The sequence below is a fragment of the Vipera ursinii genome, assembly GCF_947247035.1.
Source record: "Vipera ursinii genome assembly, chromosome: 1".
NCBI lineage: Eukaryota > Metazoa > Chordata > Lepidosauria > Squamata > Viperidae > Vipera > Vipera ursinii.
This window is the reverse complement of record NC_139512.1, coordinates 120146423-120217691: the sequence shown is the minus strand read 5'-3', so window position 1 is coordinate 120217691 and position 71269 is coordinate 120146423. Positions and strand designations below refer to the sequence as shown.

General features: G+C 45.1%; 4 protein-coding genes across 5 annotated transcripts in view; 2 read left to right on the top strand and 2 right to left on the bottom strand.

The window, feature by feature from the left end:
• Nucleotides 1–6171, bottom strand: part of GLB1L (galactosidase beta 1 like) — a 13732-nt gene extending 7561 nt beyond the window's left edge. The window contains exons 1-4 of one of the 2 annotated variants that reach the window (XM_083375762.1): nt 6093–6171; nt 3539–3713; nt 1244–1419; nt 318–468 (exon numbers count right to left, since the gene is read on the bottom strand). In XM_083375762.1, coding sequence (XP_083231888.1) covers nt 318–468; nt 1244–1419; nt 3539–3592 — 381 coding nt within the window. In that variant the 5' untranslated portion in view covers nt 3593–3713; nt 6093–6171. The remainder of the gene's footprint in view (nt 1–317; nt 469–1243; nt 1420–3538; nt 3714–6092) is intronic. The other variant, XM_083375763.1, reaches the window with a different exon arrangement.
• STK16 (serine/threonine kinase 16) lies at nt 5928–14472 on the top strand. The gene is made up of 8 exons (XM_083375895.1): nt 5928–6202; nt 8239–8351; nt 9917–10136; nt 10978–11111; nt 11423–11543; nt 13124–13219; nt 13729–13850; nt 13926–14472. The coding sequence occupies exons 2-8, from the start codon at nt 8266–8268 to the stop codon at nt 14062–14064; spliced, it is 918 nt and encodes a 305-aa protein (XP_083232021.1). The 5' UTR covers nt 5928–6202; nt 8239–8265; the 3' UTR covers nt 14065–14472.
• Nucleotides 14473–25838: 11366 nt separating this feature from the next.
• On the bottom strand, nt 25839–38142 carry LOC310648103 (tubulin alpha-4A chain). The gene is made up of 4 exons (XM_083375806.1): nt 38033–38142; nt 32465–32687; nt 31475–31623; nt 25839–27098 (listed from the first exon to the last, which is right to left on the bottom strand). Exons 1-4 carry the CDS (start codon nt 38033–38035, stop codon nt 26127–26129), a joined length of 1347 nt encoding a protein of 448 aa, XP_083231932.1. The 5' UTR covers nt 38036–38142; the 3' UTR covers nt 25839–26126.
• Nucleotides 38143–59341: 21199 nt separating this feature from the next.
• Nucleotides 59342–63522, top strand: LOC310650922 (tubulin alpha-1D chain). The gene is made up of 4 exons (XM_083379780.1): nt 59342–59386; nt 61477–61699; nt 62108–62256; nt 62452–63522. The coding sequence occupies exons 1-4, from the start codon at nt 59384–59386 to the stop codon at nt 63433–63435; spliced, it is 1359 nt and encodes a 452-aa protein (XP_083235906.1). The 5' UTR covers nt 59342–59383; the 3' UTR covers nt 63436–63522.
• The last annotated feature ends 7747 nt before the right edge of the window (nt 63523–71269 follow it).

Sequence of the window (71269 nt, the reverse complement as noted above, 5' to 3'; positions counted from 1 at the left end):
ACTACTAAGGTCAAAGACGTTATTTATGCTTCCTTCCAGCAAGTAACAACTGGGGAACTGCCAAAAAGATGAGAATTCAAAACTGCAAAAAAGGAGGTTTGATCTTAATTATTGTAAAGTAGTTGCTTGAATGATGAGATGAAATGCTAGCATCCATGTATAAAGCAAGAAAAACACAAGATTTAAAAATGAAGAGAAGCTATACAAGGAAAACGAGGGAAAGATAGCTCGTCAAATTATAAACTGCTTAAAATGAGTTGTGGAGCATTCAGATGCTTAAAATAATAATGACTTATCTGAATCTGGATAGCCCTTACCATATCCCATTCGGCACAGATGTAGGGTCCAGGGCGCAATATCACCAATAGCCCTAATTGGGCCACTAAGTCCAAGAATCCTTCCAGGTTTCTGTCCCCAGAAAAGTTGTAAATTCCAGGCAACGGTTCGTGGTAATTCCATGGGACATAACTGAGGAATTAAAATACACTTTTCAATCCAGAACAGATTTCTGAGAGACAAGAGAGTTACTGTAGTCATGGGTAAATAGAACAAAAAACTATACTTTTTACCTTCTGGCACTAAATGCTAAACAATTTTTTTTAGTTCAAGTACATCTTTCAATTCCTATTTCTCAGCTTAGCTTGACAGCAAGTTCAGACAAAAGTGATAGCAAGTAGGGAACATGAACCAAAAATTTCTCCCCTAGTTTTAAATTGGAGTGATGGGCACAGATAATTATCCCAATTGTAGCAGAAAGGTGGTCAGTAATTAAACATGCTGCTTTAAACACACACACACACACACACACACATATATATAGTTAGTGCTGTGCAGACATATGTGCACATGTTGTTCATTTTGGCCAAAAGCACAATGTTATATATATCTTGATGAGACCTTATAATACAGGGGGTCTTCAAACTTGGCCCTTTTTTGACTTGTGGACTTCAACTCCCAGAATTCCTCAGTCAGGCATGTTGGCTGAGGAATTCTGGGAGTTGAAGTCCACAAGTCATAAAAGGGCCAGGTTTGAAGACCCCTGTTATAATAGAACAAAAGATTTTCATTACTCGGTTCCAATCTATTTTCAATAAGCATGAGTTTCTCTACTCTCAGTATTTGCTATGGTCAAAAGTATGAACCTTCCAGTGAGAAAACTAGAGCATTTATAATCAGTTTAAGTCACTAGTCTCTGTTACAGCAAAGAATATGTCCCAGCTGGGAGTCGCTTCTGATCACTTACATTTGTACAGCATTGAGGCCACTCATATACATCTTGAGTAGCCGATCTTTCCAATAAGCTGGTGGGATACGGAAGTAATGGATGCTGCCTGAGATATAACGAAACTTATTTCCATCCTTCAGGAAGCAGTTATTTTTATAATCAATGCTGAAGGAACGAACTGCTGCAGTGCCCTGCTATCCAGAAAAAGAGAGGAAAGCTTAATATTGTCATTTTCCATGCAACCACAGTGCTGCTTTAACTATTTTTTTTAGGATTAGGGGTAGATTGGTCCATTAGTGGAAGAAAGTGGCATAAAGGTGACAAACAACAGGGAGAAAGCAGAACTATTTAACTCATTTTTTGCATCCCTTTATATAAAGGGAAAAAACAGTCCAACCTATCTAAAACAGTTCTGTAAAAAACAATTAGAAACACAACTTAAGATAGGCAAGAAAAAGGTAAGTGGGCACCTGTCCACTGTAGATGAATTCAAATCACCAGGACCAGATGGATTACACTGCAAGGTTTTGAAGGAATTAGCAGATGTGACCTCAGAACCACTAAACTATATTTTCAAAAATCCTGGAGCACTGGGGAACTACCAGATGACTGGAAAAGAGCTGATGTAGTTTCCATCTTCAAAAAAAAAGGGGGGGGGAGGGAAATGAATCCAGGAAACTACAGACCTATCAGCCTGACTTCATTACCTGGGAAAATTCTGGAAAAGATAAGCAATGAATCAACAAACACCTACAAAGTCATTACCAAAAGCCAACATTGGTTTGTCAAAAACAGATCATGCCAGACAAATCTTACTACATTCTTTGATGAGGTGACAAAAATAGTGGACCAGAAGAATGCTATGGATATAATTTACTTGGACTTCAGTAAGGCATTTGATAAAGTAGATCATAACCTACTTTGATAAGATAGAAAATTGTGGGTTAGACAGCATCACCACCATAATTCGTAGCTGACTGACTGGCCATACTCAGTGTGTAGTCCTCAATGGAACTGCATCTATATGGAGGGAGGTGTGTAGTGGGGTGCCCCAGGGCTCTGTTATGGGCCCAGTACTTTTCAACATCTTCATCAATGATTTGGATGAGGGGATAGATTGTAACTCATCAAATTTACAGATGACACCAAGCTGGCAGGAATAGCCAACACTCCAGAAGATAGGCTTAAGATACAGAAGGATCTTGACTGACTTGAACATTGGGCTTGAACATTATTAATACCACTTTACAATGCCTTGGTAAAGCCACACTTGGAATACTGCATCCAGTTTTGGTCACCACGATGTAAAAAAGATGTTGAGACTCTAGAAAGAGTACAGAGAAGAGCAACAAAGATGATTAGGGGACTGGAGGCTAAAACATATAAAGAAGGACTAGGGGTGTCATGATAACAGTGTTCCAGTATCTCAGGGATTGCCACAAAGAAGAGGGAGTCAAGCTGTTCTCCAAAGCACCTGAAGGCAAGACAAGAAGCAATGGATGGAAACTAATTAAAGAGAGAAGCAACTTAGAACTAAGCAGAAATTTCCTGACAGTCAGAGCAATTAATCAGTGGAACAACCTGCCTCCAGAAGTTGTGAATGCTCCAACACTGGAAGTTTTTAAGAAGGGATTGGACAGCCATTTGTCTGAAATGATATAGGGTTTCCTGCCTGAGCAGGGGGTTGGACCAGATGACCTCCAAGGTTCCTCCCAACTTTATTATTAACATGCTCACTGCTGCTCCAAATCTTGCAAGTTCAAATCTAATGTCCCAATCACAATTTATACTTGACATTTAGATCGACCACTCACTTATTCACTTCTAGACTCTTTCTAGGTTACTGGCTAATGTAAGATCTTCTGAGTCATATTGTGGAGTCACTCATCTCTTTATCTTGAGTGCTATGGTTACTCTCTAACAGCCAGCCAGTCACACAAGGTTTTGAAACAATAAATTATTAGTTTGCTGTGAGTGTATGATTTAGATAATAGTCTAAAATTATTTTAACTCTATAGTGTTATTTGTTATGGCCTGAATCACATGATTGTTGAGAATTTCAAATGAGCAGAACAGATTATGCTCCATGTATAAGAATTCCAAGATAATTATATTACACAGGAGCTTAATTCAGTAGTACAGCAATCAACTCACTAATTATAAACAGAATATTAGGAGAGAATGGCGGAGAAGTGCCAAAAAGATCTAAAGAAAAACCTGGACTATGAGAATACACGGAAGATTACAAAGAGTTGAAAGAAATCATTTCAGCATTTTTCCCAATAAAATCCTTTTCTAATGGTTTTTGCTTACCTGAAATTGTAAGCCCCCCAAGGCTATCATGAGAATATATAGCCACAGCCCCATCTGTTTAACATTAACCTCAGTCTGGAACAAGAAACTGCAAAAAGGTATCACATGAAGATATCACATGACAGTCTGGTGGGCAGGCACTGATGCTTCCTCCGAAGTGAGGGGGTGATACGTCCTATGAGTTGGGAGGGGAGAAGGACAGACAGAAATTTTTAAACAGAACTCAATCCAAAGCCAGTCATATCAGAGTATACCATGATGTAGCAAGTTTTCTTCTGAATGCCAAAATGAACACAGAGGAACTGGAACCGAGAGCTTATTCTACATTATCAAATATATAATGCAAAACATACATTTCCTCATAGTAGCAGGATAATGACAAATAATAGTTATCTGTGAGATAAGTGTGTAAAGAAATATACCTAAACTGGTACTGCATTTTGTTATTGATTCAGAAGCATCAATTATTTTTAAATAAATTGTACACACTGGATTTAGAGGTAACTCATACTGCTCTTGTAGATCTAATAAATGTTGAAATATGGTGATTATGGAACAAGCTAATACATACCTACTCTGAGAGAGCAAACCGCTCCATAAGAATATCAAGTATTTTAATTATTAAATATTGTGTGCTGCTATCACATATACAATCTTCTTGCCTGTCAGTGTGTTTTTATTTATGTCCCATTTATTGCAACTTGTCATTGGATGTCCCTTTTACACACCAGACCTGTATAATCATTGTATTCATTCAGCAACAGGGAACCCATACAGACACCCAAGGTAACTAGTGCATAATGTCCCAGCTGGGACACACTATCCTTCGCATCACCACATTCTGTGCCACCTCATAATGAGATGCTGTTATAAACGAAGGAATTAGGAATCACTGAATGGTAAAATTTGGGTAAAACCAATCAGGCTACAAAGGAGTTATTTATTTATTTAATTAGTTTTCTATACTGCCCTATTCCTGAAGGACTCAGGGCGGTTTACAGGGCAATATTTAAAAGACAATATAAATTAAGATAAAAATAGAATTAAAAAGAATTAAATTAATAATAGCCCAACAATAAAACAATGTTAAAACTTAAAACTAAAAAACCCCTCAGTCCAGGCCAGATAGATCGAAAAGCCAGGTTTTCAGGTCCTGGCGAAATGAGCGCAGGTGGGGGGGGGGCAGTCCGGAGTTACTTGATCAGAATGTCAAATGTCTCTGTAAATATGATCACATTTGCCCCCCTTTTTAAAATCCTGTAGTCTATTTAGGATAGAGTTGGGGTAACTGGATGAAGCTGAGAAAGAGAAGCTGCCTTTTCTGATGCTTATGCAGTGTTCACAGCAGATATTTTTTCCTTGCGCCCTAGGAGAGAAACATCTGCTGCTACTTAAGATTGAATTCTCAACCTTCCTAGAGGGAGGTGAGTGTCTTCACCATTAGGCCACCACGCCACTCATTAAAATGATCACAATAATAATTCATATATTAAAATGATCACGTAACTTTTATTAAAACTCCCCATGGAAATATCTGGCACGTTGAACTGGCTGAAACTACATCTGCCCTGAAATCCCTACACATCTATAAATTTCTCCAGAAGACCTTGGGCTAATCACATTCAAATTAGTTAACAGAATTTTTATAATAACCTATGTGGTAGTGGATCATACATGTTGCCCTATGTTTTCTAGAGAAATGCTTGATATTAAAAATCAATTATGTCCTAGAGCAGGAGTAGGCAACCTCAGCTCTTTTATCACTCATGGACTTCAACTCCCAGAATTCCTGAGTCAGTATGCTGACTCAGGAATTCTGGGAGTTGAAGTCCATGAGTGATAAAAGAGCCGAGGTTGCCTACCCCTGTCCTAGAGGAATACATTCAGAGCTTTTCATGAGTTAGCTTGGCATTATACATTGTTTTCACGGCAGAACTCAAGAACATAAGATACTTTGGACACTAAATTAATAATAGTAAGAATGGAATGGGAATGGGAATGGAACGGAACAGAACAGAACAGAATAGAATCAGAGTTGAAAGGGACCTTGGAAGTCTTCTAGTCCAGGGGTAGGCAACCTCGGCTCTTTTATGACTCATGGACTTCAACTCCCAGAATTCCTGAGCCAGCTATGCTGACTCAGGAATTCTGGGAGTTGAAGTCCATGAGTCATAAAAGAGCCGAGGTTGCCTATTTAAACATTAAGTCTTTGCTGAATTCAAAGTGACACATTTTAGGAAATATTCCGTAATCCCAGTCAAGTAAACCCTCCTTACTGACGCTCAACACTTTTTGTCTAGGTGCCAAACTCGCCGCGTCACGTGACGTGTCACGACGTATCGCGACTTTTTTTCCGCATTACCGGAGCTAGGGTGGGGCGCGGCCTCCGCGTGATACAGCCGGCCCGCGGGCCGGCAGTTTGACACTTGAACACCCATCTCATGACTTCTGTTTTTCTCCTTTAACTTATCAATTCCTTCCGGATTTCCGCCCCCCCCCCTTTCCCCTCTTTCAGAGACGTTTTCTGCTTTCCCTTGAGTGGTCGCTTAGTTACCTCCAGGCCGCAGAGCGGACGGCGCAGAATTATAGCGTCACCAGCCAGCGCGGCGACTCCTGTCGCGCTGAAGCTCTCCAGGACGCCTTTGAACTCTAGCCTGAGACTGGGTGAGTGTCGCCCCCTCCCCTCTCCTTTCCTCCTCCTCCCCCCCCCCTGTGCCTCCGCTGATGGGCGGGGCGGGAGGATGAGGTCGGTCGACTTTGCGGCTGTTCTGTATTCGAGAGTGGCGGGTCCAGAAAGGGCGCCGGGATTTCCAGGGCAGGATTTCCCTGCCGTTTTGAGAGTTTGAGCCATAACTCTGCCTCGGAATTTAATTCACTTATCCACTCTAGAACAAGTGACACAACGAGAACAGCGACTGTGCATCTGGTCATGTGCAGAATGCATCATTCACATGGCAGAACTCTGCATTTACTATTTTCCCCCGATGGCTTGTTTGATGCCGTCAGTCATTTCTGAACCACTGAACGTGATTGCTGCTCAACGCTTTGCTCTCCAGCTCTGAAGAACTAACCTTTACCCTTTTTTTTACTTATTCTTTTCCTTATGTGCCTTGCCTTTTTTTGAATGTAATCCAAAGGGAAGGCCTATCCTTTCATTTTGGATTATGAGTAACACTTTGGGAGACGGTACTTACTTGATAAGTAAGGGGAAATATATAAAATAATGAATTTTATTATGTAGCTTTAAGAAGGCACACTTTTGATAGGCAGTTAAAGAGAGATACTTTTCCTCCTTGTTTCCATGCCGGCTGTACAGTTAGTATCATAATTAAGTGCCTTTGCATTGGGAAAGATATCAATTACATTTCATCATATGATTCAAACGGGAGCAGGTGGAAGAAAACTGATTCTGGATTGTTCCATTCTTTGTTGAGATGAATGGTGGCACTTTGTTTTTATTTTTCCCAAAATAGACTGCTATTAAATTTTGGGTGACTGGTGGTGTCAGACCCCGTCCCCCAGTTTTCCATATAATCTTCGTAGTTTCTCCCCCACCCCCTTTTTTTTTTAGAATATTCATTGAGTATATGTTTCTTGGCTGCCAGACTATTGGCATACAGCTGTGTGCCATTTTGGAATTAACAAGGAACCTTCTCTTTCATTGTTCCACAGACCATATTTTATTAATACAGGGCAGAAAGTGGAGTATTTATCTTCAGCTGGGCTGGGAAGCCTGCAAGTCTGTATGTGCTTTGCCTGCTTTCGTTGCCTTTTTTTTTTTTTGCAATTCTCAAAGCCTACTTAAGATTGCACAATCAAAACTTAGTGGCAAATCATTGTAGTACAATTTTTCTTCTTTCCAATATGCCCCAAAATAAATGTGCTAAAGCTCCTTTTACTTTGATAAACTTCACTTCTCTCTCCCCACCAAAAAAGTAAAAAAGAAGGGTTGAAAATTCTGGCCCTTGTCATTCTGTAACATTACCAGCAACTCTCCGAAGCTGGAGAAAATGTTCCTGGTTTTGTTTTGTTTTTAGTCTGGCTTCTACCCACAGAAAGATAGCTTGCTCTTAGATTACAGCCTGCAATTTGAGCTGTCTCATTTCCTCTCCAGTACCAATGTTGTGACCATGTTTTCTATGATATTGGGAGAAAAGAAACTGATGGATTGAGAATTCTATTAGTGGGAAACACTTGGATTATTCCTTTTCAGTGCTATACCTTACATCAGGAGTGTTAAACTTGCAACGTCATGTGACGTGTCGCGACATATCACAACTTTTTTTCCATTGCCGGCAATGGGGTAGGCGCGGTTTCGGCATGAATGCATCCAGCCCACGGGCCGGCAGTTTGACACCCCTGCCTTACATGAAAGGATATCAGTTAAAATACTACAGGTAGTCCATGTTTAGCAACTGCTTTGCACAGTGACTGTTCACAATTCCGACAGGTGATGAAAAAGTGACTTTGCATATATTTGAAAGATCTATAAAGCAAAGCTGAAGTAAGATGGTTTCACTTAGCAACTACTTTGCTAAGTGACCAAGTTGCCAGTCCCATTTGTGAATGCTAAACGAGGACTACTTGCATATGTATCCATTTATTCATATCTTGACATGAGGCTGCCCCTCTTTTTTCAGCCTTAGGCCTTCACAATGACTATACCAAGATCTAGAACTTTGCTTTCTTATCCTCTATAGAGTCTGAAGGATGTTGGAGCAACCACCATGGGCCATGCCCTGTGTATCTGTTCCAGGGGGACCATCAGCATCAATAACAAACGCTATCTTTTAATCCACAGGATTGGGGAGGGGTGAGTATTGGACTCCTTCCAGAGGGATCGTGTAAGAAGCTTTGTAGTGATTCATTTTGAAATTTCACAGATGATTCTTTAGTCACTAGCCTCTCTTTTACCATAGTTTGTTTTCTTTTAACTGTGACAATCAACTTAGTAAGAAAGTCCCAAAAGCAAAGCGCAAAAGTTTAGCATTATCTAATGTGCTTCTAATCATTCCCTCCCCACCACTGCCTTCTCTGAGCCTCACTATTAATTCTCCCATGTAGTTCTCCACGTGTAGGAAGATGTTTTGACTGCATAGATTCATGCTTTTAAAGAAGTAGGAAATATATATCTGGATACACACACTACTGCCTTTATTTGCCAGGGGTAGAATTATTACAATCTTCTAAGGTTCATCTATTTCAGATATGAGAAAGTTGTTGTTCCAGATTATTTTGATCTGTGTCGTCCAACATCCTCACATAGCTGAATTTGGTTGCTGTGAGTTGTAGTCCAGCAACATGGAGAGGCTTTGGTTTTCTATCCACTATCCATCTTCTCCAAAATATTCGTCCAAAATTGTTGTTCAATTCATTTAAAGATAGATGTTTTTTTTCTTCACTTGGTGCAATTCCTTCCAGATTATTATACATATAACTGGGCTTCTGGTTGCTCTAAAAGGTAAGTGATACCACAGTTCCTCTGGGAATCTGACTTCATTGCTTACCAGTTAGAATGTTACTTCTGATACATAATCATGTAATTGCTGCACCTTATGTCTCTTCCCTCAGTAACAGTAAGAGACGTTCACCCTCCTCTTCATGATACTCTTTATGTATATAAGAGAGAGAACACAGCAATTGAGCAGACCCTCAGATTGACAATATTTACTGCTTAGTTTCTAATGTTAAAAATATCATTATAAACTAAGTAGAAAATAGTTTTTAATGATAGAAAATATCAGATTCCTACAGATCTGGGTGGTCTTCCCCACTTATTTCCAATTAATTAGATATATTTTGGGGTATACATGAACTCTTTTGTGATTACTAAGCATATTCAGTTGCTGTACCGTTTTGGACAGTTTATCAGTACTGTGATAAAGAGCTAGGGAGAACCAAAATGCTGCTTAATGCCATATGACATTTATTTAAACATTTTCCCCTTTATCAAACCAATGATTGTACAGTGCCATACAAAGTATTTTTGAAAAAAGCAACAACAGCTTCATGAAACTATAAACAAACAAGGGTATACAGCACGAACAAGTGTCCTCTCTTGTTCATCTTCCAGTTGTGGCATGTAGATTTTCTCTATAGCTTTTCTCTATAGCCTCATTAACATGTGTCGGCACAGAAGTTATAAATATAGCAACTACTAAGGTGGCATCAATGAACCAGCAACACTGTGTGGAAAACATGGCCCTTGTGGCGCTGCAAAGCAGACAGGTTCATAATTTAAGAATAAGGATGAACTTTTAAAGTAAGGAAAAACATGATAGAAAAGAGGAGAGAAGGAAAGTTGCTTGGGTTCTGTTTACATCAGAATACATATGTCTTTGTCCTGCCTTGTGGCTCATTCTGTTTTACTCCCTGCAGTGGCTTCAGCTATGTGGACCTTGTCGAAGGGCTGCATGACGGGCGCTTCTATGCCTTGAAACGCATCATTTGCCATGACAAGGATGATCTTAAGGAAGCTCTGCACGAGGTGGAGATGCACCTGCTTTTTGAGCACCCCAACATCTTGCCCATCTGTGCACATGCCATGGTAGAGAAAGGATCCAAACATGAGGCCTGGCTCCTCTTGCCTTTCCTCAAGGTCAGTAGCCTCCAGACCAATTTCCTAAGTAAGAGGTAAGGTGCAGATGAGTTTAGTAGGTACATGCCAAGAAATGTGTTCTCTTGATAAATTAGGCGTGGCAGGGAGGAGATGGACTCTTCCAGCATTGTGCTAACCCTACTTTCAATTCACATGAAGGCCATTTCTAAGGTATAGTTAGCTAGTTGTCAGCTAGTATAATTAAGATCCATGTTCTTACAACAAGAAGACTGTTGTATAATTGCTATAATTGCTCCAATGGCTCTGCATATATTTTCTTATGCCAACACATTTATTTTCCATTTTTGTCTCGTGTTTGTGGGGCTTACAATCACAAGGGTTAAAGTACTGTCTTTTTAAATGGAACTATTTAAAACAACAAATCTCCTGAAGTATAACTTGCAGAACAGGGAGTGTGTTTTAGATTAGAATCCTGGGTTGACAATCTGCAAGTCCGTGTTCGAGACTGAGCGTTGGTGTGTGACGGGGTGGGCTCCTTTCATTTGCTCCAGATCCTGCCACCCTAACAGTTTGGTCAAGCAGCAAATACATTAATCAACTCTTAGAACAGCATGGTATTCACTGTAGTTACAAAACCAGGTGTAGCCTGTCCTGCTTTAGATAAACTTTGCTTGTTTCGGATTGGACCAGAGGCAACCAAACCAATATTGATTAAGCCTCTCCACTTGTGAGATGCAAATGTCAAAGAATGGTAAATCTTCCTTAGGCCAAGACGGGCCACAGTCTCTAATATCTAGAGAGAAATCTTTTTCTTCACTCAGTAAGTTTGGAGAACATGCATACCATTTCAGCTGCCAACGTGCCTAGATTTCTTTTCCAGAGAGGGACCCTCTGGCAGGAAGTGGAAGCTCTGAGAGATAAAGGCTCCTTCATGCCTGAGGAGCGGATCCTGGTTATTTTTCACGGAATCTGCCGAGGACTGCAGGCCATTCATAACAAGGGATATGCGCACAGGTAAGAAGTCAGCCTCAGAAAGCAGGGTCTAGGAGTAGAGTAGCAGTCAACCACAAGTGGAAAGCCGAGCTTAGGTCATGGGAGACTGTCAGTCTTTGCTACAGAGGTGTTGGCAAAAAGGAGTTTGCAAAGATAGAAGAGCATCCTTAGGCACAGAACATCAGTGTGGCAGTATGTTCAGTAGAGGAAAGCCCTGGGTTGGAATAACAACCTTCAAACGTCCTTTAAAGCAGGATTTGAGGGCTCATGCCTTTGATTGTTACCAAATGCAGATTTTATCCTCCATCTATATTCTGCTTGCCCTTTTCCAGAGATCTAAAACCAACAAATGTGCTGCTGGACAATGAAGATCAGCCACTGCTAATGGACCTAGGCTCTATGAATCGGGCTCACATTGAGGTGCGGAGCTCACGGGAGGCCATGACTATTCAGGTATGAGGTTCACCTGGTAAAAGGGAAATGGGGGAGTAGCTCTAAAGATGAAGGAGAATTTACCTAATGAAATAAAACTATTCTGACCATAAAAGCTAGGGGCTCTCATTGACATCCCAGCACCCTTTATTTAACAGCTGAGGAAGGATGCCAGCAAGTAGTAATATCACCTGTGCATGCAGAATGACGGCACGCTGTCTTTTTTGTGTCACAGCATCATCTGCCCTTAAAAGAAATGGTTGGGTAGCTTGACGGCAAAGTCCACACTTACATGCAAAAGATTTGGGAAAGTCAGCAGTGGCATTCACAAGGACTGTTGGTGTCACTGAGCAGATGAGCAAAATCCAGCCTCAAATGTGTGTCGTACATTTTGCATACCCAGAAGAAGGAGCAGGTCTCCACTTGTCTGGTTGTGCCTGCTATTTGGAAGACCATGATCATTACCGAGGTTGCCCCTGACAGTGAAGGTAGAGGTCAGACCCTAGTAGAGCCTCAATCCGAACTGTTGTTCTGTCTAATTTGGGGTTATTGATACTGACTGGATCAGCTTATTTGGGTTTCCAGGAAGAATCTTTTCCTTCCCTACCCAGGGCTGCTGGCCAACTTGCTTTCTACCTCAGACTTATGCATGATGTTTGTCCCAAGACCTTAGAGATCTACAGCCAGTCAAAATAGACATCAGTAATAAAATAGTATCTATCCCCGTTTCTTTCAAAACTTTCCCCCCCCCCTGCAAAAAAAGAAGAAGCTAAATAGCTTCCAGCCTTGCTTTAAGAGCAAGAGATGATTACTCCAGTTTTCCCTTCCCATCCAGATCAGTATTTCATTATAGGCAAACATTGCTCTATGGTCTTAGTTTCAACAATAAGCAAGCAGAAACGATAGAAACAGTGACCGTAATGAGATCTATTGAGGAGGACATATTTATATATTACCAGATTTGCAAATCATAACTTCAGCCTCTAGAGTATTATTTTTTAAAAAAGGCAGGCAGACCAAGAACGTGAGAAACCTTTCTTTTCTTAAGAGTGACTTTGCTAGATCTCTTGTATTTTCCTATTTCACATTAAAATCTCACTTGGATTTAGTTTCTAGTGACTGTAGGTACACATCCACCTAGTTTTCTTTGTCAAGAGCACGGGAGTAGTTTACCAGTGCCTTCTGCTGGAACGTTTCTCTCTCCCCCCGCCCCAAATTCCCATTGTAGTCTACAGCAGCGTTTCCCAACCTTAGGAACTTGAAGATGCGTGGACTTCAACTCCCAGAATTCCCCAGCCAGCATAGCTGGCTGGGGAATTCTGGGAGTTGAAGTCCACGCATCTTCAAGTTCCTAAGGTTGGGAAACGCTGGTCTACAGCCCTGAAATTTCCTACTTGTCTCCCACCCACTACTAAGCACATACAGCTATGTATGTATTTCAGTATATTTAATGCTAATGCCCTTAATTTAAAGTATCTTTTTTTCCCTGTTACTCTTCCCCAATAGCAACCAGAGCAATCTGCTTGAGATAAGAGTTGAGATATTTCTCCACATTCTTCCCAGACTTAAGTTTTATCTTCCCTCCCTGGTTGATCCCACAGGACTGGGCTGCCCAACGCTGCACCATCTCGTATCGAGCCCCAGAACTGTTCAATGTTGAGCGTGAATGTGTTATTGATGAACGTACTGACATCTGGGTAAGGATCATCACTTCTCCTAAGAGAAAAATAAATAAATAATATTTAATATTGCTGTAATACACTCTAGTACAGGGGTGTCAAACTCAATTTCATTGAGGGCCGCATCAGCATTGCGGTTGCCCTCAGGGGGCCGAGTGGGTGTGGCCTGGGTGGGCGTGGCCTACTGGGTGGGCGTGGCTAGAGTGCGTATGGCCTACTGGGTGGGTGTGGCCAGCTCTACATCGTTGGCATCAAGGGTGCCTATGGGGGCCTGGGCAGGAGTGGGAGAGATCTGAGGGTCTCTGGCAGAAGGAGGGTCTCTGGGCCAGGGCCGAGGCAGTGGGGGCCGTTCCCTCACTGTTTCCAGGATGGCTTCGCGGGCCGCATGAAACCACTTCGCGGGCCGGATCAGGACCTTGTGTTTGACATGTCTGCTCTAGTATATATCTTGTATCGGGGAGGAAAATCCTATTTCATTATTCCATGATCAGCTTTTTGCTCCACAGGCTCACCTTACCTCTGCTTAGTCCTTAGGCTGTGTTCTCTACTGCATGATGTTTGGTGAAGGACCTTATGACATGATTTTCCAAAAGGGGGACAGTGTGGCCTTAGCTGTTCAGAACCACCTTAAGGTGCCTCAGAATACCAGGTAAGAAGGTGGGGAGGGGGTTGTGGTTGCTTTTAATCCAAGGACAGATTGGTCTGAATTGGTTCTAAATTTCAGATACTCCCCAGCCTTGGAACACCTCCTCTCTTCTACAATGGTAGTGAATCCCCAGGAGCGCCCGTTCATTGCTAACATAATCTGTCAGCTGGAAGCGATACAGCCACCTCTCACTGGACAGGATGCCACACGCATCTGAGACCACGGAATGTGCAGCTAAAAACAGAAGCAGCTGGTGGCATTTCAGCCCAGGTGGGACCTCAAGAGATGAAGTTCAGACCAAACACTTGACAAGATGTCATGCTGAAGGCCAGTCTCATATTTACAGGAACTGTCGTACAATGGGACTGCATTAAGAACGATGCTGGTCTTTGGGACTCACTCCCCTACTCTTTCCTGTATCTTACCAGGCTTTGACTGCCCTGTTTCATTACCAACTGCCTCCACAAAGCATGGCGTTAACCCCAAGGGACCAAAATTCCCTTTCTTTGTGGAAAAAAAATCTCCTAAATATGTACCTGAATGTGCAAGCGTGGATCGATGCTGAAATTGTTTTGATAAAGGCATGCCCTCAGGGCCTATGTGTTAAATAAAATGCAGCCACTTATCGTAGACATTTTTAAACCACAAGGATGATAAAAATGTGATCCAGCAATAGTGTTATTTATTTATCACATATATACTGCTCAATCATACATTTTTCCCTCATATGTATTTGATCACATTCTAGTAGATTTTTCTTTCTTCCAGGCTTCAAAGAACTGCATAACATATACATCCAGAAATCTCTTCTTTTTTGCATTATTTATACTGCTAATTGTTTTCAGGAGTAAGTCACATAGGGTAGGAAATTTTATTTACGGTAAGTCTCTGAAAAGTTAATTATTTCCACAGGAATAGATATGTACAGAAGCTCCAAGCTTGAAATGCCTGTTCTAAGTGTTTTGAATTTGGAACAAAATACGCATATTCTGAGTGTTTTGTCTCATTAGGTTTTGTTTTGAGCTAAAACAAAATGGAGCAGTTTCAAGCATGTTAGTTACTGTAAATACATCAGTAGGAGGAGGTGTATAATCAATTTCATCCATATTGGGAGTCATCTTTTACCAGATCTTTTTCTATGGGTTTCAAACATTTTACCAGGGGATGAACTTACGGATTATAAACAGTGCATTATCTTTAGGGTTTATCCAAGTCCTGGCATTCAGTTGTGTTACAGGAAAGTATATATAGAATATATATCTTACTCTGTATACGATTCTGATAGAACCATTGTTACAGTTTCCTAGAAGACTCAAATTCTACAATTGGCTTGTTTTATACATTAAAATTGGCTTAAGGCCTCAGCATAGCATAGCGAGGGAACATACAGAGTAACAAGCACTGTCTGTTGACAGAGAATGGGATGAGGGGAACAAGCAGCAGTTATTTAAACACACGTTCAAAAGCAGATGTTGCTGCTGCAGCACTTGAATTAGTTTTGCTGAGTCAGGCCCTATCTGCATTCAGAGGCAACTCTGTATGATTAGTTCTCCACCTGATGGACTGATGTTAGTTGCATGTCTATCTAGAACAGGGGTCTTCAAACTTGGCTCTTTTATGACACGTGGACTTCAACTCCCAGAATTCCTCAGCCAGTGTGCCTCACGCTGGCTGAGGAATTCTGGGAGTTGAAGTCCACAAGTCATAATAGGGCCAAGTTTGAAGACCCCTGATCTGGACAGAAACATAATTGACTTTTTCGTTCTTTGGTATAGAGAAACTAGAGCTCCTAGATTGGGTTGTTTACTATTTGGTTGTGGCATCATTTTGCAGATAGGAGGACTTGAACATAATTAAATAAGTTGTGTCCACACTATATTATCCAAATGTTGCCAATAACACCTGCAGAAGTTGTTGGTTCTGTGTTATAAAAGGCAAGTATTGCAGTGTGTGGCTTTTTTCTTTTAGTTGAGCCTTCACACTGTATGCCCTCACTGAGCTTTCAGGATGCATGCTAGATACCAAGACCATTGGTTTTAGTACTCCTGCCTGATGGTCAGATGCAAAAGTTTGCACATGTACATTATGAAGACAGAAATGTCAAACTGGGTTATTGAAGTGAATCATGCTGTTACTCTGCACCACTTCTGAGCTCTTTTGTAAGTAGGCTAAAAAAGAAAAGGGCCTAGAGACTGTGTTTCTATTGTCTAATTCTGTTATGAGAATTAAAACATAACTCCCTTTTTCAAAAACATTTTTTTCTAAATTGGATCACCGATAGTCATCAGCAAAGAGCAGCTGTTTTTTTTCTGGCTACAAAATGAAAAATGAAGGAGGAAAGAACTTGTGTTCTCATTATTCCCAGTGACAAGAGTGCAGTTCTTAAAAACTGCAGTACAGGATAGTCACACCATTCTCAATTTTATTTCATTGGAATGTAGCCAACTTGGCTGTTTTGTCCAAAGCTCAAAAGAAAGCTTTCTCTTTCATACACATCACTACAAACATGTAGTGCATGTGCAACTTGTATTAGTTGCTTTTTAAAGCTTTGTGGCATAGCAGGATGAATCTTAACTATTTAAAGAAAATGTCAGTGATATTAATACCAATTTCAGGAATAAAACATACATCCTTACAACACCCATTGCTTTTTAAGGGCGATGATGCTTCTAGCTTAAATTTCTGTGATACGATCCATGGTTAGAATAGAAATGGAGGGGAGAGAACAAATACTGGTACACATCTGTATAAAAGGATGGTATATAATTTACAGTACAGAGTTGCCGAATCAAGCATGGCCAGGGTTTTTTTTTGGTGTTGGTGGGGCTCAGTATACTATCTTGACTACTGTAACTCCTTTTCATCTTTCCCCACCAGTTGTGAAACATGCACGTGTCCCTGTCCAACATAGAATATGTTTCTTCTAAAACAATAGATCCCAACATCAGAACAGTCAATGTGCTAGCAGGAATGTTGGAATTTTAGTCCTTCATTGTTATGACATTCAGTGTTGGGAGAGGTCATGTTCAGTCGTTGTACCAGACTACTCATTAAGGCATTTGAATTTACTCAAGAGGGGGATAACATATCCAAGGAAAATGCAGGAAGGCAATAAGTATTTAACTTTTGGGGAGGATGCAGCACAAGTCTTTGGACAAAGGCTAAGTGTATATGTAGCTGCTCAATCAAAATGGAAACTGACCAAGAGATGTGTTTGGTGAGGGCCAAATGTAGCAAACAAAAATATGCAAAATAATACAACTTAGGGATGGCAAGGCTACTGTGGCTGAAGTTGACATGCCACATTTTGGCTGACATGCCAATGTTTACCCACACCCAAAAACTATTCCCAAAAGTATGTTCTGTTCTTGCAGTTTTCAGCGCCCATAGAGGCTGTGTGAGAATGGGATACACTCCTGTGCAGCCTCCAGCTCCACCAAAAACCTTGCAAGAACAGGGGCATGCTTTCTTGCAATATTCTGGCTGCACAAGAATGAGATGTGGTCTTGTATGAACTTCAGATCCTCTGGAAGTCACAAAAGGGCCATGCACGGCCTCTGAAACGTCTGAAAATCATAGCAGAATGGGGCATTCCTTTGTGCAGTTCTTGGGAGCTACAGAGGCTGTGGAAGAGCATTCTCCAAAGTTACTTTAAGAACAAAAGCCTTGTGCAACCTGAAGCAGCCTTGGGTAGGCCACAGAGGCCTGTCTACAGAAGCAGACCCACCAACTAAAAGTTAAGTAGTGGACAGCAGATCCTGTGGTGCACTGGGCCACAGGGCAATTGCACCTCAGGGAACAAGATGGCCTCTTTTTTTTTTTAGTGGTAGCAGTGATGCTTGTACTGAAGTCAGGCCCAAGACTCATCTTCAGGCCCAGCCTTGGCATTGCCAAGTGCTACTGTTCAGGATGGCCTAGATACTGGGGCAGGGCAGGGTGGGAGCAGCGAATAGAGAATTGTCTCTTTTGTTTGTGAGACACTAGCAGAGTCAAGTTAGGCATTTTCTGAATTTTTGATATATCAGTGATGGTGAACCTTTTTGGCTCGGCATAACTACTGCATTGTTACTACAGTTACTACAGCATTGTTAAAACCAGTGCTTTTTTTCTAAAAAAAAAAGGTGCTGGAACTCAGAGGTGCTATCACTGGGAGCGATGCTATGGCGTCACCGCCTGTCCTTTGCACCCCCACCCCTGCGGCTCGGAGCCACATGCCGTGGGGATTCCCCTCTCCACAGCCACCGTGGGGATTCCTCTCCCTGCAGTTGCCATGCCATGGCCCGTGCTGAGCCCCCACCTGGAGCTGCTCCGAACCCTGACCCAGAGCTGTGTTTCTCATGGCAGTGGTCTCTGGCGCCAAACAGCTGATGGCCTCTGGCACCGGCACTCGTTCACTTACTGCCCCGTTGCTTCCAAATGCAGTGAGTGAGCGAGCAAGTGGCATTTGGAAACGATGGGGCAGTAAGTGAGTGAGTGAATGAGCAAATGGCATTTGGAAGCGACGGGGCAGTAAGTGAGCGAGCGAGCAAGCAAGAGGCCTTTTGAAAGAGATGGAGGAATGAGAGCGACTGGAGGCTTTTGTGAGCAAAGTGTGAGTGAGTGGGGGGGCTTTTGCGAGCGAAGGGTGAGAGAAAAAGGGGAAAGTGAGGGGGAGAAGGGAAAAAGAAAAGGCACTGACTTCTGACTTCTTCTGTTACAGGAGTAGAAGGAAGCATTAACATTGAACCTCAACTTTTTGCTTTTCTATATTGTTATGTATGCAGGCACCTGCATAGCAACAGCCACCAGGGGGCGCTGGCCTGAACGGTTTCGGCGAGAAACCCAGTTTTGGCAGGAAACCTAGGGCCAACCCCATTGGCTGTCCGCTTACCTGGCTGGGTATTTAAGGAGGCCAGGTAACCCTCATTCCCCAGTTCACTACCCCCCTCCAATAAAGAACTGAACTCACACACTGGCTGGCGTCTCTTCCTTGAGTCGGACCCACTACACAATAGTGGCGATGAAGGTGGGATTGCTGCCGACCAAGAGCTGAAGTCACTGGGGAAACGCTCCGTGAGCTGAAGGGAAAGGCATTTTTCCTTCCTTCTCCCCCACGACCGCCAGCTGACCGGATCAGCCGACCGGATCACGCCGGTCACTGCATCCGCAACCTAGACCACACACCGCACCGCGACTAAGACCGCGATCCGCACCGCCATGGCAAGAGCCGGACAACCCCACGAGTTCGACACCTGCCATCCCGAGACCTGGACCCGTTACCTGGCTCACGTTGAACTGTACATGCGGTTCAACCAGATATCAGAGGACGGTGCGAAGGCGGCAGCACTGCTTTGCCTCAGGGGGCCAGCGTTGTTGGAGATCGCCGCGAACCTGTTCCCCCAGGAGGCCATCAACACTGTCGCGTACCGGGACCTCGTGGCCAGACTCAACGCCCACTTCAAGCCCCGGCGCTCCAAGGTGGCCGTGCGGTCACAATTCAAAAAAAGGGATCAGCACCCCAACGAGACCGGTGCCGATTTCCTCGTCGCCCTACGAGAAGCTGCTGTCGCCTGCAGGTTCTCGAACTTAGAGGAGTGGCTACGGGACCGGCTGATCTGTGGCCTGCGAGACAGGCGGCTGCAAGAGCGCCTGTTCGAGAGAGAGGAGGTTTTGCTCCAGGAAGCCGAGGACGCCATCCTAGCCCACGAAGTGGCCTGCGGGGCCGTCCAAGCCTGCCAGGAAACCCAGTCCGGCAACCAGGCGACCAGCGTCCACCGGCAAGGTGCCACAGAGGAGGACGACCAGAGCATCGACCTCCTCCAGCGGAAGTCGACCCCCGACCAGCGAGCCAGGCGCCCAGACAAGCCCAGGCCTCCCAGCAACGCCGCCAACCCTCAGAGGTGCGCATGGTGTGGTGGGAACCACGTGCGCAGCCTCTGTAAGTTCCGGTCCGCCATGTGTCAGGCCTGCAAGAAAACAGGCCACAAAGCCGCGGTCTGCCATAGCCGCCGCCCCCGAGAGGAGATCCACAAGCTGCAGCCGGAGGAACCGCCGTTTGAAGGTACTGGGGCCCCAACCAAAACGCGAATTGGCTATGTTGAGAGCCAGTTGGCCATTAACCACACGGATAGCCGCCGGCTGCTCAAACCCAAAATTAGATTAACAATCCGCTTGCAAGGCGTCCCTTGCAGCATGGAGCTTGACTCCAGATCAGCGGTCTCAATCATTTCAGACGAGACCCTTAACTTCATAACCAGCCGGAGCAAGCAGCGGATTAAATTATGGCCTACAAAATTAACCCTGACCGACTTTCAGAATTCACCGGTCAAGGTAAAAGGGGAGGCCACCATTTCGGTGGGGTTTAAGGGTCGTGAAGGGCACCTGGACGTTGTAGTGGTAGAGGGCCGCAGAGCCAGTCTGGTCGGGCTAGACTGGTTTGAGGCCCTGGGGATCACAGTCTCCGGGATCCATCGGATCCAGGGGGACTCCATCGAGGCCGTCTGCCGGGAGTTCACAGACGTTTTCGATGGATCGTTGGGCAAGTACACAGGGCCCCCCATATCGTTCAAGCTTAACTTGAACGTTTCCCCCATTAGGGTCTGGCCATGGCGAGTCCCTTTCGCGCTCAAACACAAAATCGAGCGTGAACTGGATAAGCTGGTGGCCCAGGGAATCTTAGAGCCCATAGACAGGGGGGGGAGTGGGAAACCCCCATCGTAACCCCCCTCAAATCCAATGGGGAAATAAGGATCTGCGCCGACTATAAGTGCTCGGTGAACCGCGCCCTGAACCCGCATGCTTACCTGGTCCCCACAATTAGCCACGTTCTCACTTCCCTCCAAGGCAGCGCCATCTTTGCAAGGCTCAATCTTGCGCAGGCGTACCAGCAACTCACGGTTACTAGGGCAACAGCTGACATTCAAACCATAGTAACACACAGGGGGGCGTTCCGGGTGAACAGGCTGCAGTTTGGAGTCAGTGTTGCTCCTGGCATCTTCCAGGAGGTTATGGAAAAGACACTCAAGGGCATTCCGGGAGTCTGCCCTTACTTTGATGACATCCTGATTGCAGGAGCATCAGCAGAGGAACTGGCAAGTAGGCTCAGGGAGGTACTGTCCAGGCTGTACACAGCTGGCCTCAAACTCAAGAGGAAGAAATGCAGCATAGGAGTTCCCTCCACAGAGTTCTTGGGGTTTAGAGTAGATGCCAGGGGAATCCACCCCACAGAATCCAAGGTGAGGGCCATCAAACTAGCACCCACACCCAAGAACAAGGCAGAGCTACAGGCATTGCTGGGTCTGCTGAATTTCTACCATGCATTCGTTCCACACAAGGCAGCCATTGCAGGGCCACTTCACAGGCTACTAGACAAGCAGGCAGCATGGGTCTGGACTGCCGCCCACGACCAGAGTTTCATGGCCCTGAAAGCAATACTGTCGGATAAGTCCACAGTAACCCACTTCATCGAGTCCAAGCCCATTTGCATTGCATGCGATGCATCCCCTTATGGTGTGGGCGCAGTACTCAGTCACCTGGAGCCCAACGGGGCGCAAATTCCCATAGCCTATTATTCCAGGACGCTGTCTGGAGCATAAAGGAACTACGCCCAAATTGACAGAGAAGCCCTGGCAATCGTGGCAGGAATCAAAAAATTCCACGATTACCTGTATGGCAGGGAGTTCACTGTCTAGACAGACCACAAACCACTCCTGGGCCTGTTCACCACAGACAGGCAGACCCCCCCAAATTCTGTCCCCCAGAATGCTCCGGTGGTCCATCTTCCTTGCAGCCTACAATTGCAAGCTGGTGCACAAGCCAGGGAAGGAGATGGGCCACGCAGACGGTCTAAGTAGGCTACCACTAGACACCCCGGATCCAGACCCGGCCCCAGCAACACAGATCCTAGCCCTGCAGGAATTACCAGAGTGTCCAGTTCATGCCAGGGACATAGCCAGTCACACAGCCACAGACAACATCATGGGTAGGGTACACTCAGGGTTTGCATGGGGTGGCAGGACAAGTCCCCGGGGCCTGAGTTCCAGGCCTATTTCACCAGACGCAATGAGATCTCCACGCACAGGGGCTGTCTTCTCTGGGGTAGCAGGGTCATCATCCCTACTGCAGTACGGGCCAGGGTATTGGACTTCTTACACGAGGGACACCCGGGGGTGGTCAGGATGAATGCTCTGGCCAGAAGCTACCTCTGGTGGCCAGGGCTGGACAAGGACATTGAGGAACGGGTCAAGGCCTGTTACACGTGCCAGAGATCCAGGCCAGAAATGCCACACGCACCAGTGCACCGGTGGGAGGCCACACACACACCCTGGTCCCGCATCCACATTGACTATGCGGGGCCATTCCAGGGCCAACTGTTTTTGGTAGTGGTGGACAGTCACTCCAAGTGGTTAGAGGTAGTCCCTGTTCCCAACATGACCTCGGGGAGGACAATCCAGGTGCTCAGAGCTCTCTTTGCCACACACGGCCTCCCCGACATAATTGTGTCTGATAAAGGGCCTCAGTTTACTGCTAATGATTTCCAGGCGTTCTTGAAGGTGAACTGGGTTAGGCATGCCACCTCCGTGCCCTTCCATCCATCGACCAACGGGCAAGCCGAACGGATGGTAAGGACAACCAAAGACGCACTCCGGCGCATCATCAGTGGGGACTGGCATCACAGGCTGGCGAAATTCCTGCTCACCCAACACACTACACTATGTGTGGCTACCAGGAAGAGCCCAGCAGAACTGCGATGGGGACGGCGCCTCATCACCAAGCTGGACCGCTTACATCCAGACCGGGTAGCAGCCGAGACCATAAGGCCACCATCACTATCATTGCCATCATCACCATTGCCATCATCACCTGCACACAGGGTTCTCAACGTAGGGGACCTGGTCTGGGCAAGGAACTACGGGGCTGGACATCCATGGGTTCTGGGGACAGTGGTTGAGAAAACAGACCCCTCTCTTACATCATGGGGGTGGAGGGGAACAGACGCATAAGGCGACACATCGACCAGCTCAGAGGAAGGGTCCCTGAGCGTATCACACATGCCCAACAGGAGAGCCACACCCTGGGAGAGGTCAACCCAGCCAGGAGCTGCACAGAGCAGGAACCAGAGGAGGAGGGCCTCCTGATCCCAGCTCCTTGCAACCCTGCACAGAGGCCTCAAGAACCCGTGGTCCAAGCCCAGGGCCAGACCACACCCAGATGGTCCACCCGGCCACACAGGACACCTGCCTGCCTGGTGGACTATGTGTGCAAGTGAGCCCCCACACACAGTGGCATCGTTGTGTTTTTTTATTATTAGTTTTGACTCAGTGTATATAGTTGTAGTTAGCTGCAAGTTGTTAATTGTTATATGATTCTTCTCTAAGGGGGGAGGGGTGTTATGTATGCAGGCACCTGCATAGTAACAGCCACCAGGGGGCGCTGGCCTGAACGGTTTTGGCGGGAAACCCAGTTTCGGCGGGAAACCTAGGGCCAACCCCATTGGCTGTCTGCTTACCTGGCCGGGTATTTAAGGAGGCCAGGTAACCCTCATTCCCCAGTTCACTACCCCCTCCAATAAAGAACTGAACTCACACACCGGCTGGCGTCTCTTCCTTGGATCGGACCCACTACACAATATATATTATAAACTAGCCATTTCTATAACAATAAATGAATCTAACCAATGAAACCCAAAATACCCACCCCCTTTTTTTTACTCATAAAGTTTTTGACACCTTGTTAAGTACTGGTGGTGCTTGAATATTGTCATGTCCTAAAAGTGGTACAATTTCTGAAAAGGTTGAAAAGCCCTGATGTAAATGCAGCCTAAATTGTTTATTGCCATCCTATTTGCAAATAATATCTTACTTACCTACTTGAGATGGTGTAGTTGGGCAGCAGGGAGGGGTGCAAAGTTCCTGCCTTCGCTGCAGACAACTTGCCTGTGCAATGTTTGCCGGCTGGATCTTTTGGCACGCTCAGCAGCAATTCCTATTGGCTTTCAAAAGCCAATAGGCCAGGCGTAGGCAACCTTGGCTTTTATAACTCGTGGACTTCAACTCCCAGATGTTACATAACATAACATCAACTGGAAGATGTTCAACTGTCCGTTTCTTTCCTTCCCAAAAATTGTGTTAATGAGTCCTCTCTAAGCTCTGCTGATCAGCTTGTCCTGAATTGTTTTGCCACAAAATGGAACTGTTTGCAAGATACAGTTGAGATATCTCATTTTAGATATATCACATATAACTGAAGATTGTAATTAGTTGCGTGTGCACGTTCAGCAAGTGTGATGTGTTTGTACTGGCATTTCTAGGCCTCTTTCCAACCACATCCAGAAAAATTTGTAAAAAACATTGGAATTCTCAAAGCCATGTTTGGTATTTCCCAGCAATCTGTTACTGGAAGGAAAAAGCAATCCCTGCTGCGTTACTGATCCCAGAGAAGAATTTGCATGTATGCAGGTATCTTTAGGATGCCATAGTTATGGATGAGAAATATTGGTTGCAAAGTTGGCATTTCTGGATGTAATACAGATATTTTGGACTTATTTTTGTTTCTTTGCATGTTTGATATTTTTAAAAAGACATATGCTACTGACTATGCTTATGCACATATGTAACATCTTTTGCTAGGATACATGATCACTGCTTGTCCAGAATGTGAAAAGTGAAAGATTGTGACTAAACAAAATTCTAATGTACAGATAATACCACCAGAAATTATTTTAGCCTTTTTAATAAATGTTATTGATGTTAAGCTCACCATGGAAAACATCATATATTGTTATGTATATACTAGGTTAATTATTTAACGACTGAAGTGCAACATAATAGATTCTAAATAATCTATTTTTCAAAACACACAACAGTCCAAACAGTAAAAGTAAAGTCCAAATTAAGAATATTTCATTCTTAAGAATTGTTTAATTTAAAGTGGTTTAGTTGTAATAGATGGTTAGATTCAAAATAGTTTTCAAGAGTATGTACAAAAGATACTATTTTTTTCTAGCATCAGCTAAATTAGACACATTACATTGAGTAAAATATTTCATTTCTTTCCTGTTACCTTTATTGATTTCATTGCAGAGATATTAACATAGGAAATAGATTATTTTGTTATCTAATTTTACCTTCCAAAAGACAGAAGCAGTTGAAAAATGTGAGGTTCTTTGCTGTTGGCTTTTTTGAATTAGCTGTTTTAGATTCTAAAAGTTTAGTTCCTAAAGAAGTAACCTTGTAAATAATTTTAATGTCCTCCTCTAGTGCTGGGTAGGCAACCTTGATTCTTTTATGATTCAAGGACTGCAACTTCCAGAATTCCTGAGCCAGCATGGCTCAGCTTGGAAACCTCTCCCTTTCCCCTCAGCATGGCTGGCTCAGGATTTCTGGGAGTTGAAGTCCACGAGTCATAAAAAAGAGCCAAGATTGTCTAGCCCTGCAATAGGCTTTCAAAAGCCAATAGAGGGACCTTTTTTTTTTTTGCAAAAAAAAAAAAAAGGTGCCCCAACGCAGTTCTGAGCGTTCTATGAGAAAAAAAAGCCCTGGTTAAAACTAACAAGATCTCAGCTTGAATACAGTCCCAGTGAGATTTTCAGGTCATCTTTCATGGATTTCAATAAACAAAAATTGGATTTCTGTCAGATGCAATATCTATCTATGGAAGGTTTGGGCCGGTTGCTTCTAATGGAATGTCTTGATTTAAAATGCTACCCAGTGGTTTGTTGGAAGGTTTTTGCAATACTGTAGTCTGACATCCTATTCTGACATTTGCATCTCATGAAACACAGTATTTTAAAAGGCAACTTTTATTCCCCAAATACACGTAGAGGCATGGAATTTCCCAAGCTGGAAAATAGGTGAATAATCTATTGTTCAGAAATAAGCTGATTGTTTGTTCATTTAATTCCATTCTTACTTAAAATTAAAACATTCATTCTTTGATTTAAAGTTTTGTTATCAAAATGTATTTGCTTTTGTGGGGAGGAGAAGTGATAATGAATGGGCGCAGATACAGTCGTTTCATGGTAATGTGCAAAGTGCATGTTGTAACTTCAGATTTTATTACTTTGCCAAAATTATCAGCAGACATGGTATTTTTTATGATATGCTGTTCAGTTTACACACGTAAATTTTTCTTTTGTCAAGTAAGGCAGACATTACTACTTAGCAGTTCTGAACAAAAATTGCATTAGATAGAAATGCTCCATGTGAATTCTGGCTGGGACAAACACTTCACTGTAGTTTAGATTAAAATCACACACACTTTAATGAAAAGGAAGTTCCAGACAAAGTAGAGCATTTATAGCTATTCTTCTCCCTCCTCTTCCTCTTCATATGAATCAATGCCCACCTCCTCATAATCCTTTTCCAGGGCAGCCATATCTTCCCGAGCCTCAGAGAATTCCCCTTCTTCCATCCCTTCCCCAACATACCAGTGCACAAAGGCCCGCTTGGCATACATTAAATCAAACTTGTGGTCCAGGCGAGCCCAGGCCTCAGCAATGGCTGTGGTGTTGCTTAGCATGCACACTGCCCGCTGAACCTTGGCTAGGTCTCCCCCAGGAACTGCAGTGGGGGGCTGATAGTTGATGCCCACTTTAAAGCCTGTAGGGCACCAGTCTACAAACTGGATGCTGCGCTTGGTCTTTATGGCAGCAATGGCAGCATTGACATCCTTAGGTACCACATCGCCGCGATACAAAAGGCAGCAGGCCATGTATTTGCCATGGCGAGGATCACACTTCACCATCTGGTTAGCAGGCTCAAAGCAAGAATTGGTGATCTCAGCCACAGAAAGCTGCTCATGGTAGGCCTTCTCCGCAGAGATAACCGGAGCATAGGTAGCCAGAGGGAAATGGATGCGGGGGTAGGGCACTAGGTTGGTCTGGAACTCGGTCAGGTCTACATTCAGAGCCCCATCAAAGCGCAGTGAGGCAGTGATGGAGGACACAATCTGGCTGATAAGGCGATTGAGGTTTGTGTAAGTTGGCCGCTCAATGTCCAGATTCCTTCGGCAGATATCATAAATGGCTTCATTGTCCACCATGAAAGCACAATCTGAGTGCTCAAGGGTGGTGTGTGTGGTGAGGATCGAGTTGTAAGGTTCCACCACAGCTGTGGAGACCTGTGGAGCTGGGTAAATAGCAAATTCTAATTTGGATTTCTTGCCATAATCAACAGAGAGACGTTCCATCAGCAAGGAAGTAAATCCTGAGCCAGTTCCTCCTCCAAAGCTGTGAAAGACCAAAAATCCTTGGAGTCCTGTACATTGGTCGGCCTGTGAAAATGAAATTATCACTCATCAGTTTGTTTCTCTTAGGTTACACTGCAAAGTATTATTTTTACCAGGAAAAAACTGAACAAGAAAATCCATTCCACTATTTTACTTTCTATAGTTGTCCTTCTCAACCAATTGGTTACTTGGAGGTCATTTTCTTTTGCCTCAGGATATTAGCCTCAACTCATTAACTACACACACAAAATCTCTTTATAATCAGCAAGCCAGGCGTGGCATCTTTTCTGTTTCATAATGAATTAAGAGCAAGTAATTTTTAAAGGTTAGAAGGCAGCATCTGGTATTACGGCTGCGGCAACCAATTTCACAAGTGAACAGGGTTGGCTGGAGTGTGATGAAGAAATTCGCTAGAATGTATGTGCCAAATATACCAAGTTCAAATGCTTCCTGAGAACTTGCGCTTTGTTCCAGGAAGGAAGAGGCAGTGCTTGCCAACCAGCTGTAAACCCACCCACCCACTTGATTTGATTTGATTTGATTAAATTTATATGCCCCCCTTCTCCCTAAGGACTCAGGGCGGCTCACAACAATAAAAATGAAAAAACATAGAGTAAAAAATTTAAAAAAGAATTAAACAATAGATTCAATAATTACGAGATTTATTGAATCTAACCCAGTAAAAAGCCTAATTAAAAACCGTAGTCAGTCCAGGCCCGCTTGTTGGAACAACCAGGTCTTCAGGTCATGGCGGAAGGACCAAAGGTCAGGGGCCATCCGCAGCTCCGGAGGCAGTTCATTCCAGAGGGTCGGCGCACCCACAGAGAAGGCTCTCTCCTGGGGGGTCGCCACCCGGCATTGCCTGGCCGACGGCACCCTGAGGAGGCCGACTCTGTGGGAGCGAACCGGGCGATGGGAGGTTGACAATGGCAGCAGGTGGTCTCACAAGTACCCCAGGCCTAAGCCATGTAGGGCTTTGAGGTTTATTACCAGCACCTTGAATCGCACCCATAGGATAACCGGAAGCCAATGCAGCTCGTGCAGGAGTGGTGTAACATGGGAGTACCGAGATACTCCCATAAGCACCCACACGGCCGCATTTTGCACCAGTTGAAGCCTCTGGGTGCTCATCAAGGGCAGCCCCCATGTAAAGAGCATTGCAGTAATCCAGGCGAGAAGTGACGAGGGCGTGGGTAACCGTGCATAGGGCATCTTGGTCCAAAAAGGGACGCAACTGGTGCACTAGGCGAACCTGTGCAAAGGCCCCCCTGGTCACTGCCGTTAGATGATCTTCCAAATTAAGCCGTGAATCCAGGACGACACCCAAGTTGCGAGCCCTTTCTGAGGGGGGCAATACCTCCCCCCCATCAAAAGAGATGGAACTTGTTGGACAATACAAGATGCCGGTATCCACAGCCACTCGGTCTTGGAGGGGTTAAGCCTGAGCCTGTTCCTTCCCATCCAGACCCGCACCGCCTCCAGGCACTGGGACATCACGTCAAGAGAATCACTGGGTTGGCTCGGGGTGGAGATAAACAACTGGGTATCATCCGCATATTGGTGATACCTCACCCCAAAGCCACGGATGATCTCACCCAGCAGCTTCATATAGATGTTAAACAGGAGGGGGGAGAGAACCGACCCCTGAAGCACCCCACAAGTGAGGGGCCTCGGGGTAGATCTCTGTCCCCCTGCCAATACAAACTGCGAGCGGCCCAAGAGGTAGGAGAAGAACCACCATAAAACAGTGCCTCCCACTCCCAACCCCTCGAGCCATCGTAGCAGGATACCATGGTCGATGGTATCAAAAGCCACTGAGAGGTCAAGTAGGACCAGGACAGAGGAACAGCCCCTGTCCCGGGCCCGCCAGAGATCATCCACCAGTGCGACCAATGCCGTTTCTTTGCTGTAGCCGGGTCTGAAACCGGACTGGTACGGGTCCAGATAGTCCGCTTCATCCAGGAATTGTGGGAACTGACGCACCACCACTCTCTCAACAACCTTCGCTTTGTAGGACAGGACAGGACGGTAGTTATTCAATGAGGCTGGGTCCAGAGCAGGCTTCTTGAGGAGGGGCCTCACCACTGCCTCTTTTAAGGCGGAGGGGAAGACACCCTCCATCAAAGAAATGTTGACAATTGCCTGGAGCCAGCCCCCTGTCACCTCCCAGGCGGCCGAAACCAGCCAGGAGGGACGTGGGTCCAGTAAACAAGTTGTAGTGCTCAGTTTACGCATGATCCTGTCCACATCATCTAGAGTCACAGGGTCAAACTCATCCCAAATGGTATGATCCAAGACCTGCCCTCTCCACTCCGCCAGATTCCGCCCAGCCGGAGTCCAAGCCAGTCCGGATCTGAGCGATTTTGTCCTGCAGAAACTGTACAAATTCCTCAGCCCTACCCTGCAAGGGGTCATCCCTCGGTCCCTGGTTAAACAGTGAGCGGGTCACTCTAAACAGGGCGGCTGGGCGGTTATCTGGGGACGCAGTGAGAGTGGAAAAGTAGACACGCTTTGCCGCTTCCATCGCCACTAGGTAAGACTTGATAAGTTCTTAGCTGTGTTCGATCGGATTCGGATCCGCTGGACCTCCAACAGCTCTCTAGGCGTCTTTTCCGGCGCTTCATCTCCCAGAGCTCCTTGGTAAACCAGGGGGCCACCCGGGGTCTGCGCCGGGTCAGAGGCCGCAAAGGCACAACTCGATCCAAGGCCCCAGCAGCTGCCCTCTCCCAGGCTTCTACTAGGGCCTCGGCAGAGTCGTGGGCAAGGGAAGCAGGAAATGTCCCAAGCTCCCTCTGGAACCTTTCAGGGTCCATCAGGCGCCTGGGGTGGAACCACCTGGTCACTTCTTTCTCCTCCTGCCCCAAGAGATTTACAGAAGCTTCTGACCAATGTAGGGACATGAAAGATGTAGGCCCAAGGCAGTGTTTCTCAAACTTGGCAACTTTTAAGATGTGTGGGGAATTCTGGGAGTTGGAGTTCACACATCTTAAAGTTGCTTTGATTGAGAAACACTGGCCTAAAGGAATGAGTGGCTGAGGCAAAATTAGAATTGGAGAATATCACATACAGTAGTGGCCAAAATTGTGGAAACCTTTTGGGGAAAGTGTATTTTTGAGGTTTGATGGCTAATAACACCACTGTTTTTTGGAGTAGTACCATAAAATTATACAGCAATGGAAAAATAATTTAATCAAGAATGTAATGCAACATAGTTTGTTCAATTATCTGTACTGTACTCTATGAAAGGTAAGATAAAGGTAAAGGTTCCCCTGCACATGCGTGCTAGTCGTTTCCGACTCTAGGGGCCGGTGCTCATCTCCATTTCAAAGCCGAAGAGCCAGCGCTTGTCCAAGGACATCTCCATGGTCATGTGGCCGGCATGACTAGATGCCAAAGGCGCACGGAACGCTGTTACCTTCCCACCGTAGTAGTCTCTATTTTTCTACTTGCATTTTTACGTGCTTTTGAACTGCTAGTTTGGCAGAAGCTGGGACGAGTAACAGGCGCTCACTCTGTTACGCAGCACTCGGGATTCGACCTGACAAACTGCTGACCATCTGATCGACAAGCTCAGCGTCCTAACCCACTGAGCCACCGCGTCCCTTATTCTATGAAAAGTTATAGCTAAATAACCAGAAAAAGGAAGCACAAATTGCTTAGGTTGATATCAGGCAGCTGTCCATCTGATTGTAGCCAATGAGCATGAGTGTTTAGAGCGCCAATCAGGTGTCATCTTGTTTTGGCAATGAGCCAGTCAGATCACAGTAGGATTCAGTTATTGATGTCATTTATTGAAGTTGAGAGGAGGACATTTGTCAGTGTGCTATGTGATCACTATCAAGTTGGTTGGGGTTTTTTTTCCATTCACAGTGAGCTTGTAAAACGTAATAATGGTGCAAAGAGTTGACTGGTTGTCCAGAAAGCAATGTAAAATAGTATTATTAAGTGAACAAAGCTAATTATAAAGAAATTAGAAGAAAAATTGGTGGAAACTTAACCAAAGGTGGCATTTCTACTGTACACTTTTCCGAAAAGTTTCCACAATTTTGGCCACTACTGTACAGTACAGTGATTAGAATCTGGAAGACAGATTATTCTTTTTGGTCTGAAGGATGTAAAAAAACAAGGGTGAAGCATAAAGGAACAGTTCTGAATTTCACATTCATTTGCATTACAGTTAGCATCTTCAACTTCTAAAACACGAATGAATGGAATAATAAAATGAAATGCATGTACCCACCCTCTAAAGAAGTGTATCATATCAAAAATAATGCCTAGAATTATCCAGAAACTGTATAAATAACCAATAGCCAGCCTGGACCACAAGGCCCTGCTATCCCAACATCTCCACCATTCTTAGGCAGAGTTGCTTCCATTCCTCCAAAAAATCTGTATCACCCCGTCCCTCATTGCAGTTATACCAGTTTGCGAATCCTATCCAACACCAGGTCAATGATCTCCTTGCCAATGGTGTAATGTCCACGGGCATAGTTGTTGGCAGCATCTTCCTTTCCAGTGATTAGTTGCTCTGGATGGAAGAGCTGACGATAAGTGCCAGTACGAATCTCATCTGGAAAAGATTAAGAGGATGGTGATATAAAGTTTATTACAGTGTATTGTATACTTTCGAGCTGACATCTAGCAAGCTGAAGAATTCAGCAAGACATCTAAGGAAAGGTACTGTGCAGGCCAAATCTTACAGAAATTGAATGGGCTTCTCATTCTAGGACAAAATCACTTTATCAGGAGTCTACCTTACTGAGTTATTTCAACCAAATGCCTCCATGGGAACTGAACAAGGAGTTGGCAAGTCAAGTCTCTTCTCCTATAACAGCCCTAAGGTAAAGGTAAGGTAAAGGTTCCCCCGCACATGCGTGCTAGTCGTTTCCGACTCTAGGGGCCGGTGCTCATCTCCGTTTCAAAGCCAAAGAGCCAGCGCTTGTCCGAGGACGTCTCCGTGGTCATGTGGCCGGCATGACTAGACACCGAAGGCGCACGGAACGCTGTTACCTTCCCACCATAGTGGTCCCTATTTTTCTACTTGCATTTTTACGTGCTTTCGAACTGCTAGGTGGGCAGAAGCTGGGACGAGTAACAGGCGCTCACTCTGCTACGCGGCACTCGGGATTCGACCCGCCAAACTGCCGACCTTCCGATGGACAAGTTCAGCGTCCTAACCCACTGAGCCACCGCATCCCTTCTATAACAGCCCTACTGGACGGTAATTCTGGATACAGTAGACCCTGTACATCTAAGAGCGAATTGGAGAAGAATGTACCTAATTCAGATTAAAACCACATGTTCTGCTCCATCAAAAAGAACAGATGAATGAACGTGAGCCTATTTGAGAAGAGTTGCTGCTCTTGTCTTCTAGGAGGCCTAAGAGTCAAAACTTCCATAGTTGTACTCACCAATCACAGTGGGTTCCAAGTCCACAAAGACAGCCCGGGGGACGTGCTTCCCAGCACCAGTTTCACAGAAGAAGGTAGTAAATGAGTCATCTCCACCGCCAATGGTCTTATCACTTGGCATTTGTCCATCTGGCTGAATTCCGTGTTCCAGGCAATACAGTTCCCAGCAAGTATTGCCCATCTGCACGCCAGCTTGGCCAACATGGACAGAGATACACTCACGCTACAGAAAGAAGAGAAAGTTGACTTCTTACGAGCGGTATCACAAGCAAGGCATCAAGCTGTGAGCCTGATAGAGCAAAGATGTACCATCTTGTGTACCATTACTGGTGGAAGGAGTTTTACCAGGTCATTGGCTCAACGGGGTATTCTTATGGTATTACAAGTTAGTGGTTTTCTTTCTATTTTTGAGAATGGGATACCAGGAATATTTCATTGTGGAATTTTAATGAATATTACATACCGTATATACTTGAGTATAAGCCGACTCGAGTATAAGCCGAGACCCCCAATTTCACCCCCAAAAACTGGAAAAAGTTGTTGACTCGAGTATAAGCCGATCCGCCGTTCTGCAAGCCTCTGCCGCCAGCAGAGGCTCGATCCGCCATTTTGCAAGCCTGAATACACAGGAATACCCTGTGTGGCCGCGGCTCTCGGGGAAGCCCTGGCTGTCAGCTTCCTCGCTCCACGCTGCCATTCGGGGCCCGCGCGTTCCCCGGGCAAATCGCGGCGCCCAGCAGGCGAGGAAACACGCCCGCTCCAGTCGCCCCCCCTTCCCTCAGGAGACGCGAAGCAAGTGACCGCCCGGAGCTTACCGAGGACTTGCTTCGGTGCTTCCAGGATCGCGCGCACCTCTCCCAAGCCGCCGCCGTCCGGAGACCTGCCGAAGTTTGGGGAGGTTTGGGGAGGTGCGCGCGCACCTCTCCAAACCTCCCCAAATGTCGGCAGGTCTCCGGACCTCTGCGCCCTGCCTGCCTGCTTCTTTCCGCAACGGAAAGAAGCAGGCAGGCAGGGCGCGGAGGAACGGAGACCCGGCGACGTTTGGGGAGGTTTGGGCGCCTCCCCAAACCTCCCCAAACGTCGCCGGGTCTCCGTTCCTCTGCGCCCTGCCTGCCTGCTTCTTTCCACAGCGGAAAGAAGCAGGCAGGCAGGGCGCGGAGGAACGGAGACCCGGCGACGTTTGGGGAGGTTTGGGCGCCTCCCCAAACCTCCCCAAACGTCGCCGGGTCTCCGTTCCTCTGCGCCCTGCCTGCCTGCTTCTTTCCGCAACGGAAAGAAGCAGGCAGGCAGGGCGCAGAGGAACGGAGACCCGGCGACGTTTGGGGAGGTTTGGGGAGGCGCCCAAACCTCCCCAAACGTCGGCAGGTCTGCGCGGAGGAACGGAGACCTGGGGAGGTTTGGGGAGGTGCCCAAACCTCCCCAAACGTCGGCAGGAGGAACGAAGACCTGCCGACGTTTGGGGAGGTTTGGGGAGGTGCCCAAACCTCCCCAAACGTCGGCAGGAGGAACGAAGACCTGCCGACGTTTGGGGAGGTTTGGGGAGGCGCCCAAACCTCCCTAAACGTCGGCAGGTCTGCGCGGAGGAAAGGAGACCTGGGGAGGTTTGGGGAGGCGCCCAAACCTCCCCAAACGTCGGCAGGAGGAACGGAGACCTGCCGATGTTTGGGTAGGTTTGGGGAGGCGCCCAAACCTCCCCAAACGTCGGCAGGTCTCCGTTCCTCCGCGCCCTGCCTGCCTGCTTCTTTCCGCTGCGGAAAGAAGCAGGCAGGCAGGGCGCGGAGGAACGGAGACCTGCCGACGTTTGGGGAGGTTTGGGGAGGTGCGCGCGCACCTCCCCAAACCTCCCCAGGTCTCGGACGGCGGTGGCTTGGGAGAGGTGCGCGCGATCCCGGAAGCACCAAAGCCTCGGCCGCGCACAAGTCCTCGGTAAGTTTTTTTGTTGACTGGAGTATAAGCCGAAGTGGAATTTTTCAGCCCAAAAAGTAGGCTGAAAAATTCGGCTTATACTCAAGTATATACGGTACATATTAAACCTGTCCTTGGAATGGAATTGTTTCTAAACCTACTGAATAAAGGAGCAATAACAATGCAGTGTAAGAGATGACAAATGCAACTTAGCTGCCTATGTACTTCTGCAATTACAGGTTATAGTAACAGGAATACTATTTACTTAGGTGTTAAGTATAATGCCAAAGTAATTGTATGTAATGCAGTTACTTTTAACAAAGCAATTGAGCTATTCATTACATCAAAAAGTTTAGGTGACCATTTCAAAATGAAATGGCGGCAGTTCTTAAAGTCAGCAAAACAGGAAGCAGTTAAGAAATCTATTGCATACCAAAGCCACAAGGAAATTAGTATAAACTGCCAGCCTGTGCACTTCCACGCCTTCTACTTCATTGTGCAAATAGCATTTCCTTTCCATGCCTACATATCTACAGCCTATAAAATGCATGCACACCTTGCTAGCATGCTCTTCTCCTATACACGGCACACAAATTTATTAAATTTAAATTAAATTTGCCTAAGAAAACATGTTAAGGCACAACACTTTCCCTCTCCCTAAGGCATGGGTGGGAAACTCATGGCCCTCCAGATGTTGCAGAACGTATCATTTGCCATGTTGATTGGAGCTGCTAAGAGTTGTAGCTCAGCAAGGTCTGGATTCCTTTCCCTGAAATCCAAATTTAAGCTTAGTCATTTCCTATCCAAGTATCAAGAGTGATAATGTTCACTGCAGCAGGTTTCAGTTCAGCAGTTCAGAAAGAACTCACAGCTGCATAGATAGCAAAGCTCATTGGAGAGCTTCAATCAAGAAAGAAATACCAAGAAGGACCCAGTTTTTCATCATCTCCCAAAAGAAATTTGGATCTAAAAGCCAATACAGACCAGAGCCTCCCTGAATTAACTGCAGCCCTGCGACAACACCTTCCGGTCCACTACACTGCGGAACACAGTGACCAAGGTGGGAAAAGCCAAACAGATATTTCCCAAAGATTTTAAATGTTTGCTAGAGAATTTGTGCCAGCTGTGTTTAGTGGATCATATATTTAGGATCAAGTCAGGGCACCTATTTGCCAAACAGCCTGCTGGACTACCTTTGTGAGGCCATCATGAACCTGAGCACATATAATAGTGTTTTAAATAAAAATGGTAATTCCAAGATGGCCACATTATCTATCTTTCCAAGGAGAAGGGGTGAGTTCAGAGTAAGTAATGCTAGATAGAAATGGACTGGTTTAATTTTCTTTTTAAAGCAAGAGAACTCACTACAATCCCAAGGAGAGGTGGAATCTGAATACTGTATACAAATAGGGTGCTGTGTATGGAATCTTAGCTATAATTTTTAAAACTGGGCATTATCTCTGAAATTTAGACTGCAAATATATGTTGTGGGACAAGTTGCGTTTCTTCATAGTGGTAATGGATTCATACTTACTGAGAATGAGACCTAAAACCCTATCAGATTAGATCCTACCAAGAACCCAGGAGGAACATAAAGCTGAACAGATGTTTCCATAACCAAACATTCTGGGAGTTGCGATCCTAACACACATAGAGAATGCCACATTGGTCAGTGATGTGCCACAGCTGTACTATACTCTTTTACAGCTCCCTTTTAGAATGCATACAAACAGAATCATAAAACCAAGCACACACAATCACAAGGACAAGCCAGTAAGCCATTGTTAAAGGAAGAAAGGCAGATTGAGAAAAATGATACATTGACTATTCCTGTCCCAAATTATGTTATTAATGGTCCGATTTAAAATGCTATTGAGTGCAGACAATAGTGACAAGTTTGATTGATGGCTTAGCATGCGGATAAAGCCAGTCAAAACTGTGCTTTATTCAGCAAACCATGAATCAGCAAGCCAAGGCAGACCAGATCTCTTACAGATTCTTTGGTGCTTGGAACAAGTTCAATGATTTTGCTATGTAGAAAAGCTTCAATGCCACCAATACTGGTGAGGGCAAGTTAAACGTAAAATAATAATAATAAAAAATCATGGCTCTTAGCAGCAGAGCAAGTTTTGGGCAAGGAATTTACTGTGTGGCCGGCCCGCCAGCTCCCAGCACTCCGAAGACGCCCCGGGGACTCTTTAAACCAGCGTTTCCCAACCTTAGGAACTTGAAGATGCGTGGACTTCAACTCCCAGAATTCCCCAGCCAGCTATGCTGGCTGGGGAATTCTGGGAGTTGAAGTCCACGCATCTTCAAGTTCCTAAGGTTGGGAAACGCTGCTTTAAACGGCGCTTATTTCCGTACTTTTCCTTCCGAGATTCGAATCAAAAGCCGCAATCGGCAAGCCAAAAACGAACGCACCATTTTAAAAAAAAAAACTCTCTTCCGCTTTCCACACCTCATTCGCTCAGATTCACAAGTGACGCAGTTGGAAAGAAAGGGAAAAAAAAAAAGAGGCGACGTACATGCAAACGCCCCAGCCTCCAGGCAACTGGCTCCCGGAGCTGGGAGAACGAGTCTCCCCATTGGGAAAACATAGGCAAAACCGCCCCCCCCCGGCAGTGTCAAGAGCTTGCCTCGGAGGGGGCTGCTTCCTGCTCGCTGAGACTGGAATACTAAATATAGGTCACCCTTTCTCAAAGTGCAGAAATCCCACCCAGCCACCCACCCAGCCCGAAATGAAACAGGAGAGGCAATTACCTACTTTGGACAGAAGCCCGGACGGGGGCCCAGCTATTTCCAGCTCCAAAATTTGGCTGGAAGCGGGTCGGCAGAGCGTCCTAGCCCGGTGCCCCCTTCTTTCCACCTGCCTATTAATAACCCCTTACTCCCCCTCCCCCCCCCAAGCAGTGGATGGGAAGGGTGTGTACGTGTGTGTCGAAGACAGAGGAACATCTGCCCGCCACCCCCCCCCGCGCACAATGACTCCTCTGAAAGACGAACGAGAATATTCTCCCCGCTGCCCCTTACCAAGCAGGGCAGGCAAGCAGGGCTTGGAAGTGCCCTCGCTAGCTTCCAGACCAGCCTCCCTTTGCAAATTAGCAACCTGCGCCTCAAACCAGCTGTTGCCGCTCGTTTGCACCCGGGCGGCTGGAAGAGAAGCGGCGAGCCGCTGAGCGCCAACTACTACTACTGCTACTACTACGACGACTAGAGGCCTGGCCGCTCCCTCGGCCGCGTCCAGAACACGCGCCTGCCCGGGAGCTCGCCTCTCTTGCCGCGCCGTCTGGAAATTCACGGCTCCGGCCGGCCCTGGGGTCCACTCGTCCCCCTTTGCATTCCGACGGGCCACGTTTACACTCGGGCAGGTGACGACGTGGGGCTGAGAGCGGGAGGGACAGCTCCCCTCCCCGCCACGCGGTTACGGAGCACCTTCCACCTTGGCCGGAGAGCGGAAGAACTGGAAAGCGCCACCTAAACCTCTACGGGGACCGGCCAGAGTCCACGCAGGGGCCAACCGAGGTGGCGGGTACGGTTAAAGGCGAGCCTAGGTGGGACGCGGGTCCCATCCGGAGCGCGGCGAGGCTTGCTACAGTAGCAGCAGCCCCGGGACGCTTTAGGCCAGCTCCTCCGCGCGCGCGCCTCTTCGCCCTTTTCCCTTACCATGGTGCAGAGGCGGGGCCGAAATCTCACACTGAGTCGGTGCGACGGAGTCTCGGTGAGAAGCAGCTACGCCTGGTGCAAGTCACTCTACCGCAGTGGCCTTATAAAGGAGGGGCGGGCAGTTCCCCCGTCGGAAGGGGGCGTGCCTAAAAAAAAGGTCGCTCCTCCTGAGCCTTCGTGGGCGTACGGGCGACGCAACGCTGCGGAAGGAGGGCTTCGTTCTGCGCCGGAAGCCGGGAAGGCCATGCTTGGGTGGTCGCGGGGCTTGAAACTTGTTTTGCAGTTTTGACTTGAAGGGCGTGCAACTTTAAAGAAGCGGGCCCAACCCCTCCCCCCCTTCCCTTTTTCTCCTCTGTTATAGCCATTCAAAGCATGCGGCTGTTTCCTCCCCCCTTCCTTTTTTTTTTCCTTTTATACTAGATCAGCGTTTTCCAACCTTAGGAACTTGAAGATGCGTGCTATGCTGGCTGGGGAATTCTGGGAGTTGAAGTCCACGCATCTTCAAGTTCCTAAGGTTGGGAAACGCTGTACTAGATAATTTGCCGCTAGGATTAACGAAGATCAGAATAGCTGTTAGAAGAAATCTGCAAAAGGTTTATTACAGGCATATTGTACGTCCTGTAAAACCTGATGTAATTATCGGGTAATATATCCCAATTCAGTACTACATTTTTTTATACTGTGCATTTTTTTTATTTTTGGTATTAATAAATTCTTCTGTTTCTGTAAAAGCCTTCAATAAACTGAAGTTTCAGAGGCTGGGAAGTTTCAGGGCCATTTAAGATACATAACGCATTTTAACTGCATCTATGTCCATTTAGGTTGCTAAGTAAGCTATTTCTTTTGTAAAGTATCAGGAATATGAAAGTCTCGTTACTGTATTTAATAGCTGATAAACAATAACAGTTTCATGAGTCCATATTCCTTCCTCCCCACCCCGATCCACAAAAGTATTATCAGCCAGCTTGAAAATGGGATTGCTCTCAGAGTCAGTTTTAAACGAACAAGGCCCTGGGGGACAAGTAGTGGCTGTATAGCAAATACGATTTTAGCTACAAATGTATCATTTGCTGAACAAATCAAAGGTGGCCCACTTCTCAGATACAATGAAAAACAACCCATAGCTACATTATTGCTATAGTTTAGAGTTAAGGGGTAGGCAACCTCGGCTCTTTGATGACTCATGGACTTCAACTCCCAGAATTCCTGAGTCAGCTGGCTCAGGGATTCTGGGAGTTGAAGTCCATGAGTCATCAAAGAGCCGAGGTTGCCTACCCCTGGCAGAGCAATGAAAAGGCAAGAATAAGCATTTATTGCTAGAGCTGTCACTTGAAGGCTGCTCCACATCAAAATTTGACCTCTAAGCAGCAGCAAGAGCATCACAGTTACTTTAAAGTGGTAAGCTTGGAGTGCGTTTCAGTGCTGTTCTACTTAAAGTAATTATATTCAGCTCAATGAAACCTATTCCTAGTTTAAACAGGGCTACAGCCATGCTTCCTGTTCTTCGGTTGTGTTCCTAAAGTGCTGAATCAATTCGGTTGTGTTCCTAAAGTGCTGAGTCAATTGGAAAAAAAGCCCATACAGGTGACCTGGCCCATATAAGATACCAAGTTGTAAAAATTGTCTGATTCTCTCTTAATCAACACTACTCTTATTTTTCACCATTTGCATTTTGCAAAATGTTTTATTTGTCCATTATTTCCTCCTATGTCGCTTTATTGCAGGGGTGTCAAACTCAATTTCATTGAGGGCCGCATCAGCATTGCGGTTGCCCTCAGGGGGCCGGGTGGGTATGGCCAGGGTGGGTGTGGCCTACTGGCTGGGCATGGCTAGAGTGCTTATGGCCTACTGGGTGGGCGTGGCCAGCTCTACATCGTTCGCATCAAGGGTGCCTATGGGGGCCTGGGCAGGAGTGGGACAGATCTGAGGGTCTCTGGCAGAAGGGGGGTCTCTGGGCCAGGGCCAAGGCAGTGGGGGCCGTTCCCTCACTGTTTCCAGGATGGCTTCGTGGGCCACATGAAACCTCTTTGTGGGCCGGATCTGGCCCCCGGGCCTTGTGTTTGACATGTCTGCTTTATTGGGTTATCTTGGTTTCAGTATTTCTGCAGGTGGAGACCGGATCAGCACATTGTTCTAAACTATAATATAGTTCATTTCTGGTTAAGTTTATTGTATGAATTCAGACACTGATTTGTAAATCATAGTATATGATTTATCATGTTGTATGAACTCAGATAATTCTACGCCTTTCATTCAGTCTTGACTCCTGGTGAATACATGGGCAAGTCTATGTAGTTTTCTTGGCAACATTTTCAGAAATAGTTTATTAGTTGCTGCTTCCTAAGGTTGGGAGAAAGTGAATGACCTAAAGTCATTCAACTAGTTTCACACCTAAAACAGGACTAGAACTCATGATCTCCAGATTTCTAATCTGGTACCTCAACCACTGCACCAAACTTGCTGTCAGCTAATTATATAACCAGTGCAGTGTATGCTCTTAAAGCATACACGGAATGTCAGCACAGCAGGGGGCTGGACAGCTCCAGGCTATAACCGCTTTGGCGGGAAAGCCTGAATAGAGCAAGTCATTGACAGCCCCAGGGCATGGTCAGCTCTGGCGGGAAGCCAGGGTTTAAATCCATTGGCCACCTGCACTGGCGGGAAACCCAGGTTTGAATCTATTGGTTGCGATTCACCTGGGCGAGTATAAATAGACGCCAGGTAACCCCTTTGCCCCAGCTTCATTCCTGATCCAATAAAGAAGTACTACCCAGCTCAAGTGTCCGTCTCTCTGTGCAACCACGCGACATTGCACTGGCTACAAAGGTGGGATCCTGCACCGGACAACGCTAGCCGCAGACGGAATCCTATCGGCAGCCCCAGATCAAGACGCAGGACGACCGAGACGGCGGAATGGAACAACTGGGTCAGTATCCCCTTTTCAATAGCAACCACCCAGAGGAGTGGAAAGCCTTTGTGGGGCAGCTCGAGTGCTACCTAAGGGCGAACGGGGTGAAAGATGACCGGCAGAAAGCGGCGACGCTACTCTGCAGCTGCGGCACGGAAACGTACCAGCTCGCGGTCGGTCTCTGCTCACCCGATGACATCCACACCGTCGGGTACAACGAGCTGCTAGCAAAGCTGACCGAGCACTTCAAGCCCGAGACGTCTGAGATCGCATGGCGGTATCGTTTTGAGAAACGGGACCAGCGGCCAGGTGAGTCTGCCAAGCAATACATGGCCGCTCTGAGGCAGGCAGCTCGCCTCTGTAACTTCGAAAACTTAAGAGATCCGGCTGCGGGATCGGATTGTCTGTGGGTTGAGGGATAGGAAGCTGCGCCAGAAAATCTTCGCGAAGCAAAAGTTGACCCTGAGGGATGTCCAAGAGGAATTCCTAGCCTGGGACGTGACCAAGGAGTCCGACGCAAGAGAGGGCGGATCCATCCACCAGATGAGCGGGTGCGGCGACGCGGAAGGGCCAGAATCCGAAGTAGACGCCATACACCGGCAACAGCGACCCGTCACCTCCAACCGTGACAACGTGAGGGAACCAAGACCAGCCGCAGTGGACCCGAGGTTCCAGGAGTGCAGGTACGGAGCGAACGGTCCCCAGTCTACCCAACTTCCCGGCTACAGCACGAATCGGCCTCGGTCTACCCAACATTGCGGTTGCGGGCCCCGGTCTACCCAGCACGGTGGCTGCGGACAACCCTGGTCTACCCAGTGCTCCGGCTGTGGCACAAACAGCTCCCGGTCTACCCATTGCGCCAGCTGCGGAGGTCAGCATCCCCGGTCTACCTGCTGTTTCAAGTCGGCCAAGTGTCGGGCATGCGGGAAAACCGGGCACATCGCGGCGGTCTGCAGGAGCAAGCAGCGGGATAGCCTGCACGAAGTGGAGGCGGAGTTCCAGTTTGCTACAGGTACCGGGGAGCGGTTGCTGAGACTGACGGTCAGCCATACGGAGGGACGGCCGGACGTTTGTTTAACAGGGGGCCCTGCGGCACTAACCCCGAAAATAAAATTGAGGGTGAAGCTGCAAGGAGTCCCCTGCACGATGGAACTGGACTCAGGGTCAGCCGTGTCAATCATCTCCACCAGAACATTTAAAGACATTTGCAAGTGGAGCGGCCAACGGGTTCCCTTGAGGCCATCCAGGCTGACCCTCTCTGATTTCCAAAACTCACCCATTAACTTTCGGGGGGAGGCGTCGATGTTAGTTCAGTACAAGGGGTTTGCGGGCAAATTAAGCGTGTTGGTCGTCGAAGGGCAGCGAACCAGCCTCGTGGGGTTAGGGTGGTTCAAGGCGCTGGGCATTGGAATCACGGGGATTCACCAGACGCGGAGTTGCCCTTCACTGGAAGGTATCTGCAGGGACTTTGCAGATGTGTTTGACGAGCAGCTAGGGAGATACATCGGTTCCCCAATTTCATTTATTTTTTTATTTTTTTTATTTTTTTAGTTTTAATTCCATTTATATCCCGCCCTTCTCCGAAGACTCAGGGCGGCTTACAAGCTTAGCAGTAGCCTTCATTCTATGTATATGCCTGCTTATTAGGGCTTTCACACACACCCCAAGCGGCATTATTACAAAGTCAGCTTAATTGCCCCCAACAATCTGGGTCCTCATTTTACCTACCTCGGAAGGATGGAAGGCTGAGTCAACCTTGAGCCTGGTGGGATGCGAACCTGCACTAATTGTAGGCAGCTGGTGTTACTTAAGGAGGCATTAGCCCACTGCTCCACCAAGGCTCTATAATTTAAATTAGACCCCCAGGTTCAGCCCATCAGAATGAAGGCTAGGAGAGTCCCGTTTGCGCTAAAACACAAGATAGAGCGGGAACTGGATAAGCTGGTAGACCAGGGGGTGTTAACGCCAGTCGACGGAGCAGAATGGGAAACCCCCATAACGCCGCTCAAGGCAAATGGCGAAATTAGAATTTGCGCCGACTATAAGGGGACCATTAACTGAGCTTTGAATGCCCATTCCTACCCGGTCCCTGCGGTAAGCAGCATCCTGGCGTCCCTGCAAGGCAGGGCAGTGTTCGCAAAATTAGATCTTGCCCAAGCTTATCAGCAGCTGCCTGTAGACCCAGAGGCTGCTAAAGCACAAACAATAATCACACACAAAGGGGCGTTCCGGGTAGACCGGTTGCAGTTCAGGGTCAGCGTGGCTCCTGGAATATTCCAGGAGGTGATGGAAAGGTCCCTCAAGGGAATACCAGGGGTTTGCCCTTATTTTGATGACGTCCTAATCGCAGCCAGCTCTGATGACGTTTTGGCAACCCGATTGAAGGCAGTGCTAGAGAGGTTCAGGGATGCAGGGCTGAAACTCAAAAGGGAAAAATGCAAGATTGGGGTAACTGAGACAGAGTTCCTGAGGTTCAGGATTGATGCCCAAGGTATCCACCCATCTGCATCCAAAGTCAGGGCAATCAAAGAAGCCCCAACTCCCAAAAACAAGTCTGAGTTGCAGGCATTTCTGGGCCTCCTCAACTTTTACCATGCATTCCTGCCACACAAAGCAACAATTGCAGAACCCCTACACAGATTGCTTGACAAGCAAGCATCCTGGGACTGGACTGACACACACACAAACGCGTTCAAAACACTGAAGAACCTATTAGCAAGCAATGCCACAGTCACGCACTTCAGGGAGGACCAGCCAATCTGCCTTGCATGCGATGCATCCCCTTATGGGATTGGGGCAGTTCTCAGCCATTTAAGGGAGGATGGAACGCAGGCCCCCATCGCCTACTACTCCAGAACCCTGTCAGCTGCAGAAAGAAATTATGTGCAGATAGACAAGGAGGCACTGGCAGTGGTTGCAGGAGTAAAGAAATTTCATGACTACCTTTATGGTAGGGAATTTCTAATATATACTGACCATAAAGGACAGGAAGGCCTGGAGGAACATTGTCCATAGGGTCACGATGGGTCGGACACGACTTCGCAACTAACAACAACACTGACCATAAGCCATTGTTAGGGTTATTTACAACAGAGAAGAAGACACCACAAATCCTGTCACCCCGGATGTTACGCTGGTCCATCTTCCTGTCAGCATATTCCTGCAAGCTGGTACACAGACCAGGCAAAGAGATGGGGCACGCAGATGGCCTCAGCAGACTCCCCCTAAGGGATACGGAGCTGGACCCCGCACCTGCTACCCAAATATTGGCGATACAGGAGCTGCCAGAATGCCCCCTTAGCGCAAAGGACATAGCATCAGAGACCCCCAAGGATAAGGTTCTAAGCAGGATACAATCGTGGGTGAGCAGTGGGTGGCAGGACAAATCACCAGGGCAAGAATTCACTGCATACTTTTCCAGAAGATAATGAACTATCAACACACAAGGGGTGTCTGTTGTGGGGAAGTAGAGTCATCATTCCCATGAGGCTTAGAGAAAGAGTCCTCCAGTCACTGCACGAGGGCCACCCAGGAGTGGTAAGAATGAAGGCCCTGGCAAGGAGCTACCTGTGGTGGCCAGGGCTGGACAAGGAGATAGAAGGGTTAATAGCTGGGTGCTACACGTGCCAGAGGTCACGACCAGAACAGCCACATGCACCAGTTCACAAGTGGGAGGAGACACACACACCATGGTCCAGGGTACACATAGACTATGTGGGCCCATTCCAAGGACACACATTTCTGGTAGCAGTAGACAGTCATTCCAAATGGCTGGAGGTGGTGCCTGTGGGCAACATGACCTCAGCAGGAACCATTCAAGCATTGAGGGGGATGTTTGCAACGCATGGTCTGCCAGATGTGATCGTGTCAGATAATGGAACACAATTTACCTCCTCAGATTTCCAGGTGTTCCTGATGACCTTGGGGATTAGGCATGCCACCTCGGCCCCTTTCCACCTGGCCAGTAATGGGTTGGCAGAGCGATTCGTGCGGACAACAAAGGATGCCCACAAGCGCATAGTGCAGGGGAATTGGAAGCAAAGACTGGCCACCTTCCTCCTACACCAACATGCAACACCCTGCACCGCCACAGGCAAAAGCCCAGCGGAACTCAGATGGGGCAGACGCCTCATAACAACACTGGACAGGCTTCACCCAGACAGAGTAGCAGCAGACGCCGGGAGCCCTAACATCAAAACAGTTTTCAACTCAGGGGACCCCATATGGGCTAGGAACTATAGCTCAGGTCACCCATGGGTGCCAGGGGAGATACTAGAGCAAACAGGACCCCTTTCCTACAAGGTAAGGGTGGAGGGGGGACTCCTTTGGAAGAGGCACCTGGACCAACTGAGGAAAAGGGCTCCTGAAAGGGTTGTTGAGGACACACTGGGGGCTGAGGAGGAAGAGCCAACACAAACACCAACACCCAGGAGGGTTACCAGAGGGGTGCAGTGGCAACCCCACCCCAGGCAGGAGATTGACAGAGAAACCAGGCAGTCACCAGAACCCAGAAGAACAGAAAACCCGGGTTCCGCAACACACACACACACACACCACAATCCACCACAACAATCACAGCAAGGAAGAGAACCAAGAAACAGCACCACACCACCAGGAGAACCAGTCCCAAGAAGATCAAGCAGGTCGCACAAGGCTCCAAGCTACCTCGCGGACTATGTGCATTCTTAGGGGGGTGGAGAAGCAACCAAGGGATAACAAATGTAAATTTTGTGTATAGTGTAAATAAGTGTATATAGTTATGGGAGACAGAATGACAGAGGGTAACTCCTCACTATGGGGGAAGGGGTGCAGTGTATGCTCTTAAAGCATACACGGAATGTCAGCACAGCAGGGGGCTGGACAGCTCCAGGCTATAACCGCTTTTGGCGGGAAAGCCTGAATAGAGCAAGTCATTGACAGCCCCAGGGCATGGTCAGCTCTGGCGGGAAGCCAGGGTTTAAATCCATTGGCCACCTGCACTGGCGGGAAACCCAGGTTTGAATCTATTGGTTGCGATTCACCTGGGCAGGTATAAAGAGACGCCAAAGAGGTAACCCCTTTGCCCCAGCTTCATTCCTGATCCAATAAAGAAGTACTACCCAGCTCAAGTGTCCGTCTCTCTGTGCGACCACGCGACATTGCAACCAGTTACTACTTCCCTCTTTAAATCTTTTTTTAAAAAAAATCAAAATAGTCCAGACACTTTAACCTTTTCTGATAAGTTGCTCCTTAGTATTTTGAGTGTCCCTTTCAGTTCTGCTTTAATAAAATCTTTTTATTATATCTATGATTTATTCATGCCATGCTGCTTTTCACAATAGCATTAAATGAAGTCAATAATCTCATCGTTTTACGAGGAAAGAAATATTTTGGTTATGCTCTGGAAATGCCCTTTCAGATGAAGGGGTCAGAAGAGCAATCTTTGGAAGGAGCACCCATACACCCAGACACTGGGCTCAGCTAACTGAAAGATCTTCAACTACGGTAGACCCCAAAATGTAAGATTTGGGGAGTGTTATTAGGGCATGCGAGAGATCAAAAGAGGAATGCTCCTATGTGGAAAATACAACTACAAATATTCTAGCCTATAACCAGAAAAATCCCTGTAGTCAGAATAGGTAAAGCAGCACCTGACCGACCTTATCTCAGGTCAGAAACCAAACAGAGTAAGACTGGGCCAGCACTAGGAGAAGAGGCCACCAGGGAATCCCAAAGATATAAGACAGACTGAGAGCTAAAAAAAAATAGCCCTGGGAAACCACTTCCGTAGGGTCACTTAGAGAACTGAGTGGTCCTGGTGGTCATTACACTCATTATCCTTTGAGGCAAAATAGTGCTTCTGGGCACCTCTTGATACACATCCTCATGCTTTGCAAGTACAGTACTGAAAGCAGGATTCACTTTATAAATCCTCCAAACCGCAAATAAAGGAGAGTGGAGCAGCCCCTTTCGATCAGGAAGACTCTTTCACCAGGACCATCCCTTTGTCTCCAGAGCTGAAGAGACTCTTCCGTTCTCCAGCACTATCTCTGCTTAGGAATGTTGCCTATGGTGATGGCAGGTCTGGACATGTGACCCACTTTTCTTGCACATCTCCAGCTGTGCTTGCTGGGACAGGTATTCTTCCCCTGGGGCCCAGTCTTTGTAGAAAAGATACCCTGTATACAAACAGCCTGACTCTGGAGTTTAGGTCAGGCTAGTTATGATAATTAGATATTCTATTTATAATAACAAACAAACAGATGAATAAGCTAATAGGGAATCCATGAAAAGGGAGCAAAAGTGGGGAACGGCCAGGATAGATAAATAATGCTATGGCAACTGAGAACCAGCAGCAAGCTACTGAAGGTTGGCAGGATTGTGAAATCTGACTCTTGCTTGAAATACCTAAAGGTCTAGGGGAGATGCTAAGAATAGGACCAGTTAGGGAAGCATCTTCAGGTTTTCATCCTGGATTCAAGTATGGTTTTAGTCACCTTTTATGTCTTATAATTTATTGAAGAAGGCAACTCACCCAAAATCCAACAACTATAACCTGGCTTTGTGGTATCAATCATCTACCAGTTCTCCAGTCCACTGGGCCAGCTTTCAGGAAAACCATGTCCTAAGAAATCTGGAGAGAAAAAGAAAATAGACTTATTTATTAACTCAACCCCACAAGCAGTCAGGATTCACCTAGGAAAATTTCCCCCATTTTCTCCGTCTTTCACCTGACCACCCTTATCTCAGGTCAGAAACCAAACAGACTCAGTGTCAGAATCCATTTATATCATATTCATAAATGGAATGTTTCAAACATTATTCCATGGATTCTGCCATCTCCCGAAGAGAAGAGAATGGATGTGTATTGAACCGGTATTAGGCATTTCAAAGGAAAGGAGAAGCCTTTTGAACTGGGGAAACAAAAGGGGGGGGGCTAGCATCTGGCTTGTGTCACAGAAGAGAGCAATAAACATGAAAGGTCCTAAGTTTCTTTTTCCCACGAGAGGGATGATACGAGATAAAGGATGGGGGACTGACCAAATGGGGTTAAGGGGGGTTCAACCGGGAACTCTTTATAAGGGTTTACTTCGTGGAATAATATTCTCGTATTCCTACAACCAAGCATGTCATAGTAAAGATTCCTTTTGGAATAGATTTGACTCCAAGAATTTTGTCTTCCTAAGACGTGGTTTGGGGTGGGTCCTGACACTCAGACTGGGCTAGTACTAGAATGAGAAGGGGATATAGGACAGAGTTGGGGTGAGACAAAGACAAACCCTAAGTTGTTCTTAGCATTCAGGAGCTACATTCCATACGCGGGCTGTGTTCTCCTCGCCTTGGGCTCAGCATCTACATTTCTGCTTATCTTTAACAAAAAGCTGCTGCATTGCAAACTGAAATTGCCACTCTGTACTGCAGCAAACCAACACAGAATGATGATGAGGTACGGGTGGGAATAGGATGATTTTAAAATCTAGAGATTTTACTTCAGGGGATCAATTTTGCATTGTTAATGCCTTGCCGCATTAAACATTTGATCAGCAACTCTGCCCTCTTTTCTGCATCTACTGCTCCATACAGGTGTTAATTAAAGGGGACACAACAGCTTCCTTCAAACGTTTGAAAGACTGTCTTTTAAAAGATGAGATAGATGCATCTAAGATAAAACCAGTAACAAAATCCGGGAGGTAAAATAAACGGCTGCTCCATAGAAATAAAGTAGAAAGCAGCTTCAATTTAAGGTAGGAAAAACAAGAAAGTCATTCTGGTGCCAGATGAGAGGCACAAGGTGAGCCATCCACAGCCTAGTGCCTTCTAGATGTGCTAGAACAGGGGTGTGAAGTTGTCGGCTCACGGGCCGGATGTGTCATGGCGAAATTTCGCCCACCCCAAAGGCAAAAAATCACATTATATCGCAACAAGTCACATCACGTGACTTTGCGAGTTTGACACCCCTGTGCTAGAATATACAGGTAGGGTAGGCTGACCTACAGTAGATGAATGTTTCTTGGAAGAATTATAGCAATGCAACTGAGTCCTTAGCATGTTTCTTATATATCACTGTGGGTACTTCAGGAAGGATGTTTATTTAATTTTTCCGATTTATATGGCTGCCCATCTTGCACAAAGTGACTCATGCAATAAACAAACAAACAAAAAAAGCATTTTACAAAACCAGATTAATTAAATCCAGCAAAAACAAGCACAAGAGGAAATATATAAAGAAGTTGCACATTATGCAACCAGATGCCAGGCCTGTTGAAAGAACCACATTTTAAGGAATTTCTGGAAGGTCATGAGAATGCAGTCCTGAAACAAGATTTATTTACTTAAAATAGGCAAGTCTGCTGTACTTTTCAAGATGAGTCATCATCTAGTTTAAAGTATATTTATTATTCTGGGCAATACATAGTCTTAGAGAAAACCAATAAAAAAAAAAGCTTTTAGCAGCCAAGGTATCATTGCCTTCAAAAACAAAGTTGCTTTCATTTGGTGGCTGAAATCCCACAAACAGGTTAAGGGTGAGAGGGTTCTGCCTATAACATAGCATCAACTCAGAAAAATTCCTCCTTCTCCATATAGCTATTTATATCTTCCCTAGAGAAATGGACCTTCCCAAAACATTAGGGAACCAGATGTTCCTCAGCAGAACTGCCAGCCCCTGTCTCCATTGCCATGTCACTTGGATTGCCAATTCACTAACATCTGAAAGGCCATTTGTTGCCAATTCTTGCACGCAAGAATGAATCTCTGATGCAGAATGTGTCACTGGGTTCATTTACTTGAAATGGTGTTATTAATGCAAACATGAGGCAAAGAAATAGGAACTATCCAAGTCATATGAACTGACTTCAGTACAGCATTATATTTTGAACCATTGCAATTACCATTTGGACTTTGGGTCAGGCAGCCAAATATCTTAAGCCAACTCAGCCAACTTGTTCTGCTAGCTGCATCTCCCTTGAATATCAGTGGATTCTACAGAATATCCAGCACCACTCAAGGCAGGCTTTTTCACTCCAATCCAGTTCACTTGTTTCTGCAGAATTGGAGTCCTCTGGCCTGATCCTAGCCAATTTAATAAGCCGGTTGGTGCACCTCACACAACATAAGATATTTTTATGAGCTGCATTTAATTGTAAATGCCTGGATTGGAGCCAAACTTTTATTTCCTATATATAGGATCATCTTTTGGGTTAGCAATTTACAACACAGTGAAAGTGATGGGAGAGGGAGGATTAACATCAATTCATACAGTGAATGTGCCCAAATTGTCACATGATATGTTTCTGATTCTTCCTTCTCAAAACAGATTATTTTTAAGAGATATAAGAGTATCTCCAATTAATATAAATATGACAGTTTTGGAATTACACTGAAATCTAATCACCAGCATAGATTGCAAATTTAAAATGACAGCCTTATCTTGACTCATACAAATTATTGTTAATGGTCATTTTTATTTTAGTATTGAATATTCATACATTTATTATTCATGAATGAGAACACAACTCAGCTATTTGAGCCTAATAAATGAAGTTCTCCCAAGCTCTAATTCTTACGGATTTGTCTATGCTAAAGCCAACAGTGGTAGAAACAGGGCAGATTTAGATGAACCATATTAAAAGATTTTTTTTTCTAGTGACCCAATGATGATTTGCAGGTTGTATTAAACTATGCACAGATTTTATTTTCCTGGGCTCCAAGATCACTGCAGATGGGGACTGTAGCCAAGAAATTAAAAGACGCTTGCTCCTGGGGAGGAAAGCCATGACAAATCTAGACAGCATACTAAAAAGCAGAGACATCACCCTGCCAACAAAAGTGCGTATAGTCAAGGCTTTGGTCTTCCCAGTTGCAATGTATGGCTGTGAAAGTTGGACCATAAGAAAGGCTGAGCACCAAAGAATTGAGGCCTTTGAACTATGGTGCTGGAGAAGACTCCTGTGAGTCCCTTGGACTGCAAGGCGATCAAACCAGTCAGTCCTAGAGGAGATCAACCCTGACTGCTCTTTAGAAAGCCAGATCCTGAAGCTAAAACTCAAATACTTTGGCCACCTAATGAGAAGGAAAGACTCACTGTCTGGAGAAGAGCCTAATGCTGGGAAAGGTTGAGGTCAAGAGAAAAAGGGGATGACAGAGAATGAGGTGGCTGGATGGAGTCACTGAAGCAGTAGGTGTGAGCCTAAATGGACTCCAGAAGATGGTAGCGGACAGGAAGGTCTGGAGGAACATTGTCCATGGGGGTCGCGATGGGTTGGACACGACTTCGCAACTAACAACAACAACATTAAACTGTGGTTTATCAAATCAACCAGAATTGTCAGGGCTAATAGGAAACTACAAAAACCATAATATGGATTAGTATGAATCCAGGCAGTTGCCTGCCCATTGCCTTTCTGATGCTCCAGTCCCTTAACTTCCAGCATCCCGTTTTTCTTTTCCTTAAAACAACAGCCAGTGTACTTAAATGGGTGCGGCCGCTTGGGTGTAGTGTGGGATGGCAGGGGCAGAATGTGGAGTGATAGCATGACGTGGTTCATTTAGAGCTAATTCCTTTTTCTCACTCTAATGGCATTTAATCGAGTACTGTCTCTAGTCCAGCGCTCTCTTAGCCTAGGAGTGGAGCAAGCATTGCCAGTAGCTTTCTTTGCTTGTTAACAGTGTGGCAGGTGGCCAAGGGAGTCGGCAGGGCAGGGCAATAGATTTAGTAAAGGACAGTAAAACTTATGCAGGGAGTATTGCGGTGATTGCCAAGTACTTAGTAGAGAAATACGACTCAGCCCAAGATTTGCCTTAGGTAAAAAAAAGAATCTTGGGCCTTCTTCTTCCCTAAGGCAATCTGTGAAGTTCAGTTGGCAAAAGCTGCTGTCCAGATGAATCATCAACCCAAACCCTGACTTGCAAAACGTTATGCCCAGAGACAGCTTTGAAAGGAAGTTAAGATCCTCTCTTCTTTGAAAGAAATGTTGAAGGGCTTTTATCTTGACAGCTTACCGGTACTTATCCTAACGTGGAAACATAGAAAACCGACGGAAAGAGACCTAGTGTTCCATCTTCCCTTTGAGGTTTTTTTTTTAAATATTTGTTGGATGGTGGGTGGGTGTTTATCCCAAGCATATTTAAACTTGTTTGATGATGACTGACCCACTACCTCCACTGGACCTCTCTCCTTATTTATCACATTTATTTGCTGCCCATCTCATGATTCAAGGTGACTCTGAACAGCTTTGCAGCAAGATAAAACATGCAGACATTTGGCCCTTATAAATATAAAAGCAGATTAAATTAAGGAAATTGAAACAAGTTAACAAAACCCTAGGTTTGCAGGGGATTCCTTCTCTGTTAGTACACCAGCCACCTCCTTGTGGTCTCTATATGGATAGATGGACAAATCCCAGCATTGTGTAAACAGTTTTGTCAACAATTCCTCCCTTAGAGTTGCAGAAGAAACAGTCCACACATTATGAGAGGCAGCTTTGGAGAACTAAAAGCTTGGGCAGGCAGCCAAACACAAGAGGAGAGTTATAGGAGGAAATGCTTGGTTGATGCAAGAATTTTGTTTCATTAACTAGCATTGCTTCTACTCACCCCTGGAATTGCAGAAATAATGAAACTCTGGAGGAAAACAAACTGATTATGAACAGTCTCTAGCAAAAGAAACCTGTTTAGATTGCACAGGAATCAGCAGCGAAAAATGAGCTCATGGCTCCAGTTGTTCAGAATGAGAAATTGAAATTGTGTGTAAAAAAGAGCTCGTTCAATACAGTAGTCATACCAAGAGCAGAGGAATGCCAAACAGTAGCCATTCCAGAAAAATCCATACCAGGTTTTGCACTGGATCAAGTAATAGGTGGGAGGAAAAAATAACTCGAAATTGGTAGGTCTGTGTTGTTCTATAAACTGCAAGATTAAATTGTCTCAGTATGTAAAGCCAATCATTTTCAAGATTGCTAGGACACATGGAGCATATCTGCAAACAACCAATTCTAAGTTGTTCAATAGAGTGTGATCAAACTAGCCATGGTTTAACTCAATGTGCAAGCCTAATTTTATGTGTGTTTGGAAGTGGTAAAGTTTTTTTGGGCTGGCCATTATCTCTTGAAATTATAAATTTTAGCAGATCACAGTCTAACTTTTGTTCAGTATTGGAATAAAATCATTGAATAGCCATATTATTTCTACACAACCCTCCAACTGCTAATGTGGGCTACTACCCCAAAATATGTTGGGAAGCAAATCATCATCATCATCATCATCATCATCATCATCATCATCCAACTGGTGTTTCTTAAACTTAGCGAATCTTTCTTGGTTGTGTCATGAAAGTAAAATTTAATTCTAGATTTTTTTTGCTAAATCACTGTTTCTCTGTCTCCTTAGGATGGTTCTTGTGCTTTTGAAAATTATCCAGCATACAGAAATTTATCCAAAACATTTTTATTCTGGCTGTCCATAGTAAATTGTAGTTGCTGAATTAAACTCACAGTATCTTTCACTGCTGGCCAGGCTGGTTAGAGCTGCCTGTGTCCTGTTTAGCAACTTGTCAAGTGAGCAACTTTCAGCTAATGAAGTGAAGATGGAATGCATTTTACCTGCATTTCAGGCTTGCAATTAAAACTATAGCAGCAAGCCAATAAAAGAAGGCAAGGATGGGGCCTGATCCAAAGAAACACAAAGAAATAGCAACTAGGGGAAAAATAATAAAAGAAAAATAATAAATCCTGGCAGAATAGAGATACTCCTCCATTTATGACCACAGTTGAGCCCAAAACTTCTGTTACCAAGTAAGACAGGTTAAATGAATTTTTTATTTATTTTATTTATTTTATTTTTTTATTTTTTATTTTATTTTATTTTATTTTATTTTATTTTATTTTATTTTATTTTATTTTATTTTATTATTTTATTTTATTTTATTTTATTTTATTTTATTTTATTTTATTTTATTTATATACCGCCCTTCTCCCGAAGGACTCAGGGCGGTGTACAGGGCAATAAATATTAAAAATACAATGTACAAAAGTTAAAAAAATTAAATATTGTGCCCGTTACAATAAAATTAATTAAAATCAATATTAAAAACCCCAAACCCATCAGACCAGGTCGGCTTGTTCAAATAAATAAGTTTTTAGATCATGGCGGAAGGAGCGAAGGTCGGGAGCCATCCGGAGCTCAACCGGTAAGTGGTTCCAAAGGTCTGGCGCACTCACAGAGAACGTCCTTCCCCTGGGGGTCACCAGTTGACATTCTCTGACCGGTGGCACCCTGAGGAGGCCCTCTCTGTGGGAGGGCACTGGATGAAGGAAAGTTGACGCTGGCAGCAGGTGCTCCCGTAGGTAATCCGGACCCATGCCATTTAGGGCTTTATAGGTCATCACCAGCACCTTGAATCTCACCCAGAGGGCAACTGGAAGCCAATGCAGCTCACGGAGCAGAGGTGTAACATGGGAGTATCGGGAGACCCCCAACACAACTCGCGCGGCTGCATTCTGCACCAGCTGAAGCCTCCGAGTGGTCCTCAAGGGCAGCCCCATGTAGAGAGCATTGCAGTAGTCTAAATGAGAGGTCACAAGTGCATGAGTGACTGTACGCAAGGCATCCCGGTCTAGATAGGGCCGCAACTGGCGCACCAGGCGAACCTGGGCAAAGGCCCCCCTAGTCACAGCTCCTATATGATCTTCTAAGGAGAGCTGTGAATCTAGGAGGACCCCCAAGTTGCGAGCCCTATCTATGGGGGGTAATAACTCACCCCCCATAGTAAGAGGTGGGATAATCTGAATTTCCCGAGATGCCGGCACGCACAGCCACTCAGTCTTGTCGGGGTTGAGCCGAAGCCTGTTCCTCCCCATCCAGACCCGGATTCCCCATTTTGCAACCTTTCTTGTCACAGTTGCTAAATGAATCAGTTGCAGTTGTTAGTGACATGGTTGTTAAGTGAATTTGGCTTCCCCATTGACTTTGCTTGTAAGGAAGTCATAAAAGGTTATCATGTGATTTCAGGACACTGCAGCCATCATAAATATGAGTCAGTTGCCAAGCAACAAAATTTTGCTCATGTGACCATAGGGATGCTGCAATGGTCATAAGTATGGGAAAGATCATGTCACTTTTTCCAGTGCTGTTATAATTTTGAATGGTCACTAAACGAACTATTGTAATTCAAGGACTAACTGTATCAGAGAAGGATATGTAATGCAGTTTCCAGCCTGCTACCTAACCACTGGAAATGAAAATATAAGTTGATAGAATTTTGTAACTTGGAGATTCTGAATCTCATGATCTGAACTCTGGAGAATGCTGACTGGAGAATTCTGGGATTTGAAGTCCACACATCTTAAAGTTGCAGAGATTGAGAAACAATGTTTAGTAAGTTTTCTCAAAATGGTTTGATGACTTCAAGGTCCTGAAGCTGACTATTCCTCATAAATGCAGTAATATAAATGAACACCAGAGGGCACTGTTTAGCAATGGAGCATTGAATTGGAAATACTGGTATGGAACTGCAGTCAGGTTAGATAGTCTCTCTCTCTCTCTCTCTCTCTCTCTCTCTCTCTCTCTCTCTCTCTCTCTCTCTCTCTCTCTCACACACACACACACACACACACACACACACACACACACACAAGTTGTAAAAATATAAAAAGGGTGATTACTATAACTGCTATTTAAACCATTGATCCTCCTCAGGCTTAGTTGTGGGAAGAATGCAGAGAAAGAAACATTTTGGGGGAAAAATACAGATGTAATAATCCATTCAGGAAGGTTGGGGCCAGGAAGCTAGAAGCTATGAGCTTAGGAAGACCTCTAAAATCTACATACCTCACCTAAACATGACCTTTGGGGACATAATAGGATTAAGTACCCACCAATACCAAAAGGGCACACTCAGACTCAGGTCAAAATACATGAGACTGGAAATACAAAGCCTCAAACAGGAATAGGAAACAACCTCAAGAGCCCCAGAAGGTGTAAAAACCCACCACTCCCAGCAACATGTGTTCAGCTTTCCCAGAGCCACGCTTCTGTCTGACTCTGCCCTTCAATAAACTACAATCTTCTTTCTAAAGCAGTCTCCATTTTGTTTATTCCCAGCTTGGACTGGACCCTGATGAAGATTTTTCTTTCAAGTAAGTAAAACAATAATTGGCAACAGAAGTAGATAATGAGCTAGCTGTTAGCAAATTCCTATCACTGTCAGCCTGACACAGCAATTTTATTGTTATGAAAATCAAACAGTCACTTACCCACAAGTTCTGCAAGCACAAAAGTAAGCAGAGAGACCCTGATCTTGCCATTCAATTCCTCCTCCCCTAGTGCTGCACGATATAAAGTGTTCTTGAAAATGGAGCTAGGATTATAAGGTTATGCCCTAGTAGAAAAGTCAACTTTCCCTGGTCATGTTTCAAGAACAGGTTATATTCTTGCTTTGCTGAAGGCTCTAGGGTTGGGGCTTCTGCTGCCTGGCTTGACAGAAAACTTCAGCTGGGATCCCTCACAATCCAAAGAAAGAAAGTGCTGGAAGGAAGCTATAGCTAAGTCTATTAGTTTCTGTTGATAGGAATCAATCACCAGCTTCTCCAAATTCAAACTTGCTGGAATTGTTAAGTTAAAAGGAGCAGTTACCCCTTTTGAACAGCTCCTGTTTGTTCTGCAAACAGTCCTTTATGGTTCTTCCAAGGCAGCTCTGTGTTCAGACTTGTCTGTTGCCTTGGAAACAATGCCAGACATTGCCTTCTTGACTTCATACCATTGGTGGGCAATGTTGTCGCTTGCTCCTGAGTCCCAGAGACAAAACTTTTGACAAGTTTAGATAAGTCCTATCAATATGAACTCTACCGGGGATTTGATGCACCCACCAGGCAGCAGATGAAACGTAAATTGCTTGTGTGCATGTGCCAATATGGTCTGGGGCAAGCCAGGCAGAAAATAGGATGCAGGACCAGCTCCTGGCTTAACCCGTTCCTTTCACCAATGTGATGTTTGATGTTATGGGGGAGACAAGCAGTCCCTCCCAAGGGGATGAAGGGCAGAGCTATGTTGGTGTTAAGTACTCCTGATTAATATTGAGGATATTTATAGCTTACTTTTTAATTTTAACTAGACAACACGTGATACCTCATTTCAGAGATATTTCCTTAGCAGATGATTCCTCAGTGCTTTCAACAACGTACTTGAAAAGTTCTTAAAAGTTCAGGAGGTTATTCAGAGATGTATCTGTCTTGAAAGTAGCCAATGTTGAACTTTATAGCACAATCAAACATCAGTAGTTGGCCACATAAATGTTCTATGATATTTTGTATTGTGTCATAAAAGGCATAATACTTTTATGATAAACTTTATGCCTTAAAGGTTTTATAAAATTTCCCAAATTTTATTTCCATGGGAGTCATGGATCTTAGATTTTGGACACATGTTGTAAGTTGGCCCATTTTGAGATACTTTGGTTGAAAACATTTTGCCCCATGATGCACCCTCTCACCAAGATAAAACACTCATACAGACATGAGAGTTTCAGTTACACACACACACACACACACACACACACACACACACCCCTTCTGGAGGCAAATTGTTCCACTGATGAATTTCTCCTTAGTTCCACCTTGCTTCTCTTCTTAATTAGTTTCCATCCATTGCTTCTTGTCCTGCCTTCAGGTGCTTTGGACAATAGCTTGACTCCCTCTTCTTTGTGGCAGCCCCTAGAATCTAGATATTGGAACACTGCTATCAGATCATCCCTGACATATTATTTCATGATGTATAATGGTATAACAAGGAAATGGTTTCAATGACATATTATTTCATGATGTATAATGGTATAACAAGGAAATGGTTTCAACAAGAGTCATGGTGGTGCAGTGGTTAGAATGCAGTATTGCAGGCTAACTCACTGCTTGCTCACCCCAGGAGTTCTATTCTGAGCTACTCAAGGTTGACTCAGTTTGTAAATCATTGTTTTTGGCTTAGCACACCTGTGTTTCTGGTTATAAATTTATAAAGGAGTTATAAATCAAGCCACGGTAGGCCTCACTTACTTAAACTATATAAGGGTGTAAAGATGTTCAACAAAGTGGGGATCCTCCCTACCCTTATGTATATTTGAATTGATAAGTTGAAATGAACCATTATTCTCTTTTAAACAAAACTTATGGCACTCTGCTCATTTCATGAGCATAACTTACACAGGATGGAAGGGTCGAATGCAGAGCTGTAGGCTGACTTTTTCAAGAAACCTATCTTGTCCATTCAGTAAGCCTCACAGGACTGAAGAGACTAATGCTGTATTTCCAGTAAAGTTGATACCACTGTGTTATCTCATTTGTCAAGCTGCAACTAGGCTGAGAAGTGGGAGGAGTGTGCTATTATTCCATATTTTCTGCTCAGGAAGATTTCCTTTCCTAGTGGCACAATTTCCATGCTCTGACCCACACACACCATCCCAGGGGGTTCAGACTGAGGAACTATTCATTGGGGAAAAAAATAATTCCCAGAATCTTGGATGAAGAGACAAAGCTCTAATGACAGAAAATTGATGTCTTGAAGTGAACATTTTTTGTGTTCTAAATGTCATTAGTGTCTTGCAGAACCTCATCACATTTGCATGGAATCTTGGGCTCTGTGGCATACTTTTGAAAAACCTGGCAGCCTATTATTTATTTATTTATTTATATCCCGCCTTTATGATTTTTACAAATCACTCAGTGGGGCAAACATAACCAACACACTTTCCTCCCATTTTCCCCACAGCAACAACCTTGTGAGGCAAGTTGGGAGTGACAAGGTCACCCAGTCAGCTTTCATGCTAAGGCAGAACTTGAACTCACGGTCTCCAACTTTCTAGCCTGGTGCCTTCACCTCTAGAGTAGATCAAACTGTCTCTCTCGCTTCCTCCAGCTAGTATAAGAGGTGTTTTGCTTATTTATTTCAGTAGGCTTATATGCTGCACTAGACATGCCTTCCAGACTAAAATTCAACAGTACAAATATAATGATACAATAAAATGACAATATACTCATTAACACCCCATGTTCTGAAGAACAGTCAGGGAAATTAAGCAAATAGAACTAAACCAAAACACAGTGCTCAATATCATGTTTAAAATCCATTAATTCAGCTTTGCTTTGCCCAAGCATCTTGACTGAACAACATAATGAGAATTTTCTGTTGCCGGAATATTTGTTTGTGTTCCCTCTCCAACACATGTGCACAGTCCAGGTTAATTATAATAGAATTGTTAGTTGTAACCAAGGCCTAGCTTTGCTTTCATTACTGATTACTTGTTGAGCTGGACTGTAACTCAGAAACCATTCTGACAAAAGCTAACTGAGCCCGTTTCTAACAACAAAGCATTTCTTTTTGCTGGCAATGCTATAAAAGCCAGCCTTGCAAAGAACGGCTTAATTCCCATCCTTCGTCCTCTGGGCTCTTCGCTTGCCAGGTCAAAGAAGTTTTGCAAGATGGTGAGTCTTGCTTGGACTTCTTAGCTTCCCAGGAGCTGGAAGGGAACTTTCTTTCTTTTTTTAGTTTCCTGGGTGATTTCTCTCTCTCTTTCTCTCAATATATAATATGCAATGCAATCCCAATGCCATGTCTGTGGAAATACAGGAATGCTTAGATTTGTGCTGAAATATATCTGCATAAAAACAGGGAAAAAAGTCCATAAGAATGGAGGGGAATAGCTTTCATTAACTTGAGCAGCTCTGGATCTAAGATTGCCTATTCCCAGAATTCCCAGGAAGTTGCTCGAAATTTTGGGAATTGCACATATTTGAAAGGTGTTCAGGATGGAGAAGTTGAAGTTGCTAGGAGGATATTTTCCCCCCACTTATTCTCCCTCTTTCTTTCTTTTTTTTTTTTTGCTTAGCCTTAGTTTCAATAAAGGTAATATCAACACTATATTTTTGAAAGCACTTTGGATGAGCTGTGGATGCTTAATCACAATGCCAAAAAACAGGTTTGGGTAACCCACCAAGTATGTCCTCGGTTCAAAGAAGAACATCTCAGTGGGGAAAGAGAGTTTTAGATTTACAGGCTTGAAGTTAAACCACCACCAAATTCACTCATGACCTGAAACTGAATCATCACTTCAACAAGTGTTGTCTAAATACAGGGGTCTTATTTCCAGCTTAACAAATATGGAATACGGTAGAACTGTGGTTGTAACACCCCTATTGTTGTGATTCAGGGTCAGCCTGTGGGTTCGGCAGTTGGGTCAGACGACTCAGAGGAGGAGGAGGAGGGGGGTGTTGAAGAACTTGCTGAGGGGATTGGACAGCTTGATGAGAGCCCCCAGCCAGGCCCCTCTCATCTGGTCACGACGCAGACCCAGCTGTGTGAGCCTGACAGCGTGGATGAAGATGACCCACAGCTGGCCCTGTTCAAGGACGCCCGACGCAGGAGGCAGTCAATCAGGAGTAAACAGAGGAAGGCAATGGGGCACCTCGGAAGGAGGCAGAGAGAGGCCACGCCCTGAACTGTATTTAAGGGGAATGTGTGGGAGGGCTGGTTTGCTGAAGGCAACCGCTTGGATAGTTCCTGTTTCATAGCTCCTGTTTCATGGTTGGTGTCTTGTCTTGCTCTGTTTTATGTGAATAAATTTGGCAGGCTTTATTCCAGCCTCTTGCCGTTTGTAAAGGGGTTGTCCCTGCTTTTGCTGCAGGGCCGGTAGCAGGCTGGTACAGAACACCTATGTGCTAGGATTTCAGCAGCATTACTATGCTTAGAATTTACACCTATACATACACGTGAGGAAGAAAGGGTGTTTTCAAGTTTGGTAAGCACAGATGTAAACCGAAAGGCAAGGTATAAATCTAATGTAAATAAATTTATAAGAAAATATGCATAAAGTTACCCTTGATCAGAACAAATTTTAAAATATAAAGTAACATGTTATCTAAAAGCAGCCCTGTGGTTTCCTTCCCAAGACATGTTATTTCATGCACGGTACTGACCCATGTCTTCTACCTACAGGCCTCGGGCAAAAATATTACTTCAGCTTTTCCAGATAAAGCACGGTTGGTCTAATTAATATCTTTAGCCACAGCAGAGGATAAATTAAAGGGAGGAAGATACATTTTGATCAGTTCTAGGAAGTTTAGCTAAAGACCTTTTTTATCCCAGGTGGCTTCTACCACTCAGTTGTCTGCATCTCTTGGAAATTTGAGAGAGGAGACTATTCTTTCTTTATAGCCCAGATTATAAACTTTGAACCTGACTGAAGAGAGAATTTTTCCCCCAGATACTTGCTGGGATAGTGCCAGGACTGAACTATTGGAAGGGAGCCAGGATGTATGCCAGAAAAACCGAGCCAAGCAAGCAGAGCCAGCAAGACTTCAGGAAATGTGTAATAATCTTCCTTACCTAGGAGGTTACGATAACCAGCATGGTTGGCATACAGATTCTAGAAATGCCCCACTGTTTAGAAGATTAATCTTCCATCACTTTGGGGTAGCTCGCCACATTTTGCCATTGCACACTATATTCTGTACTCTACTTCTGATCACAGGTAACTTCTACACTGATAATTGATTTTGTTTGTTTTTTTTCTCAGCGGGAATGCATTTCTGTCCATGTTGGCCAGGCTGGTGTGCAGATTGGCAATGCTTGTTGGGAACTGTACTGTCTGGAGCATGGAATTCAGCCAGATGGGCAGATGCCCAGTGACAAAACTATTGGAGGTGGAGATGACTCCTTCAATACCTTCTTCAGTGAGACTGGGGCTGGGAAACATGTGCCTCGAGCTGTTTTTGTGGATCTGGAACCTACCGTGATTGGTGAGTGGTTAGGAGGGGAACCTGATTCAGTCATTCTGAGATAAATCTGTCTAATTTTGTCTGGGTACTTTTCAGAATCCAGAGACAGCCCAAACCATTGGATTTTGTAGCATACATATAATAAATTAAAATTAACTATTGTCTGTTCCCAAATCTCTGCACAATGAGCAAGGTTAATTGGATAGTTAGGAGCTCTGTGTCTTCTAAAAGTTTTCTCAAAGCTGCACCAGTTCCATACCTCTTAACAATCATAATACCCAGAAGTCTTGATCTCTCAAGGAAAGCAGCTAAAAATACCATAAACAAACAAACAAACAAACAGAAGTGTACAAATTTCAGAATGCAAGAAGAGTGACAGAGTTAATTAAAATGGGAATGATCTGATCTTTTCTGTACCTTGAATTCTAGATGAGGTTCGGACTGGCACATACCGTCAGCTCTTCCACCCAGAACAGCTGATCACCGGAAAGGAAGATGCTGCCAATAACTATGCTCGTGGTCACTACACTATTGGCAAAGAAATAATTGATTTGGTGTTGGACAGGATCCGAAAGCTGGTAATTGAAGTTGATGATAAGGAAAGCTGTTGGTAGGATTGAGTTGGATTTGTCCTTAAGAATATAGAAGGAGTCCTGGTTAATTTACAGGAGTGGAGATAATGCATGGCCGAAAGTGTTGGCTATACCTAAGGTCACTCTACATAATTTCCTAAACCCAACTTACTGTTTCCATTTTTTCCCCCATTTCTCCAGGCAGACCAATGCACAGGGTTGCAAGGATTTCTCATTTTTCACAGCTTTGGAGGAGGCACTGGATCAGGTTTCACTTCCTTGTTGATGGAAAGGCTCTCTGTGGATTATGGCAAGAAGTCGAAGCTGGAGTTTTCCATTTACCCAGCACCTCAAATATCAACAGCTGTGGTGGAACCCTACAATTCAATCCTCACCACACATACCACCCTTGAGCACTCAGACTGTGCTTTCATGGTAGACAACGAAGCCATCTATGATATCTGCCGTAGAAACCTGGACATTGAACGCCCAACGTACACAAATCTGAATAGGCTGATTGGCCAGATTGTGTCCTCCATCACTGCCTCGCTGCGCTTTGATGGGGCTCTGAATGTAGACCTGACCGAGTTCCAGACCAACCTAGTGCCCTACCCCCGCATCCATTTCCCTCTGGCTACCTATGCTCCGGTCATCTCTGCGGAGAAGGCCTACCATGAGCAGCTTTCTGTGGCTGAGATCACCAATGCTTGCTTTGAGCCTGCTAACCAGATGGTGAAGTGTGATCCTCGTCATGGCAAATACATGGCCTGCTGCCTTTTGTATCGTGGCGATGTGGTACCTAAGGATGTCAATGCTGCCATTGCCACCATTAAAACAAAGCGAACAATCCAGTTTGTAGACTGGTGCCCTACAGGTTTTAAAGTGGGCATCAACTATCAGCCTCCCACTGTGGTTCCCGGGGGAGACTTAGCCAAAGTTCAGCGAGCGGTGTGCATGCTGAGCAACACCACAGCCATTGCTGAGGCCTGGGCCCGCCTGGACCACAAGTTTGATTTAATGTATGCCAAGCGGGCCTTTGTGCACTGGTATGTTGGGGAAGGGATGGAAGAAGGGGAATTCTCTGAGGCTCGGGAAGATATGGCTGCCCTGGAGAAGGATTATGAGGAGGTTGGCACAGATAGCATTGAAGGAGAAGGTGAAGAAGAGGAAGGTGACGAGTATTAGCACTGAATATTAATACAGTATGAATATTTAATTTCTCTGTATAGCTAACTTATCAGTTGCTTTACGATTTGGGGAGTCCCTTCTCAATAAAATTTTAATCCTTTTATAGAGTTGCTTTTCAATTATTATTTTTCTCACTTGTTATTTAATGATTATCTGCCATGCTACAACCTGCTCCATGCACATATAATTCTTGGCATACTTTAAATCCAGCTTACATTTCCTTCAAGCTGTCCTTATCCTGAGCAATTTGAAGATGCGTTTCAGTACAACGTGGTCTATTATTTAGGCAATCATCAGTTCAGCACCAATAATCCAGTCCAATCAAGGCTTCAGTCACTGAATTCACTCCTTTCCTCCTTCAGCTTTCAATACTAAAATTGCAGGTTTTCTCTTTTCCTTCCTATAAGAAGAAGTATTTTTTTTGCAAAGCATACATATAAACCAGATATTTGTTTGCATGTATTTGTGTGTGTTTGTTAGGTCATATGCAAAAGCATTCTTCCTGATAGAGTGAGTTTCGAATTATTACCAAATACACAGAAATCCCAAAACTCCTCTTTTGACTATGCACAAATATAGCAACTGCTGTAACATATTATCATAACTGTTAAATTACTGACCTTGCAAATAAGCTCTACAAGCCTCTCTCTCCCTCCCTCCCTCTCTCTCTCTCTCTCTCTCTCTCTCTCTCTTTCTCTCTCTCTCTCTCTCTCTCTCTCTCTCTCTCTCTCTCTGTGTGTGTGTGTGTGTCTGTCTGTCTGTCTTTGTGTCTGTCTTTGTGCATGCATGTTTAAGTGATTGAAACATATGCTGGGAGATGGAGTGCATAGAAAACATAAAGTTCTATAAGTGCAGATGCTAGAATGAACATTCCATTTGACTCTAAAGCAGGAGTAGGATAGAATTTAAAAGTGATATAATCATGAAGCAAAGTTTTCAAACATACAACATTCTGCAACTACATATTGATTTGTTGCTAATATTGTGCAATAAGCAGGGATATCTGGTGGGACAGGCATGTTAAAATGATTATTGGACAGGATCATATTATAAACCTGGACTGAAGTAGCAAAGTAGTTTAAGAATAGAAGCAAAGATTGACTACATAGAAAATATTAACTTACAAATTCCCAAATATTGTCTTTTATATGATACTTTTTCTCAGATCTTTAAGAAAAGCTTAGGTTCTGATGTCATAATGACCCCAAACTTTCCATTGGCTATGAAACTGTTACACAGTAGGGGAAAGAGCAGCTTTGGGGTGCTGGTAACTTCAAATGCCCAGCCAGCCAACAGGTGGAACCAAGAACGTACAGGCAATCTCTGGATGAGCCAAGGTAAAGAGACAAATGACGATAAAAAAACAAACAAACTCTGCAGAATATTGTGGAATATTACATAGGGTAGGGTTTTTTTCCACTCTGGTTCCCAGATGTGTTCAACTTCAGTTCTCTTAAATCCAGTCAGCAAATTCTCCCTGCTGATTGAAAATAATAGAAGATGGAAGTTGAACACCTCTAGAAGATACCAGGTCCAGGAAGGCTGGTTTAAGGAGGAAGATAACTTGGATTCACAGAGTCAAGAAAAAATAATGGACTTTCTTGAAAACAGGAAGGAAGGCTGAGACAATGTTTTGATAACCCAAAGTTATATTCATTCTTTAGGAGAGCCCTCTTCTAGTCTCTCAAATAGAAGGCAAATCACATCACTCCCAAGAAAACAACATGTCGCCAGGAGTCCCTTAGATCAAGGGTCCCCAACCCCTGCTCCGTGGACCAGTACCGGTCCGTGGCATGGCAGCAACCAAGCAAAGCCCCATCCGTGGGATGCAGGTAGCACACAAAAACACACACCCTCCGGTCTGTGGAAAAACCTCTCTCCACGGAACCAGTCCCTGATGCCCCAAGGTTTGGGGACCTCTGATTTAAAGGAACTAAATATATTTAGCTTAATGAAAAAAGGCATAGGGCAGGGTCCCCAACCCCCGGTCCGTGGACTGGTACTGGGCTGTGGCATGCCAGCAACTGGTCCACACAAACAAGCAAAGCCCCATCCGTGGGATGCAGGTAGCACACAAAAACACGCACCCTCCGGTCTGCGGAAAAACCTCTCCACGGAACCAGTCCCTCGTGCCCAAAAGTTTGGGGACCTCTGATTTAAGGGAATTAAATATATTTAGCTTAATGGAAAAAAAGCATAGGGCAGGGTCCCCAACCCCCGGTCTGTGGACCGGTACTGGGCCGTGGTATGCCAGCAACTGGTCCACACAAACAAGCAAAGCCCCATCTGTGGGATGCAGGCAGCACACAAAACCACACCCCCTTTGGTCTGTGGAAAAACATCTCTTCACGGAACTGGTCCCTGGTGCCCAAAAGGTTGGGGACCTCTGCCTTAGAGTCCCAGTTTTTATATAAGCAAAATATTCCTAGATCCCCACTGGCACTCATCTGTTTACCCAAATTTAGGTTTCACTGAGTTGATTTCTTGCAAAATAACTTTCTGAACTCCCATATACATAATTAAAACTTTAGGAAATAAGTGATGGCATTGACTCAACAAATCGCTTCTATCAGCCCAGATACATTGGCAGTAGGGGTTTACCACTTCCTCATGCACCTCTCTCTCCAAGGACTGTGGTTTATTCATAGAGTAGAGTAATAACCAAGTAGTCAATCAGAAATCTGCCTAACTCACTATTGGCAAGAAGTCAGAATTTAAAGCGCTCAGTTAATTTAATTTAACGGGATAAATGACAACCTGGATCTCAAGAATGCAGATAAGATGGACACTGCTTCTAATTACTGCAGGCAGCAACAGCACTAGCACTTAGAATTATATACTGCTTCACAGTGCTTTACAGCCCTCTCTAAGCGGTTTACAAAGTCAGCATATTGCCCCAACAATCTGTGTCCTCATTTTACCGACCTCATGAAGATTGGAAGGCTGAGTTAACCTTGAGCTGGTCAGGATCGAACTGCTGGCAGCCAGTAGAATTAGCTTGCAATACTTCATTCTAACCACGGTGCCACCCCAGCTCTCTAAAATTGGATGGTTAAGATCAAGGAAGAATCTCATTCCATATTGTTATTATAATGGATGTTTTTGCAGATGTCAACCAATAGCAATGTTAATTGTTTGAATTAATCCAATTTTCTGGGTTTTGCAATGGCTTATTAGACTAAATTGTGCTTGGATATTATGCTTTGAACTTTTTCCCCATTAATGTAATATTCCAGTTGAAACTGGTTTATACTTAAAAGGAAACTTTCTATGTCCATATTATTGTGCAAACTTTTTTCCTTTACGAATGAGGGATCTGCAAGCTAAAATAATATACTCCATGAAGCTTTGTATTTAGTTAAACATGTAGCTGATCTTTCCCAGTGATTTTGATACGCTGCAGGTGAGAATACTGTAGCTCTGAACTGAAGCCAGAAAGGAAAAAATAAAAATCCCCCAACTGGCTTGATTGACTTATAGCACTAAAATATAAATTAGTTTATTTACTCTTAACAGGATGTGAGAACCCATCCATTTGATGGCCTATTATTAGAACACTAAATGAGATGGTTGCTGATTTATTTTAGCTAAACCCTTCACTAAGAAACTTTTTTTGTTCCTGTTGTATGCACATGTATGTGTGTATACACATTCTAAACAGTCTATGCTATGAGATCACATAGGACAGGCATGTCAAACACAAGGCCCGGGGGCCGGATCCGGTGGTTTCATGCGGTTTCATGCAGCCCGCAAAGCCATCCTGGAAACAGTGAGAGAATGGCCCCCACTGCCTTGGCCCTGGCCCTGAGACCCTCCTTCTGCCAGAGACCCTCAGATCTGTCCCACTCCTGCCCAGGCCCCCATCGGCACCCTTGATGCAAACGATGTAGAGCTGGCCACGCCCACCCAGTAGGCCATACGCACTCTAGCCACGCCCACCCAGTAGGCCACGCCCACCCTGGACATACCCACCCGGCCCCTTGAGGCCAACCACAATGCTGATGTGGCCCTCAATGAAATTGAGTTTGACACCCCTGACATAGGACCTTAGACTTAATTCATTGTTCAAAATGGTAGTCAATGAATATATGTTGTGAGCGAGGAGCCCAACGGCCTCACTTGTTTTCTATATAACATTGTAATAGCAATATTGAACATAGGAACAAACAGCTAACATGTCACTTCTCCCTTTATATGAGATAATTATTTAATTAAGCCTACAACCACAAATGTATGGCAAATTTTAGCTGCAGTTGGACATGAACAAGAATATATTCATTCACAGGACTCACTGCAAACTAGAGATCCTAGGAAGAGGATCTTCTGATGTACCACAGGCATGACTGACCCACCATCTTAGTGACAAATAAGTAAATTTTTTAGTGGAGGGAAAAAGGTGTGATGATTGGCATTTTCCAAGCCAAATTTGTGAACAATTTTAAATTTTTGGTCAGCCGATTATGTCTTCTCTTGGCCAGTTCCCTGGACTGGATGATGGGACCGTGGTTGGCTATTTGTTGTGGCACATCATTCTACTTCTTGGCCTGCAGGATCTGTTTCCACAGCACCCACCTTCTGCTGTACTGCTAAGCATGCGGCCATGATCAGCCCCAGAAGCATCTCAGAAACACTTTTCCCCTTGAGGCTGCAAGTTTCCTTCCACGTCTCTGCTACCTGTTTCTGCACAGAACAGACCAATGGCTGCTGTGCCAGACTACTATAAGCTTTTAGAGATTCCTCGGGATGCCTCTGACACCGATATTAAAAAAGCGTAAGTCTTTTCTTTGAGTATCCTTCTCTGTAAGGAGTTTTATTCTGGAGTGTAAACCAAGTTTTAACCAAGTTACAAAAAAAGATCCCAAATCTCAATTTTTTAAAAAACCAAGCACTGACATTTTACAATGTTTATTCTGGTAATTCATGAATAAAAGATGTCAAGTTATTAGTGGTTATGTATGCCTAAATAGATACCCAATGGAGTTTTTCTAACTGGGAGTTTATAGCAATAGCAATAGTACTTAGACATATACATTGTTTCATAGTGCTTTATAGCACTCTTTATAGAGTCAGTCTATTTTCCCCAACAATCTGGGCCCTCATTTTACCAACCTTGGAAGGGTGAAAGGCTGAGTCAACCTTGAGCCAGTCAGGATCGGACTCCTGGCAGTGGGCAGAATTAGCCTGCAATACTGCACTTTAACCACTGTGCCACAATGGCTCTTCAAAGTCAGGGTTTTTCAACCTTTTCACCCATTGTACCACTTTTAGGATATGGCAACATCTGAGTACCACCAGTCACCTAGCAAGGTGTCAAAAACTTGATGACCAAAAAAAATGACCCTAGGACACTGTGACTGTCATAAATATGAATCAGTTGCCAAGCATCTGAATGTAAATCACAAGACCCTGAAGATGCTGCAACATTCCAGCTGATCGGCGGTTCTTCTGGGCTCAGAAGCGCCAGGATCAGTGCCAAGGTCCAGCTGGAGCCTGGCGCTGATCCTGGCGCTTCCGCTGAGCCCTGACAGCCCTGCAGCTCCAGCAGTCTCTCGTCAGGCTTGTGTGGAGCTGCCACCGGTTCAGCTCATTCCCCTCTGCCGCTACCACTTTTCTAGGATGGTCGCGTACCACCTGCCAGGTGCCAATCTTTATCTTTATCTTTATTAGACTTGTATACCGCCCTTCTCCCGTAGGACTCAGGGCGGTTCACAAGGTTTTTAAAATAACAATACAACAATTACAAAAATTAAGAACAGTTAAAATGATTACATTTAGACCTTGAATAAATATAAAAATATAAAACCCCAATTAAAATCCAATTAAAACCCCAATTAATACTCTCAGTTCAGGCCAGAAAGCTCAAAGAGCCAAGTCTTCAGGTCCTGGTGGAATGAGCAAAGGTCAGGGGCAGTCCTAAGCTCTACGGGCAGCTGGTTCCAAAGGGCAGGCGCACCCACAGAGAAGGCCCTCCCCCTGGGTGTTATCTGCCGGCAATCTTTTACCAGCGGTACCCTGAGAAGGCCCTCCCTGTGGGAGCACACAGGACGAAGGGAGCTTGATGCCGGCAGCAGGTGTTCCCTCAGATATCCCGGACCCAAGCCATTTAGGGCTTTATAGGTCATCACCAGCACCTTGAATCTCACCCAGAAGGCAACCGGAAGCCAATGCAGCTCGCGGAGCAGAGGTGTTACATGGGAGTATTGGGAAACCCCCATCACAACCCGCGTGGCTGCATTCTGCACCAGCTGAAGCCTCCGAGTGGTCCTCAAGGGCAGCCCCATGTAGAGAGCGTTGCAGTAGTCCAATCGGGAGGTCACGAGCGCATGAGTGACTGTGCACAGGGCATCTCGGTCCAGGTAGGGCCGCAACTGGCACACCAGGCGAACCTGGGCAAAGGCCCCCCTGGTCACGGCTCCTATATGGTCTTCAAAACTGAGCCGCAAATCCAGGAGGACGCCCAAGTTGCGAGCCCTATCGACGGGGGGTAACACCTCACCCCCCATCATTAAAGGTGGAATGAACTGGTTAGTCTGAGATGCCGGTATGCACAGCCACTCAGTCTTGGTGGGATTGAGACGAAGCCTGTTTCTCCCCATCCAGACCCGGATCGCCTCCAGGCAACGGGACATCACGGCGAGGGCATCACTGGGTTGGTTCGGGGGGAGAAAAAAAAGTTGGGTATCATCAGCGTACTGATGATACCCCACCCCGAAACCACGAATGATCTTGCCCAGCAGCTTCATATAGATGTTGAACAGGAGGGGAGAGAGAACCGACCCCTGAGGAACTCTACAAACGAGAGTCCTCGGGGCGGACCTCTGCCCTCCCATCAACACCGACAGCGAGCGGCCCAGGAGATAGGAGGAGAACCACTGCAAAACAGTGCCTCCCACTCCCAACCCCCTGAGACGCCGCAGTAGGATACCATGGTCGATGGTATCAAAAGCCACTGAGAGATCTAATAGAACTAGGACAGAGGAACAACCCCTGTCCCGAGCCCACCAGAGATCATTCACCAGTGCGACCAATGCCGTCTCCGTGCTGTACCCGGGCCTGAAACCCGATTGGTACGGGTCCAGATAATCAGTTTCCTCCAGGAACAGAGGAAGCTGATGCGCCACCACACTCTCAACAACCAATGTACCACAGGTGGTACCCGTACCACTGGTTGAAAAGCCCTGTTCTAAGTTCAGCTGTTAAACTTTCAAATGAAATCTATGGGAGATCAGAAACCTATTCTCTTGTTAATACAACAAGTACAATCACAAATATTTAGTCAATATTGAAGTAGTCACAGATAGCAAATATTCTTTAAGTAATTCTCAGTCAGCTAGCTGGGAAAAGAGATGGCACAAAAAATGGAGTCTACTAATATGGGTCTGTCTTGCCTTCTGAGACAGAACATTGTTCCTAAATCTAATAGCTTCTGTAATGAGGCTGGTTTACTTTTAGTTATTGATTGTTGCATTGTGGATTTCTAATTGCTTTCATTTTGCCTTTTGGGGCTTTGTAGGTACAGGAAAAAGGCCCTGCAATGGCATCCAGATAAAAACCCAGAGAGGAAGAAATATGCTGAACAGAAGTTCAAAGAAGTTACAGAAGCTTATGAAGTGCTGTCAGATAGTAAGAATCTCCCTGGCTCTGTCTGCCCAATGTCTCTCTGTCTCTCCCCCATCCCACCCTCTCTGTTTCCCCCCTCAGCTGTAGAGTGTGAGTGACCTTATTCTATACAATTCAAAAGCACAATAAACTAGACTGAGGAGGAGGAGGAGCTATCTGAGGAGGACATCTTGTCCAAGGCCCTGCTCAAGACCTAGGACTAATCCACAAA

Bases quoted from the DNA above. Each gene is read 5' to 3' on its own strand.
- STK16 (XM_083375895.1), top strand. From the start codon at position 8,266: ATGGGCCATGCCCTGTGTATCTGTTCCAGGGGGACCATCAGCATCAAT. The intron at 11,544-13,123 runs GTATGAGGTTCA...TTGATCCCACAG, and splicing joins GGGAGGCCATGACTATTCAG to GACTGGGCTGCCCAACGCTG. The intron at 13,220-13,728 runs GTAAGGATCATC...ACCTCTGCTTAG, and splicing joins ATGAACGTACTGACATCTGG to TCCTTAGGCTGTGTTCTCTA.
- LOC310648103 (XM_083375806.1), bottom strand. The intron at 31,624-32,464 runs GTGAGTACAACT...AATCTTTTCCAG, and splicing joins CTTGGAACCCACTGTGATTG to ATGAGATTCGTACTGGCACT. The intron at 27,099-31,474 runs GTATAACTGCAA...TCATTTTCACAG, and splicing joins TGGATAGGATTCGCAAACTG to GCCGACCAATGTACAGGACT.
- LOC310650922 (XM_083379780.1), top strand. The intron at 61,700-62,107 runs GTGAGTGGTTAG...CTTGAATTCTAG, and splicing joins TCTGGAACCTACCGTGATTG to ATGAGGTTCGGACTGGCACA. The intron at 62,257-62,451 runs GTAATTGAAGTT...CCATTTCTCCAG, and splicing joins TGGACAGGATCCGAAAGCTG to GCAGACCAATGCACAGGGTT.